The following is a 60,948-nucleotide window of genomic DNA, read 5'->3' on the forward strand; positions in this document are numbered from 1 at the left end:
ACCTCAATATTTATATGTGTAAAACTTCTAATAAGATGTTTGAAATAAACCTTAACTTGCAGCAGCATAATCTCAATCTCAATTTGATTTGAGTAATTGTATTCACAAGGGAAAGCATCCCCATATATAAAAAAAAAAAAAGTTTTCTATTTTTGACCAAAATATGTACATGTATCTGACATTAGATGTACTGGCAATCTCAACACTTACAGAGTGGATGCATTTTTTACATTAAAGACTTACATTATATATTTTTTAGGTCTTAAAATGACGAAAAAAATAGTGGAGTGGCAGGATTTCAAAAAGTATGACTAAAAAGTACGTAATTTGCATTAAAACTTGTTTCATTTTTATAAAAAATAAATTTCAATAGACAATCTCTGAAATAAAGCTTTTCTTAATACTTATAAGCCAAATTATGTGACAAGGCTGGAAGACCAGAGTTTATCTAGGCACCCAAAAGAAACATCTCCATATCTCACTTGGTGAACTACAGCAAAGAGAAGTCTAGTAGGATCACCAGGTCTGCAGGTCTGTGTTAAAATCCTCAAAATGGTTTATTTGAAGGATTTTAACACATTGTTTCTATGTGTGTCAGTATCTGTGGAGGGTTCTGTGTGTTTTGAAAGTAACATGTAAAACAAACAAGATGTAATCTGCTGTTTGTTTGGTTTCTTTTGCCAGTGTTTATAGTAAGTCTCACATGTGTTCAAATGGAAACACTGACAGGAAGAAAACAGATACAGGACATTAACTCAGGTTACACTGCCAGTGACGGCACTGTGTTATTTCTGTTTGATAACCTAGTCTGCCCTCAGCAGAATGTTAATGTATAAAGGGTGTTTTTGAAATCTGCAGCATGTTTGTTGGATTTATGTTGGATTGTTTCTGTTATTTTATGCCCTTCCTGAGGCGACTTAAACCCAGGAAGGCTACAGATCCAGACTGGGTGTGGTCCAGGGTGTTAAAAGGAATGTGCTGCAAAACTGGGAGAAATTTTATTATATATCTGCAACACAAGAGTTCATTAAGATGGAGGACTGTCGGTGCACTACCCTAACCACCAGTACAGGGGTGCGTCAGGGCAATGTGCTTTTGCCCTTACTTTTTGCCCTGTACACCACCGATTTCAACTACAGCTCTGATACACATACAGAATGTATCTGGCAGTACTGCAAGTGTGTCATGTATAAAAGGAGGCAGAGGAGAGGGGGAGTACAGAAGACTGGAAGGGGACTTTGTGGCATGATGCAGGAGAAATAAACTCCAGGTCAATGCCACTAAAACAAAGGATATAGTACCGGGGCTTTGCAGGGTAACATTTCCCTTCCAGCCAATTCCCAGCAATAGTAATGATGTAGAGGTACTCAGCACATACAAATACCTGCATCTACATCTGGACAATAGGTTGAACTGGCTCCTAAATACGGACAATGTATACAGGAAAAGGCAGAGCTGATTGCATTTTGTGAGAATACTTCCCTCTTTTAATGTGAGCTCTAAGCTACTGTGTCAATTCAGTTGAATTGACATAAAATTGTCTCAAGACAGGCCGAACTACTAAAATGTTGTTCAAAACCTGTGCAAAAAATGATCTGTGTTGCACATATGATTGTTATGTCTTTGCTCAGTGATTGACGTTTTCATTCTAAATTTTTGGCGTCAGGTTTAAAATTGCCTACATGTGTTTTCTGTAAACCATTAAGCAGAGGGACATAGATTTTAACAAAAGGCACAGTCAATGACGTTCTAGCTTTTTAGACTCATAATTATTAATTTTTATAATCTATATTAATATTTAACTTTAGTTAAACAGCCCTTAATGTGCCAAAATGGACCCACATGAGCACAAAGTACCAAATGCACCACCATTCACTTCTTGTTTACTTCTACATACAATCATTTCGCTGATGTTAATTATGCAATAGCACAACACAGAGGAGAGTAACATTCAGCTTTGTGTACAGTAATAAGTCCTTGCATCAGAATGAAGGGTTTGATCACGTTTCATGACAGATTACAAGTAGAGAACAAGTAGAGGAGTGCATAATCAGTCCTCAGGCTTAATAGTTTCAGCCTGTAAATTCGTCAAAAAGAATGGAAAGCATCTATATTTAGCAACTTTACCATCATAGAGGCAAAAACAAAAACAATCTTGCCTGAGGCTGCCTTGTCGGCAGAGGTTGTGATATCAGGCAGCATTCCAGGAAGGAATTCGACAATTTATATGGTTGTGTTAGAGTGAATGTTTGCATCTCAATATTTGGCATAAAGTACTCAGGACGCATGAGAAATGGAAGGCAGAGTTAGAATCTTACCCCTGTTGATTTGATGTTTAATGTTTTCATTATGTAAAGCATTTTGAATTCTCTACTTGCTGAAATGAGCTATGCAAATAAACTCGCCTCGCCTAGTGCTGACATCTATTCCTTATTGTAAACTACAATAAAATAGCTACAACAGAAAAAACTTCAATAAGAAAATAACATGAAGTGTGTAACCATGTGCAGCCACAAAAAACTAATTTAAATAACTAGTCTGAAGCACAGCAATTCCGAACGATCAAACTTAAAATAAGTACCGATTTGTGAACCATAATCATCTAGTCAGCTGAATAAAGCATTTCTACTCCATCGAAATAATGTGCTTTCACATAAAAATAGCTTTATTTTTGTCATACATATTTTTCTTCTTATTTTGAGAAAGTGCATGGAAAATATTCACAGTAGGAGTGCTGTTCTCAGTTTTCACTAAACCAAATATCATGCATCTAATTTGATCAAGGATGAAAAAGCATTATTCTGTGCTTCTGTGCTGTTTTAATTACTGCATTCAGCCTCGAACGCAGGATTTAAAGTTCCGGCCTGAAATGGTAATTGAGTCTTCTTCTCATTCACCCAAACAAAGCAAAACCTGCAAAGAAGAACATCTGAATGTGCAGGATTGTGGAGGGATCCACAAGAGTCATGTCTGCAGGGTAACATCACAAATCAATGCCAGGGTTGCTTCCTCTCCCTGAACTCTACTGACCCCGACCATCCACTTATAAACCTTCCTACAGGAGTCACGCTGCCGCAGTACATACTGTCCACTTTTCAGAGTTGCCTGTAGACACAGCTAAGAGTGACACAAATTTATTTTTAAACTAGAGTTGCAAGTGTGGGAGAAGCAAGTCGGTACAAATATGGCAAATAGAAGACTAAACATAAGCAGTGCTTCATACTGTTTACTAAGAATGTGCTTGTGTTAGAATCATGACTTTCAAACTTTGATTACTGGAAAGTGAGAGAATATTTAAAACTTCTCCAAGATCTGCAGAAATGTGACTAACCAACAGAGAAGGTGGTCAGACTATAAAACAAATGAACATTTGAAGCAAAAACATATTAAATTAGTAAAATATTCTGCAAAAACCAACATACCAGAGACATGCAGATACTTCAGCAGTCACTCCTTCCTCTAAACCAGCTGCATCATGCGTTAACTAACAAACAGCAGACACGTTAGGCCACAGAAATGCTGACCTTATGCTCAGAGACAGTTTTTCTGTGATTTCAAAGAGCCAGAAATGTAAATGACCAGAGGGAAAAGACAAAGAGGTCATAAGAGCAAGCCAGGAAGTATTCACCTATACCGACATTTCTCTGTTTCTATTAATCTCGACTAAACAACACTGCTATGACCTCCCTGGCACACGTGTTGTCTTTTCTTAATCTAGAATAAAGCTGACATACAAAAAAAAAAACTTTAGAAAATGAATAACACTCATTTATTCATGTAGAATCACAGATGACTACAGTAATCAAATAAGCAAATGAAACCAGACCCATGTTTGCATACAGCACGTGCCTCCGCTTCTTGTTTCAATCAGAAAAACAGACACCCCGATTAGACCAGCGAACACTATGCTGGCAGTGTTGAGGACAGCCAATATAGACTTTATGCAGGACAGTTTAAGCGAATCAGCAGCTCCATAAATAGACAGTCAGGTGAGGAGGAGGGCAGGGGTGCTGACACAAGCACACTGCTTACCATATGTCATCTAAGTGATAAAACCATTTCTAGGTTTGCCAAAAATGACAGCGAACACGTCCAAGTAAGTCGCACACGTGCTCTTCCTGTTTTCGTCAGACTGAGAGTCTGCATGAATTGTTTTGCTGTTAAGGAGTACATTTAAAAGCATGGAAAATTAACATTTTCCTTGATGAATATGAATATTGTGCGTTAAATCCTATCTTTTCCAGTTCTCAATGCACAAAGAATTGAGGTGAATATGGTAAATTCCTAGAAGTCCCTTTGCAAAATGTCTTCAACATTGGTAACTTGTTGACAAAAAAAAAAACACGTTCATGCTTGTCAATGTTGAAATACGGACAGATTTAATTCCACATGGAAAGAATAACAAGCAGCAGCTCATGCTTCTGAAAACGTCTTTCAGGTTTTTAGGTATGCATAATGAACTGCAGACAAGAAACTACAAAAGGTCAAAGTATGTGGACAAGTCACAATGATGCATCTCCTGCGATAATCAACCTTCTGCACCTCTGGTTTATTTTCAGCAGGATATTGTGCTCATTTTGGCTCATTTCCTACAGAGATTGGGAGAAATTGGATTAATTTGTTGTAATTCACCCTAATTACTTGTTTACGTGCTTCTGGACCAAAATCAGTTCTAACTGGCACGAGGCAGAAGCACTGATACAAGAAAATCAGGAGCTAGTTGTCTTTCAAATATTAAAAAATCTATTTTCATTTTGGGCTCAGTAACATAGCGTACGTGAGAAACGGTGCCTTTTCTTTCTTTTAAAACCAGCAGTCTTAAGAAAGATTTAGACAAAGCAAATGTTTGGGGTTGTATTTAATTGGATGTCTTGGACATTTAAATCTGCACCCAAAACAAAGCCTCCTTTCAGCGTGTCTTGCTTTAAAGCACAGTAAATCAGCTTGTTATTTACATAAGACGTAGATTATTATCAGAGGACGTTTTTTTTTATTCTCGAAATTTCATATATGTCAAGACTTGAATTTTGTCCAATTTAGTAACATTCTGAAACATTTGAGTATAAAACGTTTTACCATTATAGGTTTAGATTTTCTGAATGATGCAGAACTCATGGCATAGAAGGAATGAAGCACCAAATTAAGGCATTATCTTTCATTGAACATGTTAGGATAAATCTGTAGGCAATATAAAACATGCTCAATTACAATGTTTTTGCATGAAATAATTCTCGCATAGAGATTTCACTTTGATCAGTTCTGTCTATTTTGAGCTCCTTTCAAAACTGATCTGTTTTAGGACCTCTTGTCACTTTAAATCCAAATAAGTTCCTGCTTTCCACGCCCCCTGAGACAATGTTTATGCTTGCACTTTATAAACTTGAAAATGGCTGCACTCAGCTGAATATCTTTGACCCTAAGATCCAAAGCCAAATGAAGTGGCTTGTTCTGTATACCCAACAAGAATGCAGCAAGTGTTTTTTGGATGGTAAGTCAACAACAAAGTACTTGTCTTGTCCAGCAGCCATTGTACTCTAGGTAATTGGCGTGAAGCTGCTAGGTAAAATGGGAAGTGACAGCTTATTGTGACTTAATAATTGGAAGGTTTTTGAAAAGGCTCATTTTCCAGGCACCAAAAAACACTCTACTTATTTGCTAGAAAACAGCTGGGTTTTTTCAAGTGTCAGTTTTATTTCAGGGTGGGTTTTTTCCAGAGAAACAGGCATGCATCCTTTTAATATTAAAAATCTAATCTAAATAAATAAACACTGAAACATATTTTTAAATTCAAGTTTCCTTTTCCGATATAAATAAGAGACTCGGACAATCAATTCAAATTCCACAATTTTCTGGACTACGTTGGAAACTGCATTTTAGTTGCAAGAAGATTTGCTTTGGACTTCTAAAGCTTGCATTTTCTAAATTACAACACATTTTAAAATGTGTTCAGTCATGCTGTGCAGTGGGTGTGGCCCTCATGAGTTCTTCAGCTGAAAACGCACACTTATTCTTTAGAATCTGATGACTAACGCTTGTTGTATGGTGAGTGAATGGTACACAGGAATAACCCTAAGGCACTACTTTAATAAATAAAGTGCCATCTACAAGTACACGTCCCTGTTTTGTGGAAACCATTATGTCAAACAACAAACCTATTGTTTAATCAAAAGCAAATCCCCTTGATTCAACAGAAACTTAAGAATTTAGCTATTTATTTATTTCCATTTTATTGGAAACTCTAAAAAAATGCCTCTAAGTACATGATTTCAATTGACCCACTGACACATTAATAATACTCTCAGTTCTTACACTTATTCCGTTTGATGATACATATATTTTTTTAAGCAAAATTGGGCGATTTGATCTGCGACTGACTGGTGAATCTCTAGAAAGAATAGCATATGTTACTGGTTTGCTGATGGTCCACAAATATTTTTGTCCATCATCTTCTGGGAACTTGTTTTTATTTTCTGTTTTAATCATTATTGTTCAGAATGTAATCTAGTGGTAAAAACATGTTTTGACTATCTTCTGCTGCTGTGGGTTGCTGTGGCTTTTCTACAAACACATTTGGCCATGTGTTATCAGAGGCTTAGCAGGCTTCCAGATAGATGCTGTGCGGTTGATGTTGTCATGAGACTGCTGCAGAGACAGCAAAAAAACGTGAAAGCAGAGTGTGCAAAGAGAAAAAACAAAGAAACTTTCTTTGACTTTGACTCTGACTGTTTCCTCAATCCATGTCTGACGGACAGTCTAGGAGAATTAAATCAACTTTTGTTCTTAGTCCTCATTGAAGACTATAAATCTGCATAATGGGCTTAGTTTAGGAAGATAACCAAGTATAGTCACTATTCTTTTTTTCTCACACTTGCAGAAATTTAGCACCTTCAAACTAGAGCTGCATTATATTCATCCACGTTTCTCAGACAAAACCCCCCACAGAAGCTCAATCTCTACCAAGCAGAAAGCAGTCTTAAATCAAATCATAGCTGGCATGCCAATGTTTCCCACAGTGGTTGCCAAGTTCTTAACATACGTTAGCCTCTGTAAACTGCTCACTCATAAAATTTGCATTGTGAAAATTTATCTTTAATGAACCCCATCTTATTGTTACAATGAAACAACCCCAAAAATATGCTACAGTCCAAAAATCTTACATGTGTTTATGCTTTGAAAGCATTTAGAATGTAAGAAATATCTAAATAATCTAATTATTTCATATGGGAAAAAAAAAAGAATAAAAAGTTTTTCAAAGATCTGGTTATTTTAGGATTGACTATTTCAAATCCCATAACACTCTCTTGGAATCCTTGAAAATTTTATAATTCACTTGTACCATTACTCCCTCTCAAATTCCTAATAAAAATACTGAAATTTATGTGTAGCTCTCTGCTCTGCATACTTTCTGGCTTACAAAGAAATATTGCTGTTTTGTGAACAGTGCATAAAAGTAAGTCACTCGTCAAAACTATGGAAGCTCCTAAGAATTTCCATGATGTTTTTTCCCCCCCCATACATTGCAGCTTAGTCATTTATGAGGTTGGGGGCTCAATGGGAAGGGTAATCGTCTTGCAGTTGGAAAGTTGCAGGTTTAATTGGTGAGAAAATTAAATGACAAGAAAAGTGCTATGCAAATCCATCTATGGATTTTTAAAGCATATGAGTCACCTTTCAACCAGTCAAGAAGTAAAAAAAAAATACAAATACAAAATAAAAATAAAAAAACATCAAGAGATGTACCTGAGATAATTGTATGGCAACATTCCTGTGTAATATTTTGGCTTGATTTTAAAGCTTCATTCCATTCTCAGGACATCACACCTGTAAGTCTAACTTCAGAACTTGAGCTCTCTTTTGCTACAGGGATTAGGTTCTCAGGAGAGATTATTCTGTACAAAATGCCATTATCTAAGACAAATAAGCTTCAGTGTTCAGCGTAACCCTTGAATTATTATTATTATTATTTTTAATTTACACTCTAACCACAAACTTCAAAATATGTTGCTGGGATTTTGGGTGAAAGATCAACACAGACTAATCAAAAAGTTTGTTTTGTTTGTTTGTAAAAAAAAAAAAAAAAAAACAATGTGCCAGTTATACACGCCCCCCCTTTACTCTGATACCTCTAAATAAAACCCACTGTTTTCAAATTCTGTTTTGTCTCAGTGTAAACCCAGAAGGTGGAAAAGTTTAAGTGGGGACAGGTTATAAAACAAACTGTCCAGGCTTTGACCATTTCACAAAACTCTGTTTAGTACATTGTCTGTCAATATGAACTGAAACCTACCAGGGATGAGCTCTGCTTTGTGTTCTGTCACATAAAATCCCAAAAATGCTCATTTAAATGTGAGAAAATGGGAAAGTTCAAAGGGTGTGAATGCTTTCGCATCGTGGTGTATTTGACCTGTGCTTTCACAAGAGTCTGACACGACAAAAAAAAGGGAAGAAAGAAACAGAAAAAGAAAAAAGAAAGAATAAAGCTACTTCAGCTCGTCCCAGTTGAGACCTATTCCCCAATGCATGTTACTTTTACTCTCAGTTTCTAATGCAATAAAATAATCACTTAATATTTAACCACAATTCAGTGCAACTCACCGCCGGCGGCACTTTGCGCAGTATTTGTTTTGGGGGGGGGGTTGTTGTTTTGTTTTGTCTCTTGGAGTCAGAAAACTTCTTCTTTAAATTAGTAGGAGAAAATAATAAGTAACTAAGCAGAACTTACCCTGAACAGCCTTAACCAGAACTCGAGCTATCCATGAGGGAGCGACTTCTTCGCTCTCGAAGTTCTTCTGAATCACAACGTGGAGCAAAACGCACCGCAGTGAGGGAGAAGCAGGTCTATTGTCTGTCTTTCTCTCCCGGACCTGCCGACCTGCCTGCCTGCCTGCTGCACTTCGCGCGCTGTTGATTTTGCACCGCAACGTGAAGCGGCGCGCGCGCGTTTCTCTCCTAGGGTTACGACACACCGCGGTTCAACAAGCACGCGGACAGACAGTCTCTGAACTTCAACATGGCCCCAGAGCAGAGCTGGTACTTTCAAGACGCCTTTAGAGATGTTCCCTTGTTTGACTGGTTCACGGGCTTTCTGCGGGTCAACGGATTTGTTCCGCCCTCCCCCGAACCATTCATCGAACAGACCGAGTAACCAGGAACGTACTGAAGTGGGGGGTGATTGGTGCCGGACCCCCTTCCATCTAGACTTGTAATTCATACTATTCTAAGGCCTGATAAATGCAGCTATAACAGCAGAGGGTGGAAAATGAGGTGGAAACACAATGAGCTTCACAAGACTGCAACAGGCAGTTAATGAAAGACCAGAGCACAGCCCAGACCATTTCAGATAAAACATACAGCCATACAGGATGTGACCAAACTGAGTTTGCTTGTTTTTTTTCTTATCTTGCCTGATCTGATCTGCTACCTCTCCCTGGTTAGTTAATATTCCAGACTGGACAGAGGAAATAACCCAGAGACGCATTGACATTATCTTTCATTTAATGCAGCATGCACAGGAGCAGAAAAAGTAATGATGTGCAGATAGTAAAAAAAATGAATTTCCTGCATCTCTTTAACATCAGCATGTTGCATATCATTACTAATGAAGGGATTCAGCACATATAGCAACGTTGCACTAAGGAACTTTGTATGAATATTTATAGTGGAGCTCATTCATGATACTAGAAGTTATGGCACTAGGTCAAAGGTCACATGTGGCTCTTCAGGCTATCTAAAGTGGCTCCCAATAACTTAATTATTTCTGATTTTAATATGCATTCAATAAATTTCCATACAATATATGACAGTAACTGTACAATAATCCTTTTTTTATTAGTTGTCCACTCACTAAATGGCTTATTTTCTGTATTTATAACAGTGAATGGAACCATTCAGGAAAATGCATCAATTTTCTCTTTGTAAAAGGTCAATATTTCTTCTTTGTTCTGAAATCCAGTTATAGAAGTAAAAAAAAAAAAAAAAAGTCAACTGCCTCTATTTTTATAATTTCTTGTTTTTAATTTCAGTTTTATGTCATAATTTTATAACTTTTGAGTTGTGTTTCTTTTCAATTTTTCTTGTTAAACATTGGTCTTTTTTGTAGCCCATAATTACTCCAACATTGTGACTAGGATTTCCTGGAACAAAACATTATTTATAAGTGAGTCTTTATGAGTTCAGCCAAAGACGATCTGAAGTAGAAGTTGTGCTGCGTCACCAATTCATCAACCATGTGCAGGATGAATGTAAAGTTTGGTTGGTGTTACTACATCTTATGACGTTACAGGAATTGTCAGCAGTTGTGAAAAACACCACGATGAAGCATCTTATTTGTTTTGGCTGTCAAATTACTTAGTTTGATCTTTTCCAACGCGTGTCTGTCATGGTTTTATGTCTGTCTGTATTCAACCTCTGTAAAGCAGCTTGTGTTACGCTTGGCTGTGTGAAAAATGGTCGGTAATTAAAGCTCGACTGACATCAGAATACTGTCTGTTAAAAAAAAAAACACCAGGAAAGTTTTTTCCAAATTAGGACATCTGCTGCATTGTGCTGGAAGTTAATTAACTCTCCCCTCACTTACTGATTGTATTCAGTTAGGGTTAGGGTTAGATTGCACCGTTAAATATACTGAAAACGAGATCCTTCTATCTGCTCTTTAGATTCTTGAAATACAGGTGCAGCATCTTGTTAAATGTGATGATCATTGAGGAGTGAAAACATAACAACTAAAAGTTGTTAATTAACAACTCTTCAATTGTTAATTAATGATAATTGAGTAACTCAGTGTTCTTAGTGCCTTTGTCCACAGTCCTCCAGGAACCTGGTCATAACCAGGTCTATTCCTTTTTATTTGTCCTTTAGAGCATAGTCACTCATTATTGCCAAACTTGTCAGCAGCTAAATCTGGAGTCGCCGCTTTTAGATTTAATTTCTGACTCGGTAAGTGTGAAACTGATTTCGCACGCAAGAAGAGCGGGCTTCGACTTTCCACAGCAGTATGATTATGAAGACAGACGATTTCCTCTCTTTGTCCGTCACTCTTTAAATGTCAGTGTATCGAGCTGCTGCAAAGCTGCTTATTGGTCTCTATTGACTCTATAGATTAAATTACAGCTTCCTAACTCACAGTGTGTGCCTGTATGTGTGTAGAGAGAGCTTGGGAAGCCAGTGGAGTGGATGATTCCCATCTTCCCAAGAGGCTGCCTGCAGTGACGTATCAGTAATCAGAGTGCGCTTGTTAGTGTAAGAACCCAGGATATAAAAAGATGGGGTCGTTTTGATGACTAACATTCCACCAAACTATTATCTTCGGAGCAATTTTCTGTAGCTGTAGAGTGAAAGTTACCACTTCGTTGGGTGAGACTGCTTTCCAACAATGGAGTATCTTCGCTTTCCTTCAGACCCACGTTGCTACAGATATCCTGACCATGTGCCACCCATGTAGTCACAGCATTGATAGTGTAGTGTCCTACTTATTCAATTCTTTTAGGAAAGGTCTTTTAGGATAAAGGCCTTTGCTGGAGCAAGATTTTTATTTTGAATATATTTGATTACAAACAGGAATCATCAAGGTACAGGTGTTTCAGGATCTTGTTATGATTGAATAATCTTGAACTGTTTGGATGCCTTTTTACACACGTCACTATGTTCTGTAAATACGATCTTATTTTCAGCATTTCTGAATGACACAACAGTTTGCCTGTGACTAGTTCCAACTTTAAAAAGTGAGTGATGTGTTACACTTTGGAACGTAGGCTTTATTTACCACATCTTGAAAACCACAATCACGTGAGAGGCTCCTTCAGTCAGGGACGAAGCATTTTTCAACAAGGACACCTTGTGTTTGTTCCATTCTTCTTTGGGGAGTTCAAACAATGCAGGAGGAAAACTTTTTTTTAAAGTTAGCAATTCCATCTCTGATTGGCTGACTGGTCCTGGAGACATGTCCTCTCCTCCATGGCTCAGCTGCCAGAGGACACCTGGGTTTTGAGGAATGGACTCAGACACAAGAAGAATTAGAACCAAAGGACTAATCACCATGTCAGGATTAACTATTTCACTGCATTGTTCATTTTAACTCCCGCAAGATTCTTGTATTAATTTTCAACTGGAGTGACTGCAGATCTACCTCCACCAGCAATTTTTCTTATTATTCTTTTAATAATTTGTTTTTTAATTTCAAAGAGAGGAGACGTCGAGATACTAAGAAGGTCCGGTGGAGAGAGCACTGCAGCTTACCTTTTTCTGAATGACCTCTGGGCTGACGGTGTCACTTTAAAGCTGCTCAAGGTCCTGCAAGGGGCGGTGGAACTCCAGAGCAGAAATGAAACTTGGTTCAGAAAGAAAAAAAACAAAAGGTCTCTTCTGACCCACGTAAGGCCCTCTTCCCAGTTCTATCTCTTCTTTTTAGAAATCACAATCCTGTTGAAAAAACCCTTTTTTTGGTAGAGATAGAGAGAGACCTGTGCAATTATTTGGATATTTCTTAAACATTCATTTCTAATTCAGAAAACCTTTCCTCTAAGTAATAGTTTATAGAGTCAATGTCTTATCTTGTGTGTCTCTGTTTACTTAAATTAGTAATGTGATTACTAGTGCTTACAAAATTTCCTTATTTGTGCACAAGAATGAACATTTAGAGGTCAAAACAAGTTTGATGATGAAACATTAGTCATGTTGGAATTGAAAGGGTACTTTTGAAAGAAGTCTGTCTTTTTGATCCTTCAGCACCACAACCTCAGTCACGTTAGGCCCAACCCAGAGTTTGAGCCATTTCAAAAAAATTATTAAGGGTAGGAAAAGAAAAAAAAAACCTGCTAATGCAATGCTGTGCACTACAGGAAGTAAACGGCTTCAAATCTTTCACAAACTTTTCACTTTTCCTACTAAGGTTTTCATTGAAAGAGGCTTTTTCTATAAATAAATTACCAACACGACCAAACTTTGATTTTATAAAGAAAAAAACTTTTAAAATAGGTGTAATGAGCACTATTTGAGCGAGATCTTCAGGCTCACTGTAAAGATTATGATACTGTTTGCTCAACGCAAAAGCAGCTAAATACCTGCCATTAGAAGACTACCTCCAAAGGATTCTGGTTTTTCCAGATTGTCCACTGGAGTCACATCTGCATAAAGCGCAGAGAAGCCTGATTATGTTTAATTGTTTCTGTGTAAAGTTTGCAGAACTCTTAAAAGAACCGAAGCAGGATGTTTAAACCTTTTGACTGAATGTTCAAAGGATAATCTAAAACTCTCCGCTTTAATGAGATGGGCTTAATCCATTTTATTTCATGCCGACTAGTTTTTAACTTGTTACTGCACGTTCGGTAGTTGTACACAAACTACAAGTTCACACAGACGAGTATGATAGAAGTAAAAAAAAAAAAAAAAAAATGGAAGAAAGGACACATGGAAGATGGAAAGAATGAAACAAGAAAAAAAAAAGAATGGCAAAGGAAGGAGATGAGGAACGAGCCCAGACAAGAGTAGAAGCAACAAAAGAACAGAACAAACAAAAGAAAGGAAAGAAGATATGGGCAGAAAGGGAAAGTAGAACATAAAAATCTTCAAACATAATGGGGAGTAAAGTTTGAAAATACAAAAACCTCTCTCCAATTTCCTTTTTCTATTCTCATCCAGACCTTAAAAATGCCTAAATTTTTCCAGACTACTTGTGAAATCTGAAAAGTTTTGCCTTCTCTTTTTACACACTACTGGACCTACAGCCTCCTTTAACTTTGTGTTTCGTGCACAAAAACGTTGGATCAGTGTGTAACATGCAAATCTTTCAGAGAAATGGCTGATATTGCTTAAGTTAATCGGATGTCTGCGGATAGAACAGGAGAAGTGAAAGTGAAGTGTTCCTCTCCACTTGGTTTCCTTTCACCACAAGGGAAATAACAGATCCATGTTCAACAGCAGAGAACGTACAACGGCATATTTCCCTCTGCAATTTTAGATTTTATCACAATTTTACATTTAGAGTTGACAAACATGCGACAACAGCTTTAAAAAAAAAAAAAATCTCGAGAGACAGTTTTCCTTTTATAGGAAAATTTTAATAGTTATTCAATGTTCTACATTTTACAGTAAATATACAATTACAAACTTGGCTTAGTTATAGTACTAAGATCACTAACTGATCTTAAAAAACAAAACAAAAAAAAAAAACCCTCAACAACAACAAAAATACATTTAAAAATAAAAAATAAAATAAAATTAAACAGATTTACACTTCATATCACAAGCCTGACGCTGGTCCTTCACTCCGGACCAAATAGCTAACATACAATTCACTTCTCTCAACGCTGAACAGACGTTGGGCTTCAGTTTCAAACACAAACCTTACGGTAACAGAGATACCATAGCATGTGCAAACTGGGTACCAAACTAAAAACTTCCAAAGATGGGGTTGTTCCTATTACTCGATCTGAGCGCAATACGAGGACACGCGTTTTATCTTTTTTCCTTTTTTTTTTTTTTCTTTTGGAAGACAAGGAATTTTCCACTTTTTGCATCACATTTAGTGTCAAATCAAAACCAAGAGAAACCTCTGACAAAACTGAGAAATAAGAAGCTGCAGCAAGAACATCAAGGACAATTAAAGGTCTACTATTCGTTTTGATAGTAGTGTTGTAATTTATACCCATGAAAAACTAAGACTCCAACTGCAAGGCAGAAAAAGAAAAAAAAAAAGGGAGAGAATAGGTGAAGGGAAATGGATGCAGTGGGCAATGAATGCTTCTGGTCATGTTTTCACTGTCAAAGTGGAAAAAGGTTAGACAGTTTTTTTTTTTGTTGACCTTTTAAAGGTCTGGAAATGTTACAGCGGACAGGATGATTTACGGAAAGAGGAAGAGATAATCAAAGAGTCGTGTTTAAGACAACTTTGCACACGTTCCCCCTCACAGAACACGCCAAAAATGCCCAACCTCTGACTTTCCACTTCAGTGCAAATTGAAAAATAACGAGGCGAGGAATGGAGCGAACTAAATAGGTAGGCACATGTTTGCTTTCCCTGTCAAACAGGAACACTTGGAAGAAAAGTTGTCCTGTTTCTCAGCTCTGCAGATCTGCCTCTGTGGTGTTGGCACCGTGCATCCACTGGTAATTGGATGTTCTCATCAAAAACCGACAATGATAAAAACTAAAAGCACAGTCATTATATTTTCCTTAAATATTAGATAGAAAAATAGGTTTTCTTTTTGTGGTTAAAAAAGAAAATGAGTAGAAATTATTTTTTTTACCATTGATATTTAGGATAAAATTGCTGTACTGGCAAAAAGGAAATGAAAAGATTACTGAATATTCCTACACAGAAACCATATTCTGAGACTAAGCAACACAATTTTGATGAGTTCAAGTGAGAAAAATTAAACTGTTAACAAAAAAAAAAAAAAAAAATCAAGTCAGATTTTTAAATGGGATGGATGGTAGATCAGTGTGGAGAAAAAAAAGTAATCTTTTTCTTTGCTACTGTTGTTACTTTGTCTTAATATAAACTTAAATATGAAAATAAAATAATTTCTGCTCATCTGTTTGACCACAAGACAAAACTAAAAGAGACTGCATTTTCATATTAAAAGAAAAGCCAAAAACCACTTTCTAGTTTCTGAAGAGAAAAATTTAATTACCACAACATGCAGGTTGGTCCGCAGCTCAAAAAAACTCTTATAAGTGCAGAAAATAGGAGGCGTCACCTTGAGTCCTGTTTCGTTACTTTAAAAGACTATTTGGATCATAATGTGTCGGTGCTCAAGGTATGATACCCAATTCTTCTATTCATGTTGGCTCAAAGCCTTCAACCACTACAAGCCACTTAATGACTTTGTCACCAGTGACATCTAGTGTTAAACAGGGTCAGCTGACAAAAAAAAAAAAAAAAAATGGCAGCAATCATGATACAATTCAATAAGACTGCAGTTTAGGTGAGGGTGTCGAGTGTAGCAAAGGTCAAACTGAGGAGAAACAAGAGAAAAAAGTTCAATCGAGGTAAGAGTGGAGAAAGACTGGGGACAGACATCATTTTGCATCCCCGAGGTTGGAGAAATGAAGTGTCTGAAGGGAGATGCAAAATGGCACGGAGTAAAAACAAGTTAGACGCGGAGGGTACAGTAAGTTTAAAAAGTCAGACAAGTAATAAGAGTCAACAGCGCGAGAAAAAAAGGACAGCAATAGGAAAACACAGATTCCACAGGAAGCAAGACGTAACAAGGACTCAGAGCTCACCAGTTATTAGGGAGAAGAAACTTAGTTACTGAATAACAATTGGTGAAATATGGCACAGGAAAATTAAATATAAAAAAAAAAAGAGAGAATGGAGGCTGAGGGTTTTTTTAGACATCATTCAATACATCCTTGCAGCTATGGAGCTAAAACAGAGACTATTGGACACACTTATCCTCCACTTCAGCTCAGTCACTCTTCCTCTACTTCCCTCAGCGTGTCTGGGAATTCAGGCAGCAAGTATTAAAAAAAATACTAAAATAAAAATAAGCCTGTGGGAATCTGGTGCCAGATTCCGCAACTTCCAATAATCTGCAGACGCCGTAGAAACTTCCCCTCTCAAAGTGAAAGATATGTAGAGGACAGGGATGCAGTAAAAGAACAAACAAACTCAAAAGCACAAACAGTAGCTGCCACATTAATGCAACCATGCTTAGCTAGAAATACATTACTGTACCACTCACTCTTTAAATATACTGCATGTATTTTTAACCTAGAAATCCAATGCTATAGTGAAAGACACCTGAATATTATGCATACCCATTACGTTCAACTGACCTAAGGGAGAGAAGGAGAAGAAACAACGCAAACAAGAGGATTTTAATTCAGAAATACTGACAAAAGTAGTGGTTGGTTAAATAATCCTAATGTAGAGTAACATTGCTGCTGTCGCAAGAAAATCCTTTTTTTTTTCTTTTCTTTTTTACAATCGATTTTAAATATACAGGATCTGCTCATGGTTGAAACTCTTCATCAATATTATCCACCAGATATTCAGTGAAACTTTTATTTTCCTCCGACAGCGGCATTATGCAATATCGTCTTAAGAATTAACCTACTAGTGTACAAACATCTTGACTAATAAGAATTCAAACACTCCACCTTATTGTTTTAATTATGATATAAATTGCTTTTTCCTCCTCTTTTGCACTACAAAGCCTAAGTACCTGTTACTTAGCATTAAATTATAGTATAGTCAAGTTTTCTTTTCCTTTATCTTAAGTTGTGCAATAATTCCTTGCAATGTTATTGAATACCCCAAAGTTCTGATATGTTCTTGACTTCTTTGCAGTATTATTATTGAACGTTGGCAGCGCGAGCGGCCTCGACTCCCTATTTGGATATCACAATTTTTTAAAATTTTTTTAAACAAACTCAAAAAAGGCTGTGAAACTAATTACTTTGTGTCAACAGATGGAGATGCCCGCTCTAAATTTACTGCAATAATCAAACCACTACATCCACACCGCAGCAGTAAATGCTTCTTGTAATACCAACCTGCATTGTACAGATCTCAGTTAGGATGCGAGTGGGAGTGGGCCGGCATGAGATCCTGATTGTATGATAACCTCGAGTTAAGAGAGACAGAGGAAAAAAAAAAAGTTTCTGAATTTTGACAAAAACCTGAAACTGAAACATGGTGTCATTGCTTTCATTTAAAATAGGTCGCGAGTTATTCCTTCTGCTATTAAAATCACATATTGATTATTACTAGATTTAGAAACTTTAACGTTCGCAAACTGAGTTGAGAACAGCTATATTTGAGGAAATGCTTTCAAGTGCTTGCAACATGAAATATTCAAAATAGGGCTACACAAAATAGTGAATTGCAATATTTGGAATGCGGCGGCGTTTCAAAACTGTTGCCAATACTACATGGGCAGCTGGATAAATTTTTGAGCCCACATGTGATGCAAATCTAACAAAAGACATAAAAAAAACAAAGTTATGACAAAGACAAACAAAAATGTGATTTAGTTGCAATCATTACCATCCTAATGCTTAACATCAATGTTGCAATTTAATCTTTTCACTAAATTGTACAGCCCTGTTCTAAAAATATTCCCAACTGGTCAACTCTGTCATTTTGTAATCAAGACAGCCTATGAAATGTAGCAGGTTCCTTTCAGCCAGCTGGCCAGCAGTTCGCAGCCACAGCTGGGGAAGGGGAAAGTTTCCTGCCACTTTCTCTTGCGTCTCAGTAAAAAAAAATTTAAACGACAGGAAACTTTAGCGGTTTCAAACACCGGCTACACCTGGATGCAGGGAACCAGCCTACGCCAAGATGTCAGTGGAATTTATTTTTCTCAGAGTAAATCCTAAAAAATGCCACTGGCCTCATCTAAGTATTAAAACCCCACAATCAGTCTTTAACCTTCTGAACGAATCTTCCCCAGACGAGGACAAACAAGGAAGAAACAAAATTCACAGAAGTCGGTTTGTCGCGTTTCCTGTTAGGCCTACGGAAGTTTCCCCGTCATTCAGCAGCAGTGGATGATGCTGAAGTGCGTTCACTTTATTGGGCCTTCAATAAATTTGCCTCAGCTGTCGTGTATTTGTTTATTAGTCCTCGCCTGGGAAGTGGAAGGAGACGAGCACGATCACAGCCAGAAGAGAAGACAGAAAATCGATGTGGAGTACAAAAATAGCCACAATGTGCCATCTGCCTTTAAAGGAGAAATGTCACACACTTAAATGGCTTGTACTTTGAAATTGTTCGCCTGCCTTTTACATGACCCCCAACCCCCACAATCTCTTTAAACTCATTCTGTGCTGGCAGTAGCTGCCAGATAGCTATGTTTCTTTTTGTGTTTTACAACTGGAGGTACTGTCCAGTAAGTGCCACTAAGTGTGAGTGTGTCTAAGTGTAATCCCCAAAAACCCCTAAATTAGTTTAAATGCAAAAAACCCGCAGACAAAAGAGTCACTGTTGTGACCCAAACTAGCTAGGTTAAGATTCCAATAGTGTCCCAACATACCAGCCTGCATAGAGTGTAGCATGAAGTCGACGAATCTTTTCGTTAGTGTGTACTAGGTACAGCGTTAATGAGAAAACACGACGGGTCGAGATCTGTAAGTGCTCACAGCACCAACTAATGTGGCAGAGGGGATGACGGACACACAGCTACTACGCGTTGGAAGACAAGTGAGATTGGACTGAGAATCAAACATAATCAGGCAAAAAATAGGGATGACGAGGAAGGCAGGAAAAAATAGAAGGTGAAGCAATTGAGGTTGGTAGTATAAAGGACATTTAAAAATATTATTACCCCCTTAAAAGCAGGAAAACAAATGATCTGATGATGTTAAAACCCTGTGCTGATATCGAGCTGTTAGAAAATTTGGCAGCATTAATCAATAGTCTTTGATGATGATGATGATGCCCAATATTTTCCAGCAAACTGAGCAGCAGCGGCGGCAGCAGCAGGCGGGGAGCACACACACCAGGACAACACAAAAACAGGAGCGACCAACCGACACCTGCGATTGGTCGAGAGTCCGTTCTGGAGTTCCAATGAAAGACACGGCAAAATAATAAAAAATAAAAATAAAAAAACAAAAGGAAAAAAAATAAGAGGAATTCAAACTAAACAATCGAGAGGAAATAAGACCGTAATGACTGATTGGCAAATAAACAAAAGAGAGAATAATAAAAACAAAAGCAGCCTTGGTAAAAACATTAGAGAATGTCGCATAACAATAATAATAGTAAAGTGGCTGTTGCACTTTAGTTTTGTTCTTGCAGACAGGTGCCGAGTTCTCGTGGTTACCGCTGGGAGCTCGTGTAACATTTGAGCAGTTGCATACGATGGTGGACTCCAGATCTGGTGGGGTGAGCAGAGAAGAAGAGGATGGGTTAATGCGGAGCTGCAGAGTTTGTTGTTTGTTGGACTAAACGGCAGGAGAAGAGGAGGTGGGGGGAATTTCTCTGTGGATACTCACATGACGGGTGGGCTCTACCAGTGAGGCGGTACGTAGCTGTAACCAGGGGTCCCTTGGGGCCTGTAGGTTGGCACAGTAACTGGGTGTGCGCCGATTGGTGGGTGCTGGGGTGTTGTCAACAGAGTCCCTACACACATTTAACACCAGCATTAATGTGGAAGAAGCTCCTTTAAAATAAAAATAAGCCTCCTTTGAGAATTACTGAAACCCTGCTAACTTTTGTCACGTTACAAACACAACTTCAGTATACTTTATTGAAAACTATGAATGCTCTCGAAAGCAGGACTTGGTTAGAAACTATGAAAAGCACAAAAAAGCCTGCATCTAAGGCGACAGGCCAGGTCTGGAGAGTACAACTCAGAGAAGCAGCCAATACGCCGATGCCAACTCTGGAGGAGCTGCAGAGAGACACAGCTCAGCTGGGAGAATCCATTAACGATGTATTGGTTGTGCATTTCATAAATTTGGTATTCATGTACGAGAAACGTCTTTGGAAAAAAAAGCCATAGCGTGTCATGTTTAAAGTTTGCATACATGCAACCAGAGGGATGCTTTACAATCGCATGAATTGCACGAATGATGCAAAGTCCAAATCTAAATTTATCAGTGACAGGATACAAAACTGCCACACAGATGCTGTTTTGAAAATGAAAGCAAAATATTTCAATCTAGAAGATAATTTGGAGACGTGGAACAAACGACTTGCAGTTGGGAGTTTTGGTGAAAACGGGGACTAACAGCTCTGAGTCAGGCGGAGCTGAAATCCAACAAACATCCGACTTTACATTTTTATTGGAATACAATTAATAAACATGCACTACTTTGAGTTGTTTCATTACATAAAAACTCAAGAGAAAACTTTAAAGTTTGTGGTTGCAAGTGACAAACTGGAAGAAGCATAAGGGAGATTAATGGGTTTACAAGGAATAGTAGTTGACAGGGTCTCACTTTGTACACATTCTGCAGAGAGTATTGGTTCTACCTGCACTCATGGCCATGGTTGTCCCGGCTACCATCCCCATGGTAGGCATACCGTTGTTGCGAGGGGCAGGAACAGGGACTGGGGCAGGATAGAGGGCTGTGGAGGGGATGCTGTTGGGCTGCACCACAGTGGTGTGATGGATCACGTGTGGCTGGGCCGCATATACTGGTTGGGTGTAGTATGCTCCCTGTCACAGGAAACAAGTTAAAAGAGCTCAAAGTGTTGCTCTCGATGGGGTCCTGCCGCATGTACAGCATGGAAGAATTATAACAGTGTTAAAGTGCTTTATCACTGTTCTGAAGGCAACATTTTTTACTTGAGACTTTGAAACTAAACGTTGAATAAATATCCATGTAATGTGAAGGCAATAACATGACGAAAGTGATATGAAACAGAGATGGATGGTTGAATAAATCCAATCGCATTTACAGAACACATTCTGCAAATCCCTGAAACAAGAAAAACGAGTCAGGAGAAGTTCTAACTCTCCTCCGACAATTTGTTTTAATATCGAGATTTGGATAAAGTCTCGTTCCCAAGCTATTTCACAGACTGCACGCCATTTGGTCGCAAGTTTGGCAAAAATGCTTTAACAAATTGTTTTTTAATAGCCAGAGAAATGATGTTGCCAGCAAGGAAAAACAAACGTTAAATGGCGGAGACAGCCAAACAGGTGGAACAGTAAACACAGAGACAATGTCGTCCGTGATGTCCTTACCTGTGCGTAAATGTTCTGCTGAGGGTAGGCACTGCGGATGGGGTACATGGCTGTGGGGTATGGGGTGGGAGTGGGGGTGTAGGGAGGGGGTGCTCCGTTTGACTGAGTGGGGGGCACTTTGTATGGGGTTCCCGCCGGGGTGTATCCTGCAAATATCCAGAAAACAGCTTAAATTAATCAAACAAATGCAAAGTAGTTCAAAAAATGTATGTATACATAAATTAATTTTTGATTATTAAAATTAGTTAGGATAATTTTACAAGATCTAAAATGAACTCAAGCAACTAAAAAGCAATTTATACAAGTGTATCAAATTCTGTTTTTATTCCCATCTTTTCTGGGGGGAAAACCTGGAAATGTGAAACATCGTGAGATCTTTGAGGGGATCTTGTTAACAAGATTAACACGTGTGGTGCCTGAAAGTTATTTCGAGTTTTGAGATGAAAATTTCTGCTTCTATTTTTTTCCTTTTCGGTGGAGTCGGAAGCATTTCTCCAGACAAAAACAGCAACCGACTGCTCCTTCAATCCAAGCTGATAAGAGCAATAAAACCTAACGTACTAACCACTGATAAGATGCTGAAACCCTTAGAGGGAGCTCAAAAGGGAAGTGCAGAGTAAGATAATTATACCAGGCTTTTCACTATAAGCTGAGTATGAATAAGAAATAGCTCCTGAAATGAACCATTGTTGCCGCTCAGACGCTGCTATAAATCCATTATGCCAAAATAACTGAAGAAAAAGGATAGTTAAAAGTGAAAAAAGTCAAATATTAAATAGTTTTTTCCCAAGACACATCAAAGAGATGTGTCTCTCTTGACACATCTCTTTCAAAGTGACAAATGACAAATGAGGGATATCAATTTTGCCACTTTAATATTTGCATTTCCTGTAAAGACCACCAGATGGGGACTGTTTGTATTTAAAGAAGAGTTCAGCCTTACAATCAGCAGAGAAAAACACATCATAAAAAAAAAAAAAAAAATCTGATTTAGCAGGCTTAAACTGGAGCTTTGAATCAAAGCCTTCTTTTAGTGTGCAGAGAAACAAAGAAAGAAGCTGTGTAAGCAGTGACTACAGGCTAAATTTAAGACATCACTTGTATTGCAGGGAAACATGGTAGGCATTAAATAATTTACCAGAGTCCTCACTTCACAAAGATTACATCAGTATTTGAAAGATGGTATTCGTCTCATTGGGCTGCGTTCTTATGAAGAATGGTCTGAGGGGGTGCAGTACCTCTGAGCAGCCACAGGATGGAGCCTGAAGGTCAAACATGCTACTAGCTAGCTGCTGCATAGCTTATGAAAAGCCCTTCTCTTACACAAGGACAAGGGAACAAAGAGATGCTGGAGCTGTTCTCGCTACCGGTGATTGTATGCTGGAGTGTGTGTGTGTGTGTGTGTGTGTGTGTGTGTGTGTGTGCATGCTTTCACGGTCAATCTCTGCTCTGAAGTCCACACGAGGCATTAAGAGACCATGGTATGAGACAGTCGTACAAAAGAAGCACAGACAAAAAAAACAAAACAAAAAAAAAACCTGTCCGTCAATGGTTGTGATGAATAACGACTGAGACGTGTTTTCAATCAGACCACAACTGGTTTTATCTAGCGATTCATTCATGTTGAGAGGAAAAGAAAATGAACTATTTTAATCCCCTCATAAATCAAGCCCAGTAGAAAGGAGTCAGCAATCAGACAACACAGCCACAACAGAAAGGCTCAGGTTTCTGTGAGAACAAAAGCAGATCTGATGTTTTGCTCGACTTCCAAAAGACGAACCTAAGCTCGGGCAGAGGAAGAGAGAAGGCAGCTTCAGAAGGAGCAAAGGAGGAGTCTATGAAACCTGCTCCTTCCTTTGTTACAAACCAAATCCAAGAGGACAGGAAAACGATGATTTCTTCTTGCTAACGGAATTCAGTTTTGACAAATTTATCAAGTCGCTGAGGGACATTCATTTCTTATATGATATGAATATAAATCACTGACCCTTTGCTCTATTCTCTCTCTCTCTGTCACCCCCCAACGCTCACATAATTGGGTCTGCTCAGTAATGGAAAAAATTAATAATCATTGAAATCCTTACTTTTTATGATTACTAATCGAGTCTGGAAATGCACAACATATTGTATTTTATGATTATTTTCTAACAACTATGTTTTAATAATGAAGCCATTTTTGTTTTTATAAACCCAGGAGTCAAATCCCATTGTACATAAATACCATTTGAACAGGGTAATGTCAATAAAAAGTTAATTGATTTCAGGAACATTATTCATTTTGCACACAGATGGATTTATTCAAAGCTCTTATTTATGTTAATTTTGGTTATTAAGACTTACAGTAAATAACCCACAAATCAGGTTCTTAAAATATATCAATATTACAAGGAGGCACTTTTTTTTTAACAAAGAAATGGTAATCCCGTGGCTTATGTCACCTCCCAGCTTCATTTCCTCTCAAGTTTATATTTTCTGTTAAGTTACAATTACACCAACGTTAAATTTTTTTTTCCATTGTTCTTATTTAAATACATTGATGTAATGAGCCAACATTATTTGAAAGGCAAAATTAAAAGCAAGGTCAGACATCTGCTTCAAAGTCTCATTGGATATGGAGATTGAAAGAGTTATTCTGTAATCAAACCCGTGGACACATTTTAAACGGTGAAGTTAAAATATTTCGGTGTTCATGTTGAGACACAAATTGAAACAATTACAACTGCCCAGAGTTGTTGATTATTTACCCAGCTGAAGGTTTAATGGGGCAGACCTGAAGCTGCTTAATATGAGGGTGTGCTTATTCTTCCTCATCTCCTCTATTTTAATAATTAAAAATCTGTAGATGAGTTAGGTTCCCTAACTCGGAGGCAAATGTCATTTTATAGCATAATCATTTGTTATAAAAATCTTATGTATAGCAAATATGACTTAAAAGAAATTTTACTTCTTGATTTAACGCCTTGAAATTGGGCCTCTGCCTCTTTAAAACCTCCTGCTCTTTCTGAAACTCCACCTTCAGGAAGTCATCATAATAGTGCTCCTCTATTAACCCTTTAACAACTCTTTTTTTTTTTTTTTAAACCAGCATTGCACTGAGAAATAGCTCCTAAATTCATGCACAGCTCCACCAGGTGTCTGCCAATAGCTGCTGGCTCCTCTGGAGGAGCTGAGCAGGGGAGAAGCAGGCCATGAAGTTTATGATATAAACAGTCTTTTATAAGTTAGCTGACAGATTAAGAATCTTTTTAATCATGGAGGTCAAGTTTTTTCTGTTTACCTGCGTTTTCCTTTCTCTCTTTCCACTAGTCAATGTAAAATACTTCTAAGAACGTGTTAAATGTCAGTTTTCTCAGAAATGTTAACCTTTAGGTAAATACTGGGGCTTAAAGAACCTTTACTGTCACCGCATTCCTACAATAGCTGCCCTAATATTAACAACAGTTAATATTTGAGGGAGATAGTTGAAAATAACTTCTTTATGTCAATTTATGTTGCCTTCTTGGTATCCCAAAATACTAAATTAGATCCATCGCGATCAGTCACTGTGGTGACGATCAATAGACTAAGAATCAATCGTCCAAATGTTTAATAATTCAGAAAATTAATGAACATTACTTTCTCAAAATAATGTTTTCTCTTCACTACAACTGTGCATTGTAAAACGGTGGTTGGAACAAATGGTGTATCAACTTAGTCTTTAATTTTAATTAGTTCAGAGTTAATTTGGCCTCACTTTCAAAAATCTTCATGTTTCATTCTTGCATGTTTTTGGTGATGCTGTGTGAAAAACCTACAGTATATTATTGTGCAAATTAACCTGAATTTGTTGAGAATTATTTTGTTCTCATTTCCAAAACCGAGGTTCTTAAAGAGAAGAGGCGTCAGACATGGCTATGACGCAAAGTGAAACTTCTAAATTATTTTAAGATGTACAGCATTTTCATCACAACTGAAGGTAACAGTTGACAGCGTGACTTTCCAGCTCAATGTGACTGAAAGATGCATCATAACCCTTTAATGGGAATGTTGTTATTTTTGCTTGTAATTGTGTATATTAGAGATAAGTTGTTTTTTTCCATAAATTTATAGTGTACTCCTGTTCAAAAATAAACAAAATAAATTGCCAGTACTGTGCTTATCTCTCCATCTAGAATTTGAATACCTAAACCCTATCAAGCAGGACTGCATAGATATTAATGGTCTAACTATTTGGCTGTTACTTTTCTGATGCTCAGGTGGTGCCCCGACTTGGCCATTTTGATCTAAATTACTAGTTTTGTTAATAATTACCCTCAACTATTGTTTAGTGATTCACAGGCAAGTCGGACCCATTGTTGCACAACACCCACCATATTTACCCACTGGCTGGCTGGGTAGTAAGTTGTTTTCGGAAACATTTTGAATAAACCAGACGCACAATAAAATGCTGTGTAAAGACTGATTAAAGGCACTGAAGGAAACGTGCAGGTTTGCTTGTTATTTCAGTCTAGCATCAACAGGTGCAAACGGCAAACAAGTCTAAATTTACTTTTTTTTAACTAAAGTAATTTGTTGAATATGAATGATGATTTCTCAGTTTGAAGTAAGGCTGTCAGGAAAATGTGGAGTTACAATACTATTAAGTATTGCCATGGCAAATGTAATCAGATATATTGAGCAGCTCTCGCTTTAAATACAGCCATCAAAATCTTCTAAATGCTTATGAGAATGACTCCATATTGTTTCATTCCAGTAAGTGAAAATGTCTTTACGATCCTTGTGATTTAAATTTAAAACTTGAATGAATTACAAAAAGTTATTGTCAAATTACATTTCCCTTAAAGCAAATACAACAATCAGCTTCAGTGGACGTTTTGACACTGGCATGCAAGCCTTCTTGCAGTATTAATTAAGTTTCATAATAATTACTTATGACATTTGGACAAAATATTAGGATCTGTGTTACAAACTTTCCCATTTTTCTGTAGTTTCAACTAGTTAAAAACTGGTAGATAATGAAAAAGTATGTTGTTCTTAATTTGTCTCAACATATAATAAATCTGTTCCATCTAAACTGGGGAGTATAATTTTAAAAAATGTTAACAAAAGAGTCAACAAATTGACACAAAAAACACATTAGGATGTAACTAGGTAAAGCTTTCCAAACTCCCTGTTCTGGTTTTGTTCTTTTTTAAACCAGAGAAAATGAATTTTCACTCCAACATCACCTCATCAAAACCTGTTTGTTGGATTTCTTTTTGCAGAAAACTCTTTTAACATGTCTTTAACAAAAGCAATGAAAGCTGACAGCCTTATTTTTTTGTTTTTGAAGAACAGTGAGAGTTCAAGCTTACCTGGTGGATACCCAGGACTGCCTGTTTGATAGAGGTTCGGAGTGTAGGTGGGAGCTGTGGCTGGATACCCTCCTGGATAGGCTGACAGAGGAAGAACACAGGTGGAAAAGAAAATGTGACAAAATCCCACTAAATAAGCACAGGGAACACCCAACACATATACGAAGGAGTGTAGAACAAAGTACTTAACTTGAAGCAGGATGTGCACAGATGGCAGTCATTAAAAAAAAAAAAAAAAACTAAAACGTCTGCAACAATAACACAGTCGGCTGAATGTGTCTAACATTCACAGATTAGGCAGGCGAGGCACACCTGCCAATATGGTGTGGGAGGAGATAAATTCAGAAACATTAGCGATGCATAAGGATGCACGTGAGAGGGGTAGACACACACTGCTGTGCGTCATAAATCACATGTCGGGCGAAGCAACAAAGATCCGACCTGAGAAAGAGTTTTCTGGGATGGAATGTGAAGCTACGGAGAGATACCAAGAAGCAACAACAGGAAGCAAAACAAGCAGGTTTCAGGATACAGTTGAATTCTAATTAATTTATGCAGGTTATTTGTGTTGCTTTAGCATCAACAGAATCTAAGACAGTTTTTAATTCATTTCTCTGACTACAGGGCAGACCACAGCCTTAAAGCAATGGACTGGAAAACCATTTGCTTCAGCATCAACCCCAATCTCAGAAATTTTCCACCTACATTTAGAGAAACCACCACAGTTAATGCCAAATATATTACTTGGGAGTTGCGACACGTTGTTGATTCCAAATCGGCACTTTGTTGATTCCAACTCGGCTCCGACTTTTAGCTGGGCCAGAGAAGAGAATCAGTTTTGTAAAGAACTAAAGTTGAGCTCATGAGGATCAACAACCAATCAAAATGTTGAGTGCCATGTTTAAAACTCACAGGGTTTCTATCAGTTCAAATCTGTCCAATTAAAAAGACAAAACTACTGAGCTATTACATTAACAAAATGCAGCAGAATAACATGAGCTAAATTTGGATATTATTTGCCACATTCTATTATGTAGGTCAGGGGTGCCCAAAATGTCGATCGCGATCTACCGGTCGATCGCGATCTACCGGTCGATCGCGATCTACCGGTCGATCGCGATCTACCGGTCGATCGCGATCTACCGGTCGATCGCGATCTACCGGTCGATCGCGATCTACCGGTCGATCGCGATCTACCGGTCGATCGCGATCTACCGGTCGATCGCGATCGACCGGTCGATCGCGGGCAGGTTTTGAGTCGATCTCTGCAGGACGCTGAGAGCAGCACTTCCTCTTCTGACAGACTTTTCAAAATATTCACTAAGATCCAAAACGTTTGTAGCTTCATTAAATAACAATAAAGCCTGAAACCTGATATCGTAACGGACTGAACGTTTTTAACGTAATCTGTGCTCGGCTTGCGGGGCGCAGGCGGTTGCCACGGCAACGGGTGTGCTTAACAATAAAGAGAGAGAGAGAGTGAAACGGTGCGAGTGGTTTTGAGTTGTTCGGGTTATTTTACCTTTGTTTACCTTCGCTGTGATTCATCACAGCCGCTGAAGTTTCTGAACGTTCAATAAACGACAAACTTGGACTAATTACCTCGTTCGTTTGCAGTAAACGTCACAACAAACGTCAAATAGGACAAATATATTTGATTAAGTTTTAACAAACAAATGGCTTCTACCACAATAATTGTGTCAAATTACATTAATTATATCCCAAATTCAGAGGATTTGCCTTTACCTCTGCAGAGCTCTTTGGTTCCTCCTATCAGTCTGCAGTTTCGCATATTGACGTCATCAAAACAAATATCGGATATACCATAACTGACACCTGCTGGCCTCAGGTTTGCAACCAGCTTCTGACTGAGAAACCAGTAACCTGCTCCCAGTGTCAGAATCTCACTGAGGAAGAAACTGCATTAGGTTTTCTATCACTTTATCATTTCTGATATATCTGATGTTTATTTGCATAGAAAATTAGTCAATAGGGTTTCATTTATAATTTGTATGTGTAACTGGGTCTATATCAATAGTTATATATTTACACAAAAATGTTTTCTTTAATGCATTTGTCAGTTTGCATCTGGCTGTTCTTGTGTTCTTCTGTCTCTGTTATGGGGGGTTTGGTCCTCCAGCTCCGCCTTACTTTCTTCTTCTCTTGTTCAGGGTCCTCCAGGACTGTTATAAATGTTAAGTTATTCATTTCCTCTTCCCTTTTGTCATTCGTTCCACTGGGGAGAGGCAAGTTTTGTGGTCCATTGGAACGCTTTCATTCATATTCTTCAAATGTTTATTTTTCCATCTGTGCTGATTAAATGTGTTTGAATATTTTCATTTGAGTAATTACTCCTTTATAACATTGTTATGTTGTATAGATTGGGCTGGAGAACTGGAGCACATGCTATGTGCTAATGCTAATATCTCCCGATTGACAGATCAATAAACGGAGACTGCCTCCAAACCTAGACTTGATGCTTTGTGGTTCATCCGATCACCACACACACAACGCAGAAGTCCACCAGTCACATATGTCTTCATGTCATGAGGTAGATCTCAGCCGGCTGGTGAGAGAAAAAGTAGATCTTGGTCTCAAAAAGTTTGAGCACCCCTGATGTAGGTAAATTTCTCTACAGCAAAAGCTGCACTGACAAGTGCCGATTCCAAATCCATTTAGTAAAACTTTCCATATTTTATCATCACCAGGTACTTTAAATAATTGCAGCATGGCTGATCATTACAGGTCAGAGCTTCAGCTGTCAATCAGACTGTTTAATACAACATTAGTAAGCAAAGGTGGAGAAATTAAGGTTCTTATAGGGAAAGTGAAACAAGTCATGTGACTTGTGTAGTCGCAGTGTGCCTGTGGTTCTCTACAGAAACGCAACATATGCTCATTGTAGCGTCTTTTTCTGTAATGTAAGAGGAGGTGTTCAGTTTTGTTTTACAGAACCAGTGTAGAACAAACTAGCAATCAGTGAAGCAGCTTTGGTGGAAAAACCCTGAAGGAGCAAAGAGGAGGGGCAACAAATATCCCAACATCTCCTTAACTAATTTTATAAAGAAAGAGATGAAGAAACATAGATAAAAAGCATCTGAAGAGGCTCCCACTCAACTGGAAAAAGCTTACAGGAAACCCTGTAAAATAACTGATCACAGATTGAAATCATAAAGCAAAAGCAACACCTTAATTCTGTGTAAACTGTAAAATAGTGGAAAAAAACTTCATTACATTAAACTAAAGTTTGCCAAAAAGAAGATAAAAAAGCTTTACATTGAAACCCACTTCAATCAACTTTTACTCTTTTCACAATAATTAAAACCAGATCCTTGGGATCGTAGAGGAGAACTCGATGAAACACCAGGCGGTTTTGATGACCTAGTTAAAAGCCAGAACTTCTCAGAATCTCACAGAATTTAACTTGAGGAGTTTTTAGAGGTTTGGTGAAGACCTAAGTAAATAGTTCAGAGGAATGGTTTAATATGTGCAGCGATGCCTTCCAAAGCTTAGGAAATGGAAAACAGTCTGCTTTTGTATCTTGTTCTATTGTATTCAATTTTCTGCCTGAATGGTCTGAGTGAAGGCCTGAGCTAGTCTCTATGTGTATAAAGGGAATGAATATTTGAGTCAATAACACCAAGATTAAGGGTTTAGAGAAACCCTGGAATGTGAAAATGTAATTCTGCTAGAACACCAATGTAAAAAATATGAATTATTTACAATTTCCCATTTAAACAGGTAATAGAGGGATATAAAAGTCCTTTTAAAAGTACTGCTTAACGTGCCGTTTGATTTCATTACATGTTAATGACAAAATACTTTAAGTAGTGGTCATAAATGACAACTTCGTAATATTTATTTAATCAAGAATGGGCTGCCGAGGGAATCTGACCAGCCAACATACAGTTTATCCATCATCCAGCATCATCTCTGCGGAAAAGACACCAGGACTGCTGTGGCTCATCAACTCTAATTAACAAACCCCAGACTGATCAGACTGCTGACCACAGAGACTCAGAGTTCCTCAGAGACTTGATACTCGACTTTCCTCAGTTCTCTGTTTATTGTCTTCATTTTAAATTCTAAAATACCAGCACAGACAATGGACATGCTTTAAATGTAGAAGCTGGGGGGGGGAGGAGGCTGAAACAAAGCAAGGAAGAATGAATGAAAATAGGACAAAATTTTAAAAACAATAAAAGGAAGGAAAGAGTGACAGGGAGAACACAGAAAGAAAATAGAAAAGGTGGTAAATTGGAGTTCAAGAAAGGAAATGAAGAATGGGTGAAAGGAAATAAGTAAAAACACCAAGAAGGAAAGAATCAAGAAAGAACAGTACAAGGATTGCAAATAGCTAGACTAATTAACCCACAAATGGCTTGTTACAGCTTGTTGCAATAAACATTTAATTTGAAAAGGTTTCAAAATTCAACAAATAAGACTTGAAGTTTTCACCGTTTGTCTTTAGCTGAAGGAAATTGTAAAAAACCACACCCGCTTATGTACTCATGAAAGTTTTTATTCACTGTCAGCTATTTTATGTTCTCTTCCTCACAGTACTTGTGCTGCTTACATGTGTGCCCACATATCTCAATCAACGGAAAAATGATCAAAACGGTTCACTATTACTCAAGGTTGTCGTACCTAAAGTATCTCATATTTTGGGTAGAAACAAAATATGAAATACAGTTACCAGTACCAGTCTAGGTACTGTTAAAAATACTTAGGCTGATTACTTATTTGAAGAGTCTTGTATGCAGTTTGTGATTCTTTGTAAATATTTTATTCTGCTTTTGAAAACAAAAATTATTAGTAGAATGACCCAGCGTGGCTTTAACTAGTCATTTTGCAGCTTCCCTATTTGACTTGATCTCGCATGGCAAATTAAAAACCTAAATTCATTTCATTTAACAGACAGAGAAAAGGTGCCATAAATCACAAACTACACATAGGGCTAGTTTTCTTCAGGGTGAATCACGTACTGGCATCGATAACAGAAAGAGCCCACAACAAAAGGAGGAAATGAAAGAATTTCAATCAGCGTAACCTGAACAGATTAGCTGACTATATAGTGACATCAGTTGGAGACCTAATGTTAAAAGTGCTATTTTATAGCACAATCAACTAATTATGCTAGTTGATTCAGTTGTTATAGAAATGCTATATATTTTTTTTTATATCAAATAATGAGTTCAGCAGATGCGCAGTGTTTGCTAATTCCTGCTGGCTAGTCTGAAGGAGCTGCGAGCCGTGGGGAGGGGGTGCTCTGCGAGGGAGGTGGAGGCTCGGAAGCTGCAGCTCTCATTTGTGATGCGATGTAAAGCCCAAAAAAGTCAATTTTACATAACACTGCCCTTTTAATCTAATTCTACACTTGTTTCCATTATAATCCAGATTGCATAAGAAGTCAGCGCACATCTGTATACGTGTCTCACCTGTGAAGGCCATATTCTTGGGGTTTCCATAAGGAGTGCCAGGCTGAACAGGACTGTAGACTGGATTCATGGCTGAAGATAACCTGCTTTTACTAAGAAGAATCACAGGAGGGGGGTGGAACAGAGGGAAGAGGGTTGAAATAGAAAAACAGAAACAACACATGTAATTCATGTCAGTTGATGAAAAACACACATACTGTCAATATTACATTCGTCTAAGGGATTCGGCATGAAGAGGGGGAAAAAATCTGAAAGTCATCAAGCCCTGTGAATCATCGTCCTTATATAGGCTCAACGTAAGAATACACTCAGACTACTGAAATAACACAGAGCGCAAGTACTGGCTGGAAAGCACAAGGAGGGGTGGATTCATTGAGAACTAGCGTCTTCTGTGCGGTCTTGAATGCGCCACACAGCCAGACTTTCACAACTGGAAGGGAAAAAAAAAATGGAGCGACCTATTAATGGATTCAGGTGCTAGAACAGGTTCAGGGTAAAGGTTTTGTTAATGCCGCATGCCCTGCGGAAAAAAAAAAAATAGAGAAAGAACTCCGCCTCAGTTCTGTCCAACTTACCTGCCGATGATAAATTTGGGCATTCTGAAAGTGTTTTAGTGATAATGTGAGTGTGTGTTCATGCATGCCCCGTACCTCTTGTGCGTGTCTGGTTGATACATGAAACTGAATTTGTCTGTGGGATGCCCGCTCGCCATTCTTGCTTTATGCAAATGAGGGAGGAGTGGAAGTGGATATGCAAATCTGAAATTAAAACAGCGAGAGGTCATGATTACAATGAACACAGGAAAATATAGTGAAATTATATTAAAAAAAAAAAAAACAGCAAAGAAAAACGGGGGTAAAAAAAAAGCAAGCGCCAGTGCAACGGTAAATGGTTAGTGAGAGCAGCAGAGCTGAGCGCCTTTCTGATAACTGATCCAAAACCAGCTCCTCAGTTGCTACTTGTAAAACCTATAAGATGTGTATCAAAGTGATAGCAACCCATGACTATGTATGAGTATACACACATGAAACGTGCTGCATTTAACAAGAAACACAAGCGGCGATACAAACACGGAACCAGCCCATGAAAAAAGCACAACAAACCCAGTGAGCAGGCAGGTGACAGCAAGCACAACAACTAAACAAAACACAGCACACCAAGGCTGAAAAAAGACGCCAAGTGAGGACTGGAAGATTCTAAATAAAAAAAAAAAAAAGAGGGGGGAATGTGTGTGTGTGTGTGCGTGTAATGTGTGTTTTATTTGAGATGATGTGTTCCCCGGACAGACGGGATGTGGCGTTTGAAGTGTGCTTGTAAAAAGTAGCTCTGTCATTTGCTGTGTATGAGAGAGTGCCGAGTATCCTGCGGTTAACACCACAATCCCCAGCAGTTCCTTATGAAAAACAGGAGTGCTCCGTCAATGGTTTCTCACTTTATAAAAACACATTTTTAAACTGAATTAAATGAAAATAAACTGATCCACCCTCAAGTCAAGATTATTTGTAAAGGACATTTCAGCAACGAGACACATCAAAGTGCTTCACACAGCAAAAACATGGTACAGTTGCTAATTATGGAACAAGCAATAATCATTAAATTTTGTAAAATCAAGCAAATACACATCCAATATGTTGATCAATGGTCTACTTATAACTAATCAAAAGCAATTCTAAAAAGCTTTGATTTAAATAAACTCAGCGTTGCAGCATCTTTACAGTTTTCTGGAAGTTTGTTCCAGATTATTGGAGCAAAAGAACTGAATGCTGCTTCTCCGTATTTGGTTCTGGGAATGCAGAGTAGACCAGAACATCCAATATGTACGTGACCGGAGTGGTACAGGTCTTTAATGTACTTTGGTGCCAAGTTGCTCAGTAATTTGTAAACCGATAGAAGTATTTTAAAGTCTCTGAGCTATTTCCTTAGCTTGTCCTTTAAAGTCTGTTAATTAGAACAAATCCGTTGAATCCTATTAGTGTGTCAATTCATACACATGGGGCTTATAGAAGTCCTGAAACGTCAGCATCAATCCCCAAAACACCGGTACATGAAAAGCACTAAATGTATATTTTTATGGTGGAATACAAGCCCCAAAATCCAACTTGTGTGCCGGTGCTCTTGTAAAACAAGGACGTTAACAATCTAGCTCTATTTCGCCTCTTAAACTGGTGTCTCACATTGAAATTATGTCTCAGGGGAGATGATTAACCTGCTTCGATACATCTCGCAGTACAATCCTAATTAATCTACTGCATCATTTGTGATTGAATTCCTTCCTCTAGCTCTGCTCAGCCTCCCACCTTTCATCTCGCCCCTGAGCGGCTCTTCTTTGTTAAACTCATCGTTTACTTTCCCCGCCTTCATTAATGGGCGTTTTTACATGCAAATGCTTCCAAAGTCAAACTAAAAGCTGTAGCTCTGGACAGCTCTGGTTTGGCCTCGACTTATAAATACCAAACTGTTCAAAACAAATGCACGAAATATGCTGTGTAATGCATAAACTTAAATTTAATATGGTTTCACATTTTCAACCAATGATGCAGATTAAGAGAAATGCAAATCCTTGGCAAAAGTCAATTGCAATTTATCATTAAGTACAGACCTACCAAATTAAAATGTTGCGCATTACAGATTGGTCTTTTTGGGATTGTTTATGATCATTTCAAATGTGTCGCTCCAGCTTAAAGCAGAAGGCAGTAAACATATAACAGGTATGTTTCTGGCACCACAGGGAACCAGGTGTTTAGTGCAGCTCTGGACTTTTTAAATGTGCAAACGAGTCTTGTTGAGGTTGAGGTCCAACAGCATAACAAAACAACCAGAGGGAAACCACCGGATCACTTCTTACTGACTAAGGCTTTTACTAACATTAAGTAGGAAATTTGGGCTTTTCATTGTGGCCTGACTTGTCTGCTTAACGTTTTAATTGTGTGATTTAAAAATAGACTATTGGACTTTATCTGTTTTCTTTTGGTTTTGTTTTGGGGTTTTTTGCCAGGGTAGCCAAAACAATGTTTTCTAGCATCAGCACAAAAACATACATACCGTTGTATAAAAAAACTTCTAACTGAGCTCTATTAATCTAATTACAACAGCTCATAGTATCATCTTAATTATAGTTAAACGAATAACTTAGATGAATTTTCAATGGCAGTCACACTAATCACAACGGTCTGAGATGCATCCCTTGAAGTTTTTAGTGTTTTGACATCTTAATTTCCACTCCTCTTGAGACATTTTGACACCATTGTGCAAACTGATGACTATCTGTTTAGATTTTTAAAGCAATTTCTTTTAACACAAGTAGCCTTTACTGATCAATAATCTGAAAGGATAGAGAGAAGGGGAAGACATGTGACCAGGAATCGAATCCACAACAACAGCGTGAAAAACTAGAGTTTCTCTTCAACCAGATTAGCTTCACAGCATCACAACCTCCAACTCATTTAAACGGGATTAAAATACACCACCTACGCCATGATTGACATATATTTTTGTCGCAAGACATTGAAATTGTCTGATTCCATTCAACAGTAAAGAAATAAGTGTATTACAGTAATTCATACACTTCAAAACCCCATACTTCTACCTCACTGGGGGCACTCATAACCAAGCAACAGCTACAGATCTGGACATCATAGTTATGAACAAAGTGGTAAAACGGTCCTCCTCTATTGTCTTCAACCAACAAGTCAAGGCTTAAGATGTCCTTAATTTGTTCCTGGAATGGCAAATGATAAAGCTTCCAACTAAACTGGTAGAAAGTCAATGTCAAAACAAGTAAGAGAACTGATCTGATCATCACATTAATAATGTTATTTCTCAGACAAAAATATAAAAACGTTGAGTGAGGTAACAAAGCCCGTTAACACAAGGACAGGTGGCTACACAGACCCAGAGGTCTTCTCCTCCCATCATATACATACCCAGTTACAGCTGTGCATGAATAGAGCAGTGAGACTCAGGTGTGTTCGTCTGATTCAGTGAGTTGGACAGCATGGAAAGGTGAAGGGAAAAAAGAATAAAGGGTGAGAACAAGAGGGGCTCCACAATGAATTTAATGAGGGAGTATGTGCAGAACAGAGGACAACAGAAACACATGTGTTGAGTGGGAGAGTCCAACCGTAACTCACTGCGTTTTCTTTTTTAAGAGAGGGGGAGGGTGACGAACAGGTCTCTACTCATAAAAAGCTCTCTCGTTTTTTTTTAAACCAGTAAAACTTCTGTGCTGCAGCCAGAGAAGACCATTTTACACAGATCATTCACAGCGGAAAGGCAGAAGGGATTATTGTGTATTTGAAGAAACAAACGCAAACAGAGTATTTCTTTCTATTTAACATACAACTCTGTTGCTCATAGGATAACTTGGAAAAAAATAAAACAATTTTGTCTCCTGATTAAATGCAGTGGACCACCCTATTCGTGGTTCAGTATTAGATTTTTTTTCTGTGGAACTGTGACTCAAAAAACTGGCTTTTTATATTTACGTGTGTGTGTTGCAAGCAGGTTTTGTATAATGCCAACAGGAGTGCAAGAAATCACTGCCCAACAATATTGAAGGTTAGTGGTGCACCGATTTCAGTTTTCAGGCATATCACAGATTATCAATCCTTTAAAAAGCCTGGCCTATTGATTCCGATTTTGGCTGGTACCAATTTATGTTTGTCTGAAATGTCACTAAATATCAAAAATCACCGAGTTGGCAACAGTGAGGTCACTATTGTTAACTGCAAACATAACCTGATGGGCCTGGCGTTAATCAAACCTCTCGTCTCACCAGAGAGTAAAATAGGACAACAGCTGATTTTTAGACCAAGGTAGATAAGATCGGCTTCACATGTATGAATCGGCCGATCTCCCAAAATTAAAGGAAATTGGCGGCGACAGTGCACCCCTACTGAGGGTGAAAGAGCTTTGTGGTGTAAATACAGATTTCCTTCTACAATCTGTTGTTCCGGTTTGCCACCCAATATTTCTTTAGATTCTTCTTCTGATCCTAACTTGTTCTGCTTTGCATGCAAACGTTGCAGTGTTTTCTCAAGCAACAATGGTGTTTGTTTGGCAAGAATTAAGAAAAAGAAAAAAAATAATAAAGAAATCTTTATACCCAAGAGCTATAAAATCCGAGTAAACCAATGAGTTTTTTTGCTTGTGGATTACTCACAGGTAAAAAATGAGAAATGGTTGCATTTTCTGTTTGCATCATGCTAGGAGAAAAAGTCTGTAATGGCTGTTGTGTACCAACAAAAAAAAAGATAATCTCTTAAACTACTTAACTGAAAAGAAACATCTTTTGGAACTACATTTTATAGTTGTTTGCAACATCAGAATACATTTGCAGATTGGTCAGTGATCAGTTCAAAGTACTGCTTTCAGATTGAGAAAAGTCAAATCAAACGCTTGTTTGCCCGCTTGCAAACTTCAGTCTTCACCACCACTCACTAGCAGACGTTTAGTGCCGACTCACTCTTCCACTGACCACAACCAGAACCGGCGTTCTAGTTGTGGGGTAAGATGTTGCATAAAATAAAAACAAATAATAATACAGTGTGTCCCCATCTTTGGTGTTTGCCAAAACCATGAAACTTGAAGCTTCGTCTAAATCCGTCTCAATCACTCATTAGGAAATCGGTGAGCCAGATGTGCAACATGTGGAAATAACTTGTTTTTAAGTTTACTTCTGACATGCTTAAAAAATTAATTGCATATTTATGTTAAGTCTTGTAAAGTATATATTACTACTACTATTGTTATTGTTACTCTGTATATTTTTTTAACACTTTTCGAAGTGTTTTGTATGAACCCAGATGATGCTGCTGTTCACCTGAATTTTTCCAATAAAGGCCATTTCCCATCAAGTCTATATTTGTGAAATTGTTTTTGAAAATTCACATTTTTCTATTGATCTTATCCTACAGTTAAGAAGAAAATGCCCCCTTGGCAACTTACTTAAAAATCTTTGTTCAATTATTGCAAAAATGTACTTCCAAACAGACAAATATTCTCTCGAGTATCAAGCTGCAATTTAACCAGCAGTATAGCATTATATTCAGGTATCGTTACCCCCTGCATACAGGCAATAAAGGTTTACAGTCAAGAAAGAAAACTATTCAGCATTGAGATCACAGGGATAAAAATAGGCATTCATATCAGGATGACTAACAACATGATATTGTTCAAGAAATAAATAACCATTTTAATTTTGAAGCCATTATTAATCCAGGTTGGTATAGTAATGACATTTAGACAGAGCAGAAAAGCTTTTGCAGGCATCGCCTTACGAACACACTCTCACACGTCAGACATTCATCTGGGGGCCAACTGACATTATTAAGAAAACCTTCCTGCTGCCTGGTTTTACCAGGTTTATTCTTCAGGACTTCGTTTAGCTCAAACTCTATTAGAGGGACTTCATTTGGGCTCAACTCACAGGCCTGTAGCCTGAAGGCCCTCAGTAGAACAACACAACTAAAACGTATGTGTAACTCAAAACCATGCGCATCTGTAAAGCTGATGAGTCTGAACGTAATCTGTGGGTATAAAACTGAATAAAGCCATAGTTCAGCAGCAGAAATATTAATGACTGTTTCAGTACATTAAAAAAAAGCAGCCTCTCAAGAGGAACTGAGAAGGTGAAAAATATGAGGCGGGAACAATTGCAAAAAAAAAGAAAAAAGAACTAAACACACAAAGAAATCCACCAGTCCTGAAGAACGAATACAATTCAACACAACCCCCACGTCGACTCTATCCACCCACATAATACCTCACCAGGCATCTACTCTTTAAGCAACAAATCAAAACCGGTGGGCGTTATCACACTCCCACATGGGGAGAGAGAATAGAACTGAAAGCCTTTTTTATATTTTCAGCCCTACAGAAAAAAAAAAAAAAAAAAAAAGAAGCGTTTTACTTGAATTACACGAGGAGAAAACGGGAGATAAAATAATCTAAAGACATGCTTGGAGAGCATAATCCGATGTGTCAACAGCAAATATCCTTTGTTCTGCTTTTCTTTTTTTTAATATACCTTTTATAGCCCATGTGATGATACTGAGCAGTGCATCAATGCAGTTCTGGTTAAGAATAACGCAGGTTTTGGTCAATTAGTTGGAGCTTTTGTGTGTGTGTGTGTGTGTGTGTGTGTGTGTGTGTGTGTGTGTGTGTGTGTGTGTGTGTGTGTGTGTGTGTGTGTGTGTGTGTGTGTGTGTGTGTGTGTGTGTGTGTGTGTGTGTGTGTGTGTTTAGACCTGTTCACTTAGAACACATCAAACTAACAGAAAACAAGACTTATTTTCTACTGATGTTTATTCCAGTCGACAGAAACTTCTATTTTCAAAAAAAAAATTTTTAGGTTTGATTTAAAACTAATTTTCGACCAACTATTTTACAAAGACTAGAACAGACTGAAAAACATTCTCTGATACAAGGTTGCAGTTTTAAATTAAATAGAAATTAAGATTTTACTAAATCACTGCCATTTATGAATCAAAACATATCTCCCTAAACTTTATCTGACTTAATTTGATAAACATCAAGACAAAAGGATAAAACACTTGTTATAATTTCATGCATTTATTGCCTGGAAATGGTCGTTATTTTTAGCCGTCAATGATTAAAGTGTTAATTTTTTTCAAAATTTGGTTGCATCTCCCTTTATCTGAGTCGATAAAAGGAAAATTGGGTCTCTGGTTAAATGATCCGTGCATCTGCAAACCTTTAGGTAAACATCAGCTGAATTGGCAAACACCATAAGACAGACCTGCAGCTCAGACATCGTGTGCTACTGATCGCCTACATTATGGTTATGCACAAACACGTCCAAGACGAAATCCACTGCATCGCATCCCTGTCATAAAATTCCCTAATAAATCCCTTCTTCCTTTTCACGCAGTCAGAGCTGCCCTGTAACAAGGACCTCTGAACACTTCTGGGCTATTTTCAATCTAGGACACCGCCTCCCACTTCTCTACGATCTGGCTTCCTCTCATTCTCTTCTCCTCTATAAAATCATCTCATCCCTCACGCACCTCCTGGGGTCTCCATTCCTGGATTAAGCCGACATCTCTTTTCCGTTTCACTCAGGACAGGAATTATGCACACATAGCGCTCGGACCATTAAGTACGATGCATCCCTGCTGTGGTCCTTGATTACTATTCTACATTACTGTAAAGAATAATTACATCTTCTGCAACTGTTAAGATTTATCATTACGGAAAAGCACTTTTCTCCATCTTATATGACGATCCATTGATTCTTCTGTCAGAACACAACGTCTGTCTGAAAATTAAAACGTCGCTCTCACTCCGCTTTGGATTAAATATGATAATTTGATTATGAAAACATGCTGCTAACTGGCAACAAAAGCCTGGATGTGTACAACAAAGCTATCCTTGCAGTCATTAGACAGCAGACAACAAAGAAGGCTGGATGGATGACAACCAGCTAAGAGACTAAAAAGATGTTTTTATCAGTCATCCACATCTACTATAAAATGCCACAGTTAGTGATGAAAAGGTAAACAGTGAGGGGAAGTTTATGTTGAAAACATGTTTTTTTTGCTAACTTCTATATTTTCAAGATCAATGTAAAGAGAGTAAGATGTTGTTTTTCTTGATGACTAAGAGCCATAAACTACAAACAAATCCTTTATTATTTAGAAATTCTCACATTGATAAAATATTTATAGTTTATTCATTTCTTCTGGAGAATAATTGAATGCTGTGTAAAATATCAAGTGGATCAAACCAGGTGAATATTTACTTTTGATCAATGTTATCACATTTTCAGGACAACATTCTGATGTGGCATCACAAAACAGCCTTTTATAAGAAATCACATTTTCTTATGGATGTGAGACGTCTTTCTAAAAAAAAAAAAATCAATTGTGTTAAATCCAAAAGTCATTAAATGTTGACTGCTTTCAAGTTTTTCCAGAGATAGAACAAATTGTCACAAAACACGATGGCCACTAAAACAGTAGAGGAGAGGAAGCACCAAAACAACCTCAATGAATAATCACTTTCTTTAACATTAGAAGTTAGAGGAGGGCAATATACTGAGTATAGATTATGAAGTATTAGAATGTGTTAAAAATGTACCAAAGCAAGGAGGCTGTTATCTACAGGGACACAAGTCTTGCTCAAATGTATCAGTATTCTTTTCCTCCTTTTCCTTAACTTCCTTATCTAGCTTATTTTAGGGATGAAATGGTTACTGGTTTTCATTTTTGTAACATTCTCTTAGTATCACTGCTTTAAAATGAAATGGAAAAATAAAAATGAAAAACTTCAGCAACTATGTATCGGTTTCTGATTATCAAACGCAAATCCATCATAAACACGTAGACAAAGTAAAGGAACAGTGGGGATGATTGTTAAATACATTACGATCTAGGACTTTGTAAGTGCATGGAGGCTTTTAAAACATGCTTTTGTCCTCACAGAAAGAAGAAACATGAGTCAGGCTCTAGCAGCCACAAGATGCCTTACATATAAAGCTAAGTAAGTTCACTTTTAGCTGGCTGTATGCAACCTTCAGAAAAGTCTTGCTTATTGGTTTCTCGCTTGAGCTACCAGCATTGTGTCTGTGGGTCTGCCTACAGTCGGCGGGGGTCTGCCCACGCTCCAGTCTGAAAAGACAATCGTCTATTTGATAAAGTAGAGACAGAAAGAGAAGTGAGAGACAATTTCATTCAAACCTTCAGCATAGATACCGCACTCTGGATTGTAGAAAAACGCTTAAAGTCTTACAGTATCCTTTCCATGGGTAAAAAAAAATAAACGACATGATAATGGTCCAAGTCGTTGACTGGATTGTGTACTGTCACTGCTTTGTTGTCATTCTCAAAGGAAAATCAGAATTAGTCAATACTATTGGAAAGACAGAGCTTATCAAAAATCAGAGTTTGATAATTGTTTTGATTGATCCTTCTCTAGATAAAACTGATGAATTTATCGGCAATAAAGTATCAGATCAGGTTGGTCGTTATATTGAAATATATTTACTGAGCCAATAAGTAAAACTGGGCGGATGAAAACGACTGATTAATTGCATCATTTGCATTTTGGAAGGAGGGCAGAGGGTTTGTCTTGTGGTAGCTGTTTAAGAACTGCCAGTTCTCAAACATAGCAGATGCAGTAGATTTTTCTTTTATATTAGCTGAAGTAAAAAGTAACAGCCACAGTGAGGCTGTTTTTTTTTTTTTTTTTTGTGATGACAAACGCATCACAAAAAATTATGATGGCGAGGGTCATCATCAACTATATAACAATATTACAAGAATTGGCATGCATTTTCCGGGCACATAGTTCCACTTTTTAGCACAATGCAACAACTATGTTACCTTTAGCTGCTCAGTTGCAAATCAAACACAACTTATAAGAAATGTTACTTTGCAATCTGACGCTTGGAAATTGGGCCTCTGTAGCCTTAAGAAGCTCCTGCTCCTTCTGACACACTGCCTTCAGAAAACCATCACAACAACATCTGTCCATTAAGCCACTTACAATCATTCTTAGGAGCATTAGACTGACAAGCAGTTTCACATGTCGGTACAATTTCCTGACACAGAAAGACACTTAGCTGAAAAATATAGGACAACTTTCAGGTTCTGGTTGCATAAATCAACTTCACATTAATACACCAGCAGGAAGCAACAACACTGGAATCTTCAAACACGTTTGCTATTTAATCAGCAGTTTTGGGGTTTTTTTGCAGGAGAAACAAATCTTGTCCCACATTAAATTTCTTACGATTGGACTGAAATTTTAAAAATGAATTAAAACAAAGCAGTAAATAAACACTAGCAAATTGTTTATGCAAGGTCTTAAGTAGGCCATTGTTTTTCAATTGATCCTTCTGCCACATTCTGCAGAAATAGATCATTTAAATAAATATTTTGCTGCAGAGAATTATTAAAATCACAGACTGTTTGAACAAAGTGTTGGAAAGATGATAAGAGACTATGGTAATTTAAATTATATAGAATGCAGACAATTTTCAAAGGTATCTTTCTCATTATTATGATAGTAAATATTTACAGAAAACACTGAAACCGGTTCAGCAGGATCCAAATTTGGACTGTACAAAAAGTGTCTCTATTGCAAATGACAATCTGAGCAGTTCCCGAGAGTGAAAGTGTACATTCACTCATGCAACACATTTCACCCCCATCATCATTGGTCTTCAGAGATAAATCCAAGATAAACAACCAATACCTCTGAGCAATATTAGCAGAACTAAGCATACAGAGGAAGGTAAAATAAGAGCATTTTATTTAGCATTTCAGAAACAGATCATTTACATAAATATTTTACTGCAGAGAATTATAAAAATCTCAGAGACTGTTTTAACAAACTGCATGAAAGATGACAGACTATTCTTTTTATTCGTAAAAAACAATGCATGTCCAGCTAAAAAAAAATATATATATATATATATATATTTCCAACATAAAAATGTGAAAACAAAAGAAATTCTGAGTAAAATGTTTACAAAGAAGGGTTTTTTAATTTGCGCTGCAGTGCTATGTACAGTTTTATCTTAATTTGTGTTCTTTCAGCAAACAGGTTTTTTATAGTCTATATGCTCCAGTAGACGATTAATCAGTTACTAAATTAGTTGATAGTTATTTAATTCATCACAATAGATCATTTTATCCCACTAATATTCCCTTTTCAAGCAAATGTGACAAAAAAAACCCAAAACGTGCTTTGACTCTGTCAACGACACTCTGGCTGACGGCAGCAGGCGGAGAGCGCACAGAAAAACAATTGTAAAGCAGGCAAGGATATCTGCGTTTCTTTAAACATGCCAAATTTCTTTTCAGTGGCAGCAGCTTGCTCTCCTGCACGCAGCAGTAACTGTTATTATGGATGTTATTAAAAGAAAATAAGACTGCATCGATTTTCGTTTTCTGGCTGACCACCGATAATTAAAATACTTGACTGATTTTGCCCTACAGTGATTTGTTTCTATACTAAATACAGCAAAAAAAATCTGCAAAGTTGGCAACAGCGGGCTAACTATTGGTAGTCCTCTATCAGAAACTTGTGGCAGTAGAAAAGATTGGTTTCACGAGTGAAACCGATTAAGTGAAACAAGTGATCATCAATCAACCAAAATTAAAGAAATCACGGTGATCAATCTGCGTTCCCCTAAAAATCCTCCCCCTGCCTCCCAAGGCCATGTCTCTAAGGAAAACACTGCAACATGTCAAAGAAAAAAAAAAGAAAAAAAAATATATATATATATAAAATCTAAAAACATGTCAAACAACAACTGCTTTCATGTACTTTTTTTATTTTATGAAAGTGAGATCATTTTTTTCTCAAAATTACTATGCCTCCAAAGAAGTCTTATATTTTGACATTCCTTTGTTCCTTTTCTATCATTTGTCTATATGTTCCATTTCAAGTAATAAAGCACAACAAACAAATTCAGTAAAATTCAATAACACTTCTGAGCCAAGTGTAGAACAATGCAGACTCTCCCATCTGGCGGCTTTAAAAAATAAAAAAAAAAAGATTTGGTTGAGTGAGTGCGAGTTGGACAAGGTGAACCAGAGGGAAGCGCAATTTAGCTCAGCGCCATCTGTTTATTTACTCACCAGTAATGAGTAAATCACTAAATTGTTCAAATCACACAGAGAATAAGGGATGAAGTCTATAAGAGAACCACTGATTGCCAAAACATGAAGCGACTGCATCTTTCAATGGTCTGACATTTTTATGGCTACATTGTCCATCCCACCAACCATTCAGACCCAAGTCCACACACACATACCTCCCACCCCCTTTTTCTCATGCTGCAAACGGGGGTCACCTTAGGGTGATGATGAAATTGAAATCAACCACTTTGTCACCTTCAAGCATTAAACACATGTCAGCCTTTATATCGACTGCGCCGCTTTCTCTGCAAAAATTGATCGTCGATTTCCAAGAAGGAAGCAATACTGTTTACTTTAAACGCAATTCTGAGGAGGAACTATTGAATTAGCCCTCCACTTTTTGTTTATCAAGTTGAATTAATTAACTTCTGGTGCTCAGAAGAGAATGATGAAGAGATTTTATTTTATGAGTGAAAAAATGAAAAAGCAGACGCCACTGAATACTAATCAAAAGGATTCCTGAACTAAACGTTGTTACTATTTGGTACAACAGTAATTTCTTAATACAAAAAAGAGATACAGGCAAAGGTCAAAGCTGCTTGCCAGGAGCGTAAAGTGACAAGACTAAAAAAAAATAAAAATAAAAATAATCAAATTTTATCTAATGTAGTTTAATATGGCTCGTAAGACGCTAAAGTGTGCACTGTAAGTCAGCTGGCTTTACGAGGCCTAAAGCACTTGCCACTTGCTGAGTTAATCGCCCAAACAGAAAGACCAACTAATTAACCAGACAATATCATAATATCAGAACAGTATCAGTGAAGTTATTTCACAATCTTTCTAAATAATGGTCATCTTTCTGTTATTCTTAAATAGATTTTAGAGCTGCACAATGTCTTAAATCAAAATATCCGCGTATGCAGCATTTCAACCGGAAAGAACTGTCTGGACACAACACTCGGTAGGCGTGAGTGTTTCAGGTGGCATACATTACAATTTTACTTGCTAATTTTATATTTGGTACCTGGATGAACTTTCACTGCACCTTAGTGGAGCACTGAGATAAAGATCTTAGTGATCCAGATCAGACAGCCCAGGGAGTAATGTGGAGATACTATAATTATGGAGAAATCGGAGGAAAATGTGGTTAATTGCAATGGACAGTTCATGAAATGTTGAGCTTTGATGTCTTAGAATTCTCATAATTCTAAGACATCTGAGCTCTTACTTAAATGCAACATTGTGGTCATTTTAATCAATGTTATTGTTCAGGGAGAATCACACAAGCCTGGTAAAGGAGATCAATTTGATTCAATTAGCACTGATGGTAAAGATGTGTGGTGTACTGACATGTGAACAGGTCTGCAAAAAGTAATTAAAATGTTTAATCTGTCTAAATAATTACTTTTATTTTTAAATCCCAGCTGACTTGATGTGTTGTTTGCACACCTGTGCGAGGCAATCTCAAACAGAGGACTCTCCTAAAAGCAGAAGAGCCTCACACATGCTAAAAAACGAAACTTTCACGTTGAAATTTCAGCAGTCTCTTTTTAAACAGGCCTTGACACGAAATGTGCACAAACGCTCGAAGTCCTCGTGTCAATTAAACCCAATCTTCTGCACACAAATGCATGTCCAAATGCTGCGTTTTTGGCGAAAACGGTTGGAAAGCAGTCTGCAGACATGGACCTCCGCGGCTTAGGGTTTCAACTGAACGGATCTGAGCCCGCAGACATATTAGAAAGCCGTAAATCAAACTCCAAAACACGATTCTGTTTATAAGAAACAAAAGCCTGTAGCCTGGGGGGATACGGGGGGGAGGCAGCACGGGGTAGCTTGCAAACATTTGTGTTTACCACCTCATCAGTGGTTTACATGTTTATATATCAGGAGCGTGGCGTGCGCCTGGCAGCGCGCTGCATGCCAGAAATAGCAAAGAGAAGCCCAAACAGCAACGGTTGGACAAAAATGGTCACACTCAAACAAGCTTAAGACACCATTTTGAAAAATCCACCGATTTCTGGATAACAAGCCCGAGATGCCATCTTGCCAATTACCACTAGATTGGCTACCGCTGGAATGGCGATGCAACCCAAAGCAGTCCACGCAGGAAACTGCGAGTCATATAATACTAGCGATAGCTTAGCATGAAAGCTCGACTGAAAAGACGGGCGCTAGCCCAGTCGCTGCATCCCCGCATCCATCTGCTCAAAAACGCTAATTAGCAACCTAGCCGGGGGGCGGGAGGGATATTAGAAAAATGACAATAGAAACTGGCAACAGTAGTTCCGCGGGGGGAAGAAGCTGGCAACCATAAACCTCGGTCTAGAACAACAACGCAAAGTGTTTGATCCTGCTATTTCAGCTAGCCGTTTAGCCTAGCATAGCCCGCTAGTTCCTTACGGAGGACAATTGAAGGGATACGGAGGAGAGAGAAAAAAAACGGGGGGGGGGAGAAAAAAACTTAAAAAGTCGACACAAGAGACATTCTACCCGTCTACAAGAAGCGCTGCACTTAAAACTTACCAAAAACCACTCGGCGGAACAGTAAAAGACTGTGTGCGTTTCTTTCTCTCGTGGGTGCTGCTGCTGCTGGGAGACTGGATCTGCTACAGCAACGTTTTTGTCGGGCCAGTAGCGCTAGGAAGACAGCTTTCACCCGGAGAGACGGCCACCGTGTGTGGGGGATGGGGATGCACTGCCAGGAGGGAGAGAGGCGGTCGAGGGAGGGAGGGAGGGATGGATGCAGGGATGCGAGGCGAGAGGAGGGGGCATGACCCACTGATAACGTAAAAAGTGGATGTTGTCTAATAGGCTATTTTCTTACCGATGTGTGTTTTATAGTTCATAAAAACAAAAATAAAAATTGTGAGGAAAAAAGATTTCAACAAAATATATACAAGAGTTATTGAGGTGATGCATTTGTAATCCATAAAATACATTACTAGAAAAATTATTAGCATTATTGATATTGTCGTCATTGGCCTTTTGTTATTATTAATACCATTATTATTAATGTTGCTCTTAAGTAGCGACACACTTTCGTTACCGGAATGTGTTTTATTACCTTAAACATCAGAAGTGTTTTTTTTTTTTTTTTTTTTTTTTTTTTTTTTTTTTTTTTGTCATAAATAGCAACGAGGTCAGGTGGTCAAATGAAACTGCAGTATTGTCGGAAGTTCAGATTGGAGCAGTTCAGAGTAGTTTTTTCATACACCTTTGAGTCCAGTAAAGCAGCGCCATCAAGTGGTGAAGGAGAAGCTGGTAAGCCCACATCCGATAGATTACTGAATACACTGCATTTGAGAGCAATTTTGGGTTTTCAGATTCTTCATGCTGTGTTGAGTAAATAAACATCAACAAAAATAAATAAATAAAAAACACTGCTAAAATACGTGCATAAATTTCTTATTCCTTGTGGCAAACCTCAAGCGGGCCCTTTTTACGCTTCTTGATTTGATTTATCATATTTAGAGGGGAACTCCTTAGGCTGGTTGAAGGGCAAACTGAAACGATACGTGAACAAATTGAGTGTCGACACAGGGTTTTTCCTGCCGGTGACTGTCAGTAGACCTGCTAATTAAAGAGAACTACAATTCCCAGCGGCCGTCGCGGTCTCTAATTTGACCGACTGCAACGTGTTAGTCTAAACGGTTTTAGCTAGCTAGTTTTTAGCACAAGTGAGACGTTGACCTGTTTAAGAAATAACCCTCTTTCTTGTTGAATTTTTTTAGCAAAAAAACGTCTTATTCTAAAAAGTAAAAAATTAATAATAATTTAAAAAAAAGGTCAGTTGAATCATCGCGTGATGTTGAGTTTCCGGAAGTGAGAGCGGCATTAGAAGAGAACTGTCCGAGGTGCTGACTCCGTAAGAGAACCTTTTCCTTCTTTGGATAAATGATGCTGCGGTGTCTGTTTTGGGGTTTTTTTTTTGCCCCACAGGAATTCAGTTATGAGATAGTGTACAAATAAGCAATGTGTGCATGTACGTTCTGTTATGTTTATTTGTATTCTAATCAGAGCGATTCCAAAGTCGTTCATGTTATACCAGATATGACATGTTAACATGCTTTAAATCCGTTGAACAAGTTTGAAATATGATTTGCTTGCGCACACATTTAAAATAACTAAATATAGTTTCGATCTTTTTTTTTAATTTGTCATAAAACCTTGTTTATCTATGTTTTTTTTTTAAATATATATATAATTTCAGATTTTGGCAACATGGATGAACATCGAGGGGTCTGTACCAGTTTGACCTCCTCCCCCAACAGCAGCAGCAGCAGCCCTGCTGGTAGTAAACCTGGGATGACCCCAGAATGCAACGGGGCCCCAGAGCGGCGGACGCAGCTGCGGGTGGCTGAGTCCCAGGGACTGCAGCTCCTTGGTGTGCTCAGATCGTTCAGGGAGCGAGGTCTGCTGTTTGACTTCACCATCGTAGTCCAGGAGCATGAATTCCCATGCCACAGATGTGTTCTTGCAGCATGTAGTGATTTCTTCAGGTATCTGTCTGTCTGCTGGGATTTTAGGTGATACAGACCAACATAAAGTCATGCATGTTTGTGAAAAGGTAATAAAATCGGAACATTTAGTTCCAAGATATGTGTTCTGTAGATATTTGCTGCATTGGTTTACTGGCTTTCCACATTTAAATTTTTTAATTACTTTCCAAGATAGATGACTGGTTGTGGGAAAGTTGGTCAAGTAAAAGTCCTTCCAAGTGTTTTGGGAACACAGAGTTTTCAGTGCATCATTGTAATTCATCATTGCATATTCGCAGGCGCTGATATTATGATGGTCCTGATAATTCAGTATTTAGTCAAGTTTTTCTTTTGGTACAGTTGATGCAACTCTAAAGGCAATTTGTTCAATAGGATTTTATTTAGGAACTTCAAGGTAAACAGGGTTAAAACAAAAGCATGACTCACTTTGCAAATTTTTTTTGTTTGTAATCTTATAATACTACATCACTTTTCCTTCCGCAACTTTGTGTTAGTCTTTCCCACAAAATCCCAGTAGCATAATAAAATGTGAAAAAGTTCAAGGAGCATTAATATTTTACAAGGCTCCATATATATCCATTTAATGATTGGTTTAACATGACAGCATGCGCTCCTGTTGTATTCAGGGTCATGTTCGAGGTTGACATGCGAGAGCGCGGAGATGGCTCAGTAACGCTTGCTAATCAGTGCCCTGAGGCTGTGGGCTCCTTCCTGGATTTTGCCTACTCTGGGGAGATTCTCATCACTGATGGCAACGTCGACATACTGTTCCAGCTCGCCTCTTTTCTGCAGGTAACGATGCAGATATTAGATGTTGTGTCTTACATGCCACAGCACATCATGTTTAGAGCTCAATTGTCATCGTCTCCTCAGGTTCCTGTCCTGTCCAGGGCATGCAGTGACTTCCTTGTGGGAACAATGGATCTCTGTAACTGCCTTGCCCTCTTGTCCCTGGCTGAGGCATACGGCTCAGCTTCTCTCCTTCAAAATGCCAGCGAGTTTGTGGTTGGGAACTTTTTTGACCTGTCCGAAACACAGGAGTTCTTGGACATGCAGGTGATCATGTGTATGCTTTTCTGCTAAAGCAGAAGAGCATTAGCCATGTATTCGGCAAATTGCTGTATGTTATTTTTAAGTCAATTTGTTAGCATTCATCTTTGTACATCGTGTTATGTACAAAGATGTACACAACAGATGGCAGATGGATAGTCTATCTATCCATCTTCCTGTTGTAGTCATATAACAATGATTTAACACACTTGAAACTTGTTAAAATTCATTAATTTAAATCCAGCCTTCATACTGTGTAATTATATGTTAAATAGGAAGGCTCCTCTTTCTCTTTGTATCCTAAAAATCATGTGTCACAAAATGAATCTGTATTTTACTTATTGTGACACGATTTTCACAGCTTCTGTTATTGTTTTTAGGAAGATGTCCTAAAGGCCTGCCTGAGGTCAGATGCTCTGAACATTCCCAGCGAGGAGGCGGCTGTGATGTCTCTTCTTAGATGGATTCAACATGATCTTCCAGGGAGACAGAAGCTGCTTTCAGAGCTGATGTCTCTGACCCGACTGCACCACCTGCCTGCAGCTGCCCTGACGGTAAAAACCGTCTCTGTGGGCATAGCCAAAAAGACAGTGGTTCATGCTTCATGGTGTCTTTAAGATTTAGATGTTTTTTGTTAAGGATTTAACCACACACCATGTGTTGTGAACTTTAACAATAACATTTCAGCTTTTCAACTAGAAATCTATTATATATCTTAGACATGTATATTATTTACTGTTTGTGATTTTCTTTTTTTTTTTGAAACTCAAACACTTTACCGCTTTCCCTTCTCCATGAACACAAGAGTCATATTTATTTTGATCTTTTAAAAATGCATTTGAACATGACTTACACTTGACTAAATGTTTCAGCTACCAAATGGAAGAGCAAAATTGAATCTGGAATTGTTTTTATAGTCAAATAGAAAATAGAAACATGTTTGGATGTGTAAATTGAAACTCTCAAACTTAAGAACATTGTACTAAATGTCAAGCACTGTGGTGGCAGCATTATGGTGTGGGACTGTTTTGTCATCAGTGGTAAAGGTCCATATTATGTAACATTAAAGGAAGAAAACAAACTCCACTTCAAATCAAATCAACAGAAAAAAGGAGATGGATGGAGTCTTGCAATGTTTTTAAGTGGAAAAATTTTGTTCACATTCACATCTTCTTACTGAAATGAAGTCTGATTAGTCAAAATGTAATGCTGTCATTTCAAAAGATGCATTTACTTGTCATTCTAGAGAACATTTAACAACTATGTCCACACTTTTTGGTCATTTTACTCAGCTGGTGACTTTCCTGCGATTAAGTTTCCCATCTGATCATTACTTTATGTTGCTTATGTTACCTTCTTAGAAGTTGCGTGAGTCAGAGTCTCTCCTTGGCAGTGACGACTCCTGTCTCACACTCCTATCAGAGGCCCAGAGAAGACAGACTCAGCACAACGGCCTGTTCAGTGATGCGAGGCCTGCAACCACTCAGAGCTACATCTACATTCATAAGACAGAGGAGAATGGACAGAACCGTCACACCTTCTGCTACTGCCTGGAAACGGACCAGTGGAGAGAGCTGCAAAGAGAGCTGGGCGAAACTTACATTCCAGACCCACCTGGGTCTTACCTGACCACCTATGCTGAGAAGGTACTCTTCAGACCAGAGCTTGTTTTGGTCTGCGAGTGTGATCTCATTTTTGATGAATAAAAAAAAAAAAGAATTAGGATTAGTCATCTTTAATCATAATCCTGGATGTTGCTGATTCTTTTAAAAATATCATTAACATTTAAAGGATATACATGCATATTTCTGGTATCTGTTGTCTCTAAGATGTTTATCACCGGGGGTTGCCGAGGGAACTGTTGCCGGGCAATCCGCCTCCATGTGGCCGAACCCTACCATAATGCAATTGATGAGGTGTGGTGTTTTTGCCCGGTGACTTTAACCTGCACGCCTGCACCGGCCATGCTGAAGCCCAGAACCATGCACACAGCCGTGACCTGCCTGGACCGGGTCTATGTCATTGGAGGACGGACCGAGGGAACCAGAGGGGAGGCCCCGAGACTGCTAGAGGTATGATAGTGCTTCCATGGTCAGCGTAGCTTTTTAATGTTAAGTATTTAGATTGCAGAGGGTGGACATTATCTGTACCTTTTCCATCTTTTGTTGAAGGTGGAGTATTATAATCCTCTGACTCAGAGCTGGTCCTCTGTGAGCCCTCTGCCGACTGCTATCTTCTACCCAGAGGCCAGTGCTTGTGGCAGTGTGATTTACACGCTTGGGTCTGAGGTGGAGATCACAGACTCCTTTAATCCCTCACTCGACTGCTTCTTCCGCTACGAAGCCCAGCAGGACCAGTGGAGCCGCCTGGTGGCAGAGTTTGGGCAGTTTTTCCATGCTACACTGGTCAAGGCAGTGTCAATAAACAATACACTCCATCTCTGCGATCTGTCGACATATAAGGTGACCAGTGTTTCACTCATTGTTAGGATTTTTTTTGTATGAATTAGTCAGATAGTTCAGATATTAGGCTGAAATTGTTCCTTTTTTACTATTCAGGTTTACAGTTTCTGCCCAGAAACCAGTGTGTGGAAGGGCGAGGGATCGTTTGAATGTGCAGGGTTCAATGCTGGAGCTGTAGGCATGAGGGACAGAATCTACATTCTGGGTGGAGACTATTCACCGGACGAGATCACAGACGAAGTTCAGGTAAAGTTCAACCTCCAAATAATAGGAGCTACTATACTTTAATTTTTGCTAAATAGTAATCCCCAGTGTAAACAAACTTCAAAATGACTGGACAGAATTGTTCTTATTAAAAATGAAAGCAGTTTTGACCAAAAGAAAAATGATTAAAAATGAAAGCAGTTTTGACCGAAAGAAAAATATGCTTGGTATCACACTGAGTTTTCAGAATTTATGTCTATCTTATATTTATCTGTGAAAAACACTGATATTTTTAGATCCATTTTATGTATTTATTTGAGAAGAAAAAGATGTGTCAAAAAGTTGTCAATTTGCATAAAAAAATTGCATTATCAATGATTAAAAGCATACATTTACTGAATTAAAACTAGAATATTTGCTGACATTATCAAGAAATTTGCTAAAATAAGACCTTTTTTTCCCCAACTTCCTTGTTTTGGTGCCACTTGTGCAGGTGTACTACAGTGGGAGGAGTCAATGGGAGGAAGTGGCGTCCATGCCCAGAGGACTCACAGAGTTCCACTGCCAGATCATTAGCTTCAACCGATACAGAGACCCGTGGGGTGATGCAGAATGATACCCACCACACAAAACTCGTTCCACACACACACACACCTGGAGGAAAATGTTACTGGATGTGCATGTCTGCATTTGAAACATTTGCACATTGTGGATGGCAAACATCTCTAAAGAGAAGGATAATTAGTGTTCTTTAAAGATCATCACACCTGAGCCAAATGACTATTTTTGTTTATCATGTGTAAGCCATCATAAGAGTTACGTTTCCAAAGCACCTAATTTTTATCATGCCCTCCTGTGGAGGAACCCTGTTAAGCTGTGTGAAAAGTTTTATTTTAGTAACAGATTATTTTTCATGATGAAGAAAACGAAGTAGAGAACCAAATTTTAGGCTCCATCAGCTCCCCTACAGAAGAAAACTTTATTTAGTCTAAAAACAAAAAGCTTTTTTCTGCTTTTATTTGGTTGTTTTTCAGCCCTAAATGATTAATATACTAGCAGCAGTTCACAATGTGCACAAAAGGCCTGAACAGAAGGCAAATACTAACTTCTGAATTTATCTAACAATTACTCAAAATAGATATCTATATTTTGAGTCTTTCTTTGTCGTTATAATGTCTGCCATAAAGCATTTTATGGGCAGTTCATTTAAAATGATTGGGGAAAAAATGTCATGTCAACATTGACATTAGACAGCATGCTTTTATTTTGCTCCATCACTGTCATGTGATATGCATGTCCTAGTTTTTGTGCTTTTGGCAGATAAAAATGATCTGATCTGTATTATCTGCTCTGTCTGTACCCGTCAAACAAAACACACTGTTTTAAAAATAATAAAATCTAGATTAAGAAAGAACAAGCAGAAAAAACATCATCAATGAGATATAACTAGCTGGCGTAATGAAACAAAAACCCTCAAGTGGAAGAGTTTAAGGAACATAACTAAGCATACGTAACGTCAATACAACAAACAGATGGCAAAAATACCTTAGTGCACCTAATATTATATGACCAGGTTTATGACATATGCTGCTTGTACATAGTTTTTTATTTTTGTCACACTCCCTTCTCTTTAATGCCTGTTCACCTTTTTTCTAATTTTATAAACTTCATGTATCTCAGACAACAGATACTGGAACTGTGCATATCCTCTTATGATTTCATAGACTAAAACAACTCAAAAAAGAAAATGTAAACGCTGAATTTAGACATCTGGCAAGAACGAGCTCTCTCCATCTATCCCTTTGTTCCCTCCGCTTCCTGCTTTCCTGCCGCCTCGTGGCTCCATGCTTCAGTCCTGGTAAGTTTTCACCAGTAGCCACATCAGAAGCACAGTGATGAGGACGATCATGAAGTTGAGAAACAGTTCCTGCGCCGAGCGGTCCATGGTCAGCGAAGAGGAGGGCAAGAAGCTTCTTTTATAACACTTAGAAGATCTACAAGAAAGGAGAGGTGGAAATATACTGAGCTGGCATTTAAAAATAAGCTTGTAATCAGTGTGTGTGTCTGTGTGTGCCAGCGTTTGCTGTCTTGGAAAAAAAAAAGGTCAGAGAGCTCACTCGCTCTCAGACATGCAGTTACCATCTCTCAGCAGAGCCACAATATCATCCCAAGTTTGTGATACAACACTGAAACACTAATCCTGGTAATTTAATCTATATTTACTTAACTTGGAAAGAGTTTTAGAATCTTGTTTCCAACAGTGATATTTCCAGGAAGTAACATTGGAAAGAGGCAGCATAATACAAGACTTGCATTAAGCTTTTGCAAATGATCAAGTACAGAACATGGTTTAAAAATTAACATGTGCAACAGCAACACTCCAGTCAAACTAAACCATTAATGCCAAGTTATCTCTTAATAATAATAATAATTTAGACAATATATAATATTTCTTCAGGTGTATTTAGACAAATTTCTCTGATTTCAGTTGATTTTGCAGCTGATTCCACAAATAAAGTAAAACATGCCTGAATGCTTTTCTCCCCCAGCTATGTAAAGATTATGTGAACAAGCATTCACATAACCTGTAAGTAAACTGCTGCACTTTTTTGGAGGATGTAAGATGTCAAATATGAAGGGAAAGGGGCGAAATTAGCTTTTATAACTGAGGAGATGTCAGTGGTTTGAACATCACAGCAACAAACCATGTCAATAAATGCAAGAATAATCTACAGCAAATAAAGCATGTCTTTGATTTTTAATTTGCTGTTTGAGTAGCTTTTCTCTGACACTGACAGTCAGAGATTTAACCTTTGCCATACATTCACATCCCTGTGGTTGACATAATCAAGACCATAAAAGCACTGTGAAGAGGCATACATAAAACAGGTAGTAATGTAAAACTAGTGGATATTCTTTTGTCTTAATAATGATTTGTACCAGAAAGGGAAGAAACAAGAATTTTTCTTTTTCTTTTATTTCCCCCCCCAATTTCCCAATGGAAGACAAGAAGGAATTAATCAAGATCATTCAGAAAATCGTCACTTGAGATTTGTGGGTATTTGTTTTCAGAGACTCCCTCAAAACATGGTGGGTGAAGGAAAATGGGTGATTCAAAAACTTCAAATTTGAACTGGATATTTGCTTTTTGGAAATTTAGGTGTTTAGAAATATTTTAAAGATTGTTGAAAGGCATTAAAAGATTGTTAAAGGTCCCAATGTGCAAATGGCAAGCAATGCATGACAATATCGTCAACATAAAAATGGATATATGAGTTTGATACTGCTCTATACATATTGTTGATATATATGATTAACAGCCCTGAGGACTGATCCTTTGAGGACACCATTAGTTACATGAAGAAAGACTGAGGAGACGTCCCTGATTTTCACACACTGAGGTCTTCTAGGAGAAATGATTAGCCGAATAGATAACCTTTTGAAGTAAATTTGTATTACTTTTTGCAGTAGCTTTGATGGAATCAGATTAAATCTTCTCTGCACTAGCTCCTCAAGAGGTCTCAAACATCACAGTCAGATTTCACTGCACTGCTAAGAAAGGAGATGGTATTAATACTCTGACCAACTATTACCTGGTATATTTGTAGGAATTGTTCAGGTGTTTTTCTTCTTTTTGTGTCCTGCCTGATTGCAGATACAGCCTCCTTGTCCTCTGCTTCTTGGAAGCTTCTCTCTCTTCTTGCTGTACCTAGTTAGCTTCTGCTGCTCACTGTTGGCCAGTTTTCTGCTTCAGCCGGAGACAGGTTCTGCTCCTAAAGTAGCCCACTCTCAGTGGACCGCCCATGGCTCAAATACACACAGACTGATGTCACACACCAACTAAAAGACCAACAGAGGCTGTTATTTTCCACAGTATCGTCCACTGGACTATTTTCCATCTACAACCTTACAGAGTCTCCCTTTCCTTCCACACACAACAGAGGAGGGCTATTTTGGCAGCCTTGCTGAAGATACTTGGTGGGTCGCAGTTGTTCCAAACACAATCTGATGATGTCTGATGAATATTGGAAAGTGTAACAGTATGTAGGTCAGACCCATTCTCTGAGGAGAGGAGAATAGAGCAACGGCTCCAAAAAAAAACACGAGGTGCCTCGTGGACGCATTCTTGCCCAACAAACTTCTTCACACTTAGTGAATTTAAACCACAATTGGAAATGATTATTTTGGTGATTTTGAACAATGCACCAGCAAGTTGTGTAAATCATACATGGTGGACAACACTTTTTACAATAAAAAATTGGAAGCTTGTGTTGTGCTTTTGTGTGAATAGACTTCTTGGGGCGTTGGGTCAAGTAGAGGTACAAGCTGCATACCATGCCAGTCTACAACCGGGCAAAGTTCTGATTCATTTTAAAGATTATTTGCAAATAAAAATCTGGAAAGTGTGGGTGTACACCTTCTGACAATCATAACTTCCATCTGACTTCTGAAGTCACAAATCACTGAATAACAACAGCTATTCAACACAACATTTTCACCAAGGGTGATTATTAGAAAAGACAAATAAAAAGAATGTGAAGCCTTATTACCTAAATTTTTAATTTAGCTTTCTCATGACATTTTACTTTTCAAACTGTTGGATGAATCAGTAAAGTGTTAAAAGTAAGTAGCAACTTTGATCTTATTTGGCTTAGAAACTTGAAGGAGTGAAAGAAAATATCTGAACCAGTTACAAACTGAGAAAATACTCCTTGACAGATAGCCAAAAAAGGATGTACAAAACAACCAGCACAAGTAAAAAGTTCAGATGCTTTTTTAAATGCTCAATGCATGGAAATGTTATTTTTGATCAAGCGATTAAAGTTGACATTTCAATGAAATTCATTTGTGGAGGCTGCCTCCTCCCTTTGCATCCTTAAATTGCCTCCTCTGTTATACTTGAGCTTTGACAGTTTACCACAACAAACCTCTTGGCTCATCTCACACTCAACAGCTGCTAACAACCATATTATCTCTGAACGAGTGTTAACACTCAACGGTCACCATTTTCTGCTCGCAGAAGGGGCACACCAGGACAAGGCGCCGGCTCAGCTGCCTTGATCTCGTCCATCAAAGAATACCAAGGTCATTCCCAGAGGATTTAGCGGATGAAAATAAATGTAACGTTATCCTGCTGCTGTTCTTCCAGCCCCACACCGATAACTACAGCATGCGACCCAGGGATTCCCATTGTCATGGATATCCGGTGCTAAGGTGATTGAATAAAGTGGAGTGGGCACCCACTGTGACAGGTGCGAACGTAGCTAAGACAGACGTGAGCTGGCAGAGTTACCGTCTAAATCAGTGGCGCGATGGAGAGCATCAACCTCATAGACACCATTCCATGCAGTGTAGGTCACTTAAAGTGTGTGTGTGTATGTATGTCTCATACAACATAACTGTCCATTAAACAGAAGTATCTGTATCTGAAATCCCAAAAAGTTACCAATGGAAACAAAGTGCCACAAATCACATCATCTTCAGAATCACATCCCTGCTTTCACTTCCTTTCTCTATCAACTTATTTCAACATTTCATTTGTTTTGGTTTTGTTTTTTGCTTTTTTTTACTCTTTATGTTGATCTCTTCCTACAGTCAGTCATTGAAGAGAGTCAGATCATGCTTACAATTTTAAAAGAGAGTATCTGGTTTCTTCGTCTGTCCATCTTTGTTCTGCAGGCCAAGCCAGTTATGATGCAAATATGCCTGGTTGGCTGCTGACCTTGAATTCCAGTAGGTGATGACACACATCAGCTTATGCAAAGGATTTCACTCCACTTCTCCCTGTTGCACAGCTTTTTCAGAGCTCGGTGGGGACTTTAGATGAAGCTGCCCTTGAACGCTGCAAAGCAACTATTTTAATCAGCTTGCTCTGATGTCAGTACTAAAGGAACGGACAAAACACATTCATTCGGCATATTTTGCAAATACAAACTCTTTTTTTCACACTTTATTTTTCTAATAAAAAATAAAGTGAAATGCGTCTAAATGTAGTGAGCTGGAGTTTGCTGATTTGTTGATTGCACCTGTTGACTCCTGTAACGATCAACAATGTCAACAAATGGAGATAAACAAAAGAGAATTTTATTAGCCTGCTTAGAAAAGATATGCAGAGTATTGTTATTGTGTTCGAGAGGGAATTTGGGTGGTCTCCCCTCATACCAGCTGTTGTTTTGCAGATTAAACAGAGTGAGCTGTTTCATCAGCGAAGGGCTCTCACCGCCCGGCACATGAGATGACTCTGGACAGGTGACGGCTTGGTTACACAACTAACCCCGATCTATTCATGTATTTGGACACAAAGATGGACCAATGTCCACAAGTGAAAGACTCATGAAGTAATTCTTTTTAATGCCAAAAGGGATCCCAGAGTCACCACTCTTGCTGAGAAGCTCATCTCATCAGGTCATGTAAAGTTTTGTGATTTGACTACAATCAAGAATGATCATTTATCTTATATGTAAGGGCATCTGCAAGTTTAGAAATGGTTATATTCTTGGTGAAGTGAGAAACCTGCAGCAACCTTTATTGTTGAACAGCTATTTTTTTGGTGATATTAATAAATGGTGTTGTTGAGCTGCCTTTGACCAGAATATGTTTGAACAATTTGCTCTTTGCCTTCATTTTTTATTTTTATTTTTTACATATTTATATAGTTTTTGCTACAAACACAAGACAAACACTTTTATCAGCACAAACAATATTCTACAACAAAAATGCAAAAATACAGCATGTTCTAATCATTCAAGAATGGCAGAATTCTTGTCATTCAGGGTCATTCAGCAGTAAGCCCTGGAGACGCAGCTGTACAAATTCTGTCTCTCTGTTTGTAATTCAGTGATTCTTGAGAAGTGGGACAAAATGAGTTTAAATATTCCCAATTTTTTATATATTTTTTTTATTCCTCAAATTTATGTATGCAAATATGACAAATAATGTGTTGGAAATGTAAAGATGCTAAGGTGCAGACTCCCAGTTGCAACATTTTTAGGCCCGAGCAGCTAAGCGCTGCGAAGGCCTATTGTTTCTGTACTGTTTCTTATTATTATTATTACGATTCTCCCTCCAAATGAATTGGCTTTTTGGGGCTTTATCATATTCAAAAACTCACCAAACTTGGCGGAGGCCTTAAGCCTGTTTCAAATTTACGTATTTTAAAGTCGTCGCAAAAATTCCACAAGAAATGGCTCAATAGCGCCACCTAGAAATTTTCAAAGGACCCTTTGCTATTCACTTACTTCATCGTAGAGACATGAAATTTGGTACACTTGTAGAGCTCCCCAAGATGCTCAAAATTTACAATTAATGTCATAGTGCAAGTATCACAGGAAGTCAGCCATTTTGGATTGAAGGTCAAATTTTCACCCCATTTTTGCCGTTTACAGCCTTCGTATTTGATCGAACTCCTCCTAGGGATTTTGATTGATCGGCTTCAAACTCGGTCAGTCTGTTCATAAGGCATGTCCCATCTAAAGTTATCAAAACGGTGAGTTTTTGAGTATGCTGAAGGGGGGTTAGCAGGGGTCAAAGTTCACCTACTCGCCGTAAAAAAATAAACTGCTATATCTCCTACACAGAAACTCACAGAGGCACCAAAGTTACTGTGATTGATCATCATCGGCTGCCCTACAATACCCTATGGTCGAATGATGACATCACTTAGGCCACGCCCCCTGAGAACAGGAAGTGTAATGTTTTACTGTGAACT

General features: G+C 38.1%; 4 protein-coding genes across 8 annotated transcripts in view; 1 reads left to right on the top strand and 3 right to left on the bottom strand.

Moving 5' to 3' along the window:
* The window catches only part of LOC129359397 (P2Y purinoceptor 3), a 13,429-nt gene extending 4,339 nt beyond the window's left edge, over positions 1 to 9,090 (bottom strand). Inside the window, exon 1 of the mRNA XM_055028994.1 lies at positions 8,723 to 9,090. The gene's annotated coding sequence lies outside the window, so the exon portion shown is untranslated. The remainder of the gene's footprint in view (positions 1 to 8,722) is intronic.
* A 9,673-nt stretch (positions 9,091 to 18,763) lies between these two features.
* fam168a (family with sequence similarity 168 member A) lies at positions 18,764 to 47,604 on the bottom strand. Of its 3 annotated transcripts, XM_055028428.1 has the most exons (8): positions 47,549 to 47,604; positions 33,066 to 33,173; positions 32,416 to 32,507; positions 26,978 to 27,058; positions 21,645 to 21,790; positions 20,927 to 21,113; positions 19,945 to 20,071; positions 18,764 to 19,826 (listed from the first exon to the last, which is right to left on the bottom strand). In XM_055028428.1, exons 2-7 carry the CDS (start codon positions 33,125 to 33,127, stop codon positions 19,959 to 19,961), a joined length of 681 nt encoding a protein of 226 aa, XP_054884403.1. In that variant the 5' UTR covers positions 33,128 to 33,173; positions 47,549 to 47,604; the 3' UTR covers positions 18,764 to 19,826; positions 19,945 to 19,958. The 3 variants fall into 3 exon arrangements, with proteins under 3 accessions (XP_054884403.1, XP_054884405.1, XP_054884404.1); XM_055028430.1 differs by lacking the exon at positions 33,066 to 33,173 and having other exon boundaries at positions 47,549 to 47,598; XM_055028429.1 differs by lacking the exon at positions 47,549 to 47,604 and having other exon boundaries at positions 32,416 to 32,498.
* A 1,186-nt stretch (positions 47,605 to 48,790) lies between these two features.
* On the top strand, positions 48,791 to 54,076 carry kbtbd3 (kelch repeat and BTB (POZ) domain containing 3). 3 transcript variants are annotated; one of them, XM_055028996.1, is made up of 10 exons: positions 48,791 to 48,890; positions 49,236 to 49,524; positions 50,151 to 50,316; positions 50,398 to 50,580; positions 50,955 to 51,128; positions 51,936 to 52,220; positions 52,404 to 52,646; positions 52,746 to 53,036; positions 53,133 to 53,282; positions 53,734 to 54,076. In XM_055028996.1, exons 2-10 carry the CDS (start codon positions 49,247 to 49,249, stop codon positions 53,854 to 53,856), a joined length of 1,893 nt encoding a protein of 630 aa, XP_054884971.1. In that variant the 5' UTR covers positions 48,791 to 48,890; positions 49,236 to 49,246; the 3' UTR covers positions 53,857 to 54,076. The 3 variants fall into 3 exon arrangements, with proteins under 3 accessions (XP_054884971.1, XP_054884972.1, XP_054884973.1); XM_055028997.1 differs by lacking the exon at positions 48,791 to 48,890 and having other exon boundaries at positions 49,339 to 49,436; XM_055028998.1 differs by lacking the exons at positions 48,791 to 48,890; positions 49,236 to 49,524 and having other exon boundaries at positions 50,170 to 50,316; positions 50,373 to 50,580.
* Positions 54,077 to 54,480: 404 nt separating this feature from the next.
* On the bottom strand, positions 54,481 to 57,063 carry LOC129359399 (sarcolipin). The gene is made up of 2 exons (XM_055028999.1): positions 56,834 to 57,063; positions 54,481 to 55,234 (listed from the first exon to the last, which is right to left on the bottom strand). Exon 2 carries the CDS (start codon positions 55,183 to 55,185, stop codon positions 55,090 to 55,092), a length of 96 nt encoding a protein of 31 aa, XP_054884974.1. The 5' UTR covers positions 55,186 to 55,234; positions 56,834 to 57,063; the 3' UTR covers positions 54,481 to 55,089.
* Between the last annotated feature and the right edge of the window lie 3,885 nt (positions 57,064 to 60,948).

This window comes from Poeciliopsis prolifica, unplaced genomic scaffold, assembly GCF_027474105.1.
Source record: "Poeciliopsis prolifica strain line A6 unplaced genomic scaffold, Auburn_PproV2 SCAFFOLD004, whole genome shotgun sequence".
Taxonomy (NCBI): domain Eukaryota; kingdom Metazoa; phylum Chordata; class Actinopteri; order Cyprinodontiformes; family Poeciliidae; genus Poeciliopsis; species Poeciliopsis prolifica.

What these genes read in the sequence shown, in the direction of transcription:
- LOC129359399 (XM_055028999.1), bottom strand. Translation starts at nt 55,185, where the DNA reads ATGGACCGCTCGGCGCAGGAACTGTTTCTCAACTTCATGATCGTCCTC.
- fam168a (XM_055028428.1), bottom strand. Translation starts at nt 33,127, where the DNA reads ATGGCGAGCGGGCATCCCACAGACAAATTCAGTTTCATGTATCAACCA. An exon ending in CAAGAATATGGCCTTCACAG is followed by an intron (nt 27,059 to 32,415) that starts GTGAGACACGTA and finishes TTCCTCTGTCAG; the next exon opens with CCTATCCAGGAGGGTATCCA. An exon ending in CAGTCCTGGGTATCCACCAG is followed by an intron (nt 21,791 to 26,977) that starts GTAAGCTTGAAC and finishes GGATATTTGCAG; the next exon opens with GATACACCCCGGCGGGAACC.
- kbtbd3 (XM_055028996.1), top strand. Translation starts at nt 49,247, where the DNA reads ATGGATGAACATCGAGGGGTCTGTACCAGTTTGACCTCCTCCCCCAAC. An exon ending in GCATGTAGTGATTTCTTCAG is followed by an intron (nt 49,525 to 50,150) that starts GTATCTGTCTGT and finishes TGTTGTATTCAG; the next exon opens with GGTCATGTTCGAGGTTGACA. An exon ending in TGCCTGCAGCTGCCCTGACG is followed by an intron (nt 51,129 to 51,935) that starts GTAAAAACCGTC and finishes TTACCTTCTTAG; the next exon opens with AAGTTGCGTGAGTCAGAGTC.